The following is a 72,089-nucleotide window of genomic DNA, read 5'->3' on the forward strand; positions in this document are numbered from 1 at the left end:
TGTGTGTAGTGTGTATGCAGTGTATGTGTAGTATGTGTGTAGTGTGTATGCAGTGTGTGTGTGTAGTGTGTATGCAGTATATGTGTAGTGTGTATGCAGTGTATGTGTAGTATGTATGCAGTGTGTGTGTAGTGTGTATGCAGTGTGTGTGAGTAGTGTGTATGCAGTATATGTGTAGTATGTATGCAGTGTGTGTAGTATGTATGCAGTGTGTGTAGTATGTATGTAGTGTGTGCAGTGTGTGTGTGTATGTATGCAGTGTATGTGTAGTATGTATGTAGTGTGTGTGTAGTGTGTATGCAGTATATGTGTAGTATGTATGCAGTGTATGTGTAGTGTGCATGTAGTGTGTATGCAGTGTATGTGTAGTATGTATGTAGTGTGTGTGTAGTGTGTATGCAGTGTATGTGTAGTGTGTATGCAGTGTGTGTGTAGTGTGTATGCAGTATATGTGTAGTATGTATACAGTATATGTGTAGTATGTAGTGTGTATACAGTGTCTGTAGTGTGTATGCAGTATATATGTAGTGTGTATACAGTGTCTGTAGTATGTATACAGTATATGTGTAGTGTGTATGCAGTGTGTGTAGTGTGTATGCAGTGTGTGTGTGTAGTGTGTATGCAGTGTATGTGTAGTATGTATGCAGTGTGTGTGTAGTGTGTATGCAGTGTGTGTGTAGTGTGTATGCAGTATATGTGTAGTGTGTATGCAGTGTATGTGTAGTATGTATGCAGTGTGTGTGTAGTGTGTATGCAGTGTGTGTGAGTAGTGTGTATGCAGTATATGTGTAGTATGTATGCAGTGTGTGTAGTATGTATGTAGTGTGTGTGTGTATGCAGTGTATGTGTAGTATGTATGTAGTGTGTGTGTAGTGTGTATGCAGTATATGTGTAGTATGTATGCAGTGTATGTGTAGTGTGCATGTAGTGTGTATGCAGTATATGTGTAGTATGTATGCAGTGTATGTGTAGTATGTATGTAGTGTGTGTAGTGTGTATGCAGTGTATGTGTAGTGTGTATGCAGTATATGTGTAGTGTGTATGTAGTATGTATGCAGTGTGTGTGTAGTGTGTATGCAGTATATGTGTAGTATGTATGTAGTGTGTATGCAGTATATGTGTAGTATGTATGTAGTATGTATGCAGTGTGTGTGTAGTGTGTATGCAGTATATGTGTAGTATGTATGCAGTATGTATGTAGTATGTATGCAGTGTGTGGTATGTATGCAGTATATGTGTAGTATGTATGCAGTAATGTGTAGTATGTATGTAGTGTGTATGCAGTATGTGTGTAGTATGTATGCAGTGTGTGTGTAGTGTGTATGCAGTGTATGTGTAGTATGTATGCAGTATATGTGTAGTATGTATGCAGTATATGTGTAGTATGTATGCAGTATATGTGTAGTATGTATGCAGTATATGTGTAGTGTGTATGCAGTGTATGTGTAGTATGTATGTAGTGTGTGTGTAGTGTGTATGCAGTATATGTGTAGTATGTATGCAGTATATGTGTAGTATGTATGCAGTGTATGTGTAGTATGTATGTAGTGTGTGTGTAGTGTGTATGCAGTATATGTGTAGTATGTATGTAGTGTGTATGCAGTATATGTGTAGTATGTATGTAGTATGTATGCAGTGTGTGTAGTGTATGTGTAGTATGTATGCAGTATATGTGTAGTATGTGTGTAGTGTGTATGCAGTGTGTGTGTAGTGTGTATGCAGTGTATGTGTAGTGTGTATGCAGTGTATGTGTAGTATGTATGCAGTGTATGTGTAGTATGTATGTAGTGTGTGTGTAGTGTGTATGCAGTATGTGTGTAGTATGTATGTAGTGTGTATGCAGTATATGTGTAGTATGTATGTAGTATGTATGCAGTGTGTGTGTAGTATGTATGCAGTATGCAGTATATGTGTAGTATGTATGCAGTATATGTGTAGTATGTATGCAGTGTATGTGTAGTATGTATGTAGTGTGTATGCAGTATGTATGCAGTGTATGTGTAGTATGTATGCAGTATATGTGTAGTATGTATGCAGTATATGTGTAGTATGTATGCAGTATATGTGTAGTATGTATGCAGTGTATGTGTAGTATGTATGTAGTGTGTATGCAGTATATGTGTAGTATGTATGTAGTATGTATGCAGTGTGTATGCAGTGTATGTGTAGTATGTATGCAGTATGTGTAGTATGTATGCAGTATATGTGTAGTATGTATGTAGTGTGTGTGTAGTGTGTATGCAGTGTATGTGTAGTATGTATGCAGTATATGTGTAGTATGGATGCAGTGTATGTGTAGTATGTATGTAGTGTGCATGTAGTACATCGTGTAGTGCGGTCTCATCGCCTGATCTTATGCGCAGCATGTAAGATCAGGCGATGCGGCTGACGTTCCCATGCAGCGCTATGCGGGGGGGACCACCGTATCAGGCAGTCGGGCATCAAATTGCCCAGTGTGTATGGACTGCCCGATATGTCGGCCCTGGGTTCGTCTGCGACATCGCTGGGTAGACACATCATTTAGTGTGTACCCAGCTTAAGGGCAGATGATCACATCACACTGCACAGCCCTCGTTTTCCCCACTGTATATTTGTATATATATAATATATGAATTGCACTTACCTCCCGCTGCATGGGGAGACTCTGTGTCCAGGGGTACATTGTGCAGGTCATTGATGGAGTCCACAGCCAGCAGGCAGACATCAGACAGAGCATCGGGTCCCTCAGCCATAAAGCCGCTGGCTAAGGATAGAACAAGTGATGGTGACTGAGGCAGAGCGGAAATGAGGAGCCATAACAATAAGCCGTGAGGACAATGGTGTGAGGGGACGGGCCAGGAGGGGAGCACACTGCCCATTATAGGGATGGCCGGAATGTTTGGGAGGATATAAATAGCACAGTGATAAATGGAAGCAGCTCACCTCCCCCTCCTGGGAAAACAATCAGTCACTAAATACCCCTGAGGGCAGAAGACAATGCAGGCCGCCTGTTACTAGTTACATATTGCAGGTTATTGTCCTCAGTGGAAGACCCAACCATTACTTATTATCCACAGCGTTCTCACTACTGCGAATGTTGCCTTTATTCATAGGCGTCAGCTGCCACACTGCATCCTCATCCATAGGCTTCAATGGGAAGGTGCCCCCTAGCGCCACACTGCTTCCTCATCCATAGGCTTCAATGGGAAGGTGCCCCCTAGCGCCACACTGCTTCCTCATCCATAGGCTTCAATGGGAAGGTGCCCCCTAGCGCCACACTGCTTCCTCATCCATAGGCTTCAATGGGAAGGTGCCCCCTAGCGCCACACTGCTTCCTCATCCATAGGCTTCAAGGGGAAGGTGCCCCCTAGCGCCACACTGCTTCCTCATCCATAGGCTTCAAGGGGAAGGTGCCCCCTAGCGCCACACTGCTTCCTCATCCATAGGCTTCAATGGGAAGGTGCCCCCTAGCGCCACACTGCTTCCTCATCCATAGGCTTCAATGGGAAGGTGCCCCCTAGCGCCACACTGCTTCCTCATCCATAGGCTTCAATGGGAAGGTGCCCCCTAGCGCCACACTGCTTCCTCATCCATAGGCTTCAATGGGAAGGTGCCCCCTAGCGCCACACTGCTTCCTCATCCATAGGCTTCAATGGGAAGGTGCCCACTAGCGCCACACTGCTTCCTCATCCATAGGCTTCAATGGGAAGGTGCCCCCTAGCGCCACACTGCTTCCTCATCCATAGGCTTCAATGGGAAGGTGCCCCCTAGCGCCACACTGCTTCCTCATCCATAGGCTTCAATGGGAAGGTGCCCCCTAGCGCCACACTGCTTCCTCATCCATAGGCTTCAATGGGAAGGTGCCCCCTAGCGCCACACTGCTTCCTCATCCATAGGCTTCAATGGGAAGGTGCCCCCTAGCGCCACACTGCTTCCTCATCCATAGGCTTCAATGGGAAGGTGCCCCCTAGCGCCACACTGCTTCCTCATTCGTATATTTCAATGGGAAGGTGCCCCCTAGCGCCCAATTGCCATGAAAACAAAAAAGCAACATTATTAACCTTACGGCCCCCTGTAAGTAAATAACAGCCGTACAAATGTAAATGATTTAGTAAAGTGGGGAGAGGTATGAGAATACAACAATTCACCAGGACTCACCGTACGGCTATAAGTTATTACTAAAGTACTGACAGGACCACAGTTACTGGACTATGACTCCCAGTATGTTGCGCTTTGTACAATGCAATGATCAACATTTCTATAATCTGTGACAGAAATGTCCTCACTGATCGGGATGGAGGGCTGGGGTGTGATAAATTCTGCAACAAGCTCAACACTGGCCTCAGGGAGGGTCCTAGATCTACTGTAGATTAGGATGGGTTTGGCAGATGTACTATTGTGCACATTAATGCTTTGCTGGAAAAGTTTTGTTTGTTTGAAAAGGTCCCAGACTGCACACCCTGATTATATATAATGGGAGGTGCTAGTCCAGACTGAAGGCGTCTCCTTTCCTTCAGGTGTGTAATAAAGCACATTACGTGCAGTATGTAGGAAAGGTCCCAGACTGCACACCCTGAATATATATATAATGGGAGGTGCTAGTCCAGACTGAGGGTGTCTCCTTTCCTTCAGGTGTGTAATAAAGCACATTACATGCAGTATGTAGGAAAGGTCCCAGACTCCACACCCTGAATATATATAATGGGAGGTGCTAGTCCAGACTGAGGGCATCTCCTTTCCTTCAGGTGTGTAATAAAGCACATTACATGGAGTATGTAGGAAAGATTCCTGGACTGCACACCCTGAATATATATAATGGGAGGTGCTAGTCCAGACTGAGGGCGTCGCCTTTCCTTCAGGTGTGCAATAAAGCACATTACATGGAGTATGTAGGAAAGGTTCCTGGACTGCACACCCTGTCTATATATATATAATGGGAGGTGCTAGTCCAGACTGAAGGCGTCTCCTTTCCTTCAGGTGTGTAATAATAGGATTTTGGTACTTACCGATAAATCCCTTTCTCCGATTCCACAGGGGACACTGGAGCCTCAGTACAATGGGGTATAGAAGCAGGTTAGCCGGGAGCTGGCACCTTTAATAAAAAAAAAATCTTGAAAGGTGGCTAGCTCCTCCCCCTCTACGTGTGCTTGCCAGACCAAGTGGCTGCTCGACAAAGCTGGTTTAAAGAAACCCCAAGAGCAGCCGCCCATGAATGGCCTACCGAGCGCGTATTATGCGCTGTAATAGAAGCCGGTGGTTGCCTGGAAGCCACCACATAAGCCTGTTTGATAGTCAGACGAATCCATCTGGAAATAGTTGGTTTTGAAGCCGGCCAACCTGGTCGGGCCAAATCAAACCGAACAAACAAAACATCCGATTTACAGAGCGAAGCAGTCCTGTCGACATAAATCCGGAGCGCTCTGACTACATCTAAGGATCTAGAAGCTGGAGTGTCATCCTTAAACACAGGAACCACAATTGGTTGATTTATATGAAAAGCAGAGACTACCTTTGGAAGAAAGGATTTGTGTGTGCGTAATTCTGCCCTATCTTCATGGAAAATGAGATAAGGAGGACGGCATGATAAAGCCCCCAGTTCGGAGACCCGCCTCGCTGAGGCGAGTGCCAAAAGGAGAACCACCTTCCAAGTTAAGTACTTTAACTCCACCCTCTGTAGCGGCTCGAAGGTCTCAGACAGGAGAAAAGCCAATACCAAATCTAAGTCCCATGGTGCCGTAGGAGGCACAAATGGAGGCTGAAGCCTGACTACTCCTTGGAGAAAAGTCTGGATATCTGGTAATAAGGCCAATTTTCTCTGGAAGAAAATGGATAACGCGGATATTTGTACCTTTAAGGAACCCAGGCGAAGACCTGCCGTTAAGCCAGTCTGAAGGAAAAGAAGTAGACGTGATACCTTAAAAACTAATGGAGGTGAATTGCGTCTTTCACACCAGGTGACATAAGCTTTCCATATGCGATAGTAATGCTGAGACGCAACCTCCTTGCGAGCCCTAATCATGGTAGGAATTACACTTGACGGGATTCCCTTCTGTCTAAGAACGGCCCTTTCAGTAGCCATGCCGTCAAACGAAGCCGCCTTAAGTCTTGATAAATAAATGGCCCCTAAAGCAGGAGGTCGTCTTGAAGAGGAAGCGGCCACGGCTCGTCTACCAACAGATTCCTTATCTGCGAGTACCACGCTCTTCTGGGCCAATCTGGTGCTATGAACAGCACTCTGACATTCTCGCGTTTGATTCTCTGAAGTAAGCGAGGAATTAGCGGGAAAGGAGGGAATAAGTATACGTAGTGGAACCTCCACTGTGTTGTTAGGGCATCCACTGCTGCTGCCTGTGAGTCTCTGGTCCAGGAACAGTAAATTGGTAATTTGTGGTTCAACCTCGATGCCATGAGATCGGCCTGTGGACGACCCCATCTGAGAGTTAGTTGGTGAAATACCTGAGGATTGAGCGACCATTCCCCTGGATGAATATCTTGCCGACTGAGATAATCGGCCTCCCAGTTTTCCACTCCTGGAATGAAGATGGCAGAGATTGCCACTGCGAATTCCTCTGTCCGATGCAGGATTCTGCCTACTTCCTTCATGGCGGCTCTGCTCTTGGTGCCGCCCTGTCTGTTGATAAAGGCGACCGCTGTGGCATTGTCCGACTGTACTCGGACTGCCTGACCCTGCAACAGAGGCTGCGCCAGTTGGAGAGCATAAAATATTGCTCTTAACTCTAGAATATTTATGGGTAGACCTGCCTCCCTTTGAGTCCAGTGCCCCTGAAAATGTCTTCCCTGGGTCACTGCTCCCCACCCTCTTTGACTTGCGTCTGTGGTGAGGAGAATCCAATCCCATACTGCGAACAGTCGTCCCGTCAGCAAGTGCGAGGGATTCAACCACCAAATTAGAGATGTTCTCGTCTGGGGAGACAAGAGGACTCGCTGGTGGAGAAATAGGTGGGATCCTGACCACTGGGAAAGAAGGTCCAACTGAAAGAGGCGGGCATGAAATCTTGTATATTGAATTGCCTCTAAGGTCGCCACCATCTTTCCCAGCAGGCGGATACAGAGATGTACTGATACTCTGCGATGTCGCAAAATCAGAAGCACCATGCTTTGAATGGAGGAGACCTTGTCCTGGGGCAGAAATACCTTCCCTTCCGCTGTGTCCAATATCATGCCCAGGAACAGCAGACGCTGTGTCGGAGTCAAGGAGGATTTTTTTAAATTTAGGATCCACCCGTGTTGCAAGAGAAGCTTCTCGGTTAATTGAATGTCTATTAACAATTGAGCTACTGCCGGAGCCTTGATCAGTAGGTCGTCTAGATATGGGACAATGACTACCCCCTGAATTCGCAGCAGAGCCACCATGACGGCCATGACCTTTGTGAACACCCTTGGTGCCGACGAAAGACCGAAAGGTAGTGCCTGAAATTTCCAATGCGAATCTAGGACCGCAAATCGAAGAAATGCTTGATGAGGAGGCCAGATAGGGATTATGTCTAGGGACACAAGAAACTCGTCTTTCTCGAGTCCTGCTATAACAGAGTGGAGAGACGCCATCTTGAACCTGATGGTTCGAAGATAAGGGTTGAGATCCCTGAGATTGAGAATGGGTCTCATAGAGCTGTCCGGCTTGGGCACCACAAACAAGCTGGAATAAAAACCCTGACCTCTCTGATGGGTCGGAACTTCCACTACCACCTGGGACAATAGCAGCTTCTGTATTGCTTCTAGAATAACCTCCCTTTTTTCTGATGCCAGAGGTAAACTGGTTGTGAAAAAACGAGAAGGCGGATCTATTCTGAAGTCCAACTTCAGACCGTGTGTAATGATGTCCTTGGCCTCATTCGTCCTGGCAAGACTTGATCCACACTTCCCTGAAATGTAAAAGACGAGCTCCCACCCTCTGATCTCCCAACTGAGAAATGAGAGTCATGCGGAGGGCTTTGCTGTTGTCTTGTCCTGCTGGGATCCAGATGAAGCTGATGTTGCAGTTCTACCACGGCCTCTAGATCCGCGGGAGAAAGCCGGAGCTCCACTGGAGCGTCCTCTAAACCTGCTGGGGGGACGAAAGGACCGAAAGGAAGGTCCCGCAGAAGGTCGCCTCGGAGGGGGAGCCGCAGATGGTAGGTAAGTGGATTTCCCACCGGTAGCCTGTGAGATCCACTTATCCAACTCCGTCCCGAAAAGAAATTCTCCGGTAAAAGGAAGAGCTTCTACAGCTCTCTTGGACTTGACGCAGCCAAAGGGCTCTTCTGGCTGATATAGCTAAAGCCGAAGATCTAGCAGAAAGACCACATATGTCCTTAGAGGCTTCCCCAAGGAAAGCGGCCGATTCTGCAATCTGCTCAGCCAGCTGAATGAGATCTTCCGTCTGCGATCCTGACCTAAGACCTTCTGCAAGCTGTGTAGCCCAGGCTTCGACAGCTTTATTAACCCAACAGCTAACCAGTACTGGACGCTGTGACACTCCTGCCACTGTATAAATGGATTTTAGCGTGTTTTCCAGCTTTCTGTCGGAGGACTCCTTCAAGGAAACAGCCCCCGGAACGGGAAGCACCATCTTTTTAGAAAAGCGGGATACTGAGGGATCTACAGATGGGGGAGTTTCGCATAATTTCCTACTATCTGGTGGAAATGGATAATAGGATAAAATCTTCTTAGAGATTTGAAGCCTCTTATCAGGGTGTTTCCACGCTGAGGTCAGGATATCATCCAACTCCTCTGAAGCTGGTAAAGTGACAGCCTGTCAAAATCTCTTTCCAAAAATAGACGGTTTAGAAGACACCTCTGAGTCCTCTATGTGTAAAGCCTGGCGTACCGCAGTGATTAATGCATCTACGCCCTGTGATATAGGTTCCGATTATCAGGAAACTGAACCTCTTCCTGAACCTCGCCCTCCTCGGGTTCCTGCGCTTCCTCATCATCCCAATGTAAAGGATTCTGAATAAGTCTCTTATTAGGGACATTATATAACGAGGCAGCAGGAGGGGCCTGGGACATAACTTTAGTAAGTCCCTCCACAGATTTGGCTAAAGACCGTGCCCAATCTGGCTCAGGTGATCTCTGTGTGATCACCTCCCTGTCTCTACGAGCAGCTTCAAGCTCATCAGAGAGTCTAGTCATAACCGAAGTTATCTGATCAGACCATAACGGCTGGGATGGAGTGTCGGCAGCCTGTCACTTGTCACACAGCAGAGAGGAGGTAGATTGCTGTGTGAACTTCTCTGCGCATCTTTTGCATGAGAAGGACTTTTGTGCAGCCTTAGATCCCTTAGAAGCCATGCTGCAGCACCCACACACCACACATACAGTATGTGAGAGACAGATATAGAGACTATAACCAAGGGGGGCAGAGAGGGAGATTGCTAAGCCCCCTAGCAGCTCTATAATAGAGCTATAACAGCCCTTAAAAGCAAATTTGTACCGGTCTTATCAGGTGCAGTCTCCAGGAGCAGCCCTATTCTCTAAAATGGCCCCCAGCGTCTACTACAGAAGCGCTGGGGATGCTGGGAGGCAGGAGCAGAAGACGGACTTAAGCTCCGCCCCCTCCGCTATGGCGCCTTCACCGCGCTAGCGCTTGCTGCTCATTGCTCGCCTGAATGAAGTATATAGGGGGAGGAGCTAGCCACCATTCAAGGTTTTTTTTTTATTAAAGGTGCCAGCTCCCGGCTAACCCACTTCTATACCCCATTGTACTGAGGCTCCAGTGTCCCCTAGTGGATGAAGGAGAAAAAGCACATTACATGGAGTATGTAGGAAACGTCCCAGACTGCACACCCTGACTATATATATATAATGGGAGGTGCTAGTCCAGACTGAAGGCGTCTTCCTTTCCTTCAGGTGTGTAATAAAGCACATTACATGGAGTGTGTAGGAAAGGTTCCTGGACTGCACACCCTGAATATATAATGGGAGGTGCTACCTGTTGAGACTATTAATGCAGGCACAGAAACAGACAGATCACAGGTGCACAACTCCAAATTACTAATTATATATAAATACATTATGCAATAAATAAATAGAGGTTTATTGCAAAGTTTTGTTTGTTACAACAAAAACTTTTGGATAAAGTAAAATCCACCGATCATTGTCAGATCACTCATCTATATTATTCCCTCCCCCCTGCTAATTTGTAGCCAGTATTTACCCCACATGCAAAACTAATAAATGTATTGCCCGCATGGCAGACTGGTTTGTCCTGGTGCTTTTTTACCCAAAATGTGCAGACTACTTTGTGACATATTGTATACATAGCATGGGCTGGGCATGCTGGGACGTGTAGTTCCACATTTGCTAAATGAAGGTTGCCGGCCTGTCATATAGGGTATTCCCCGTCCACAATCACAAAACGAGACGGACACACATTTTTTTTTTGTAACTCTTTATTATCTGATGTCTGACTTGTGGCCAAAATATTACTGAATTAATTGTATAAAATCCAAAGATAAATAATGATCTGACAGTCGTTTCTGTAGCTCTGATATAAAGGGGGGAGGGCACAATGTTTGACCACTCCCCCAGGCACTGCTGTGAAGTAGGCGGAGTCTCATTCTTACAGGAACAGCGGCTGGGTGGGGACTAGTGATGTGGGAAGTACTTTTATGGACTAAAATATTTATATATTTAAAAAACCAGCAGGTAGCAGCCATTTTGCATGATAAGATCTCAGCAGAGGTACGAAAATAGTTGATAGAATTGAAGATTTGTTGCTTTTTTTGTTTATATATAAAAATAATTTACAACTACTGATACGGTATAAAAACAACTGACACATTACAGTCCGCGAGCCGTCCCAGCTCCTGTCTTACATAGTCAAAATGGTTGCTACAATTTGTTTTATTTCAAAATAAATGCGAAGAATATAGTGCCATGTTCTCCAAGTAGCGCAGCGACACATAACTGCGGCGTTCATGAATTGAGCATTTATTTTTTTTTGAGGATCCCCCATTTCCACCACACATACTGGGGGGACTGGAGGTGCGTCTCACATGAGAGGGTTATAGCACTCACATACAAAGAGACGATGGGGGTATATTTACTAACCAGCGATTCTCTGCGGCTTCGGCCGATGGATTTTAAAAAACGCTTACGCGTAATTTTGATCTATCATCATTATTTCCCTATTAAACCCAGAGGTCAAAGCCGTTGATTAGCAAATAGACCAGGAGGGCTCTCTGGAAGACGCATTTCCTGGTTTGGCCAGCAGAGGGGGAACTACATTGTATTCATGAAAATGAGGGTACTCCCATAGCAGAGAAATGAAATGTAGGCTGTAAACATGTCAAGCAGAACGTAATCCCACTATTACATAATCTGCAGGGTACGTGCATCACTTAGTGTATATGCCAGCAATGTACAAAACCATAGCAGGTGCGTAACTAACAAATGGCTTATGGGGTCACTGCAGCCCGTGGTATTTCTGCTGTTCTCACTTACAGGACCAGCCACCCCCTATATCCTGCAGCAGAAGCTTCCTGTACATCTCCCAACTACATGACAGCGCCGGATAGACCGGATGGTATTACTACAAGAAATACGCAACGTATTCTATCACCTGACCATCTTGCAGCCTCCTAGGGAACACGTGATTTACATATCATTTGAACCTGTCGACCTTTACACTGTCGATCTTCTATCCGGATACCATTAATCACTAGGTATGTTGGGGACCATGTATTACCCAGCATACTAACACTCTAATGCTGCAGCTCAGTGATTTCCAGTTTCTACAATCAAATTAGAGAGATAAAATAACCTTTATTTATTCAATAAGGTTATTAAGCTTTTATTCTAAAGATCACCAGGGAGAGAAAGGACTCTGGCCTGATACTATTTAGTTTGCTTATTTACATTGATGAGTACAAGCTGCCATGTGAAATGCTTTTGAAAATAATCAGCTACTCTATAATAGTGCCCCCTAGTGGCTAAACTACAATCAAGCACAGTGGATTAATTGTGCAAAGCAGTAACATGTCTCAGATATGGGAGTACCAGGGGGAGAGCACTAACATTGTATGTGTGTATATATACACACACACACACACATAAAATATATATATATATATATATATATATATATATATATATATTATGATGTGACGTGTTATCTGCACAGTGTTGATGTTGCACCAGACTGTAGTGTTAAGGGTAGAAGTTTTGGCACTTTGTGTGTCCCCCCCCCCCATCATACCCCCTCCCAGGAAGAACTGTATGCACGCAGCATCATTCACAGCTGTAAGAAGAACATAGTTTTACTTATATTAAAATCTTGTATCATTCCCCCACTGCACTGACCCATAGGCGCCGTTCCCATCAGGGTTCCAGGTGTACAAATGGCTACTAAAAGCAGACTGATAAGAGTCCAGGATTTGTGTTACAGTATCCAGGGGGCTGTATATCCCAATGTTGCCTATGGAAGAAAACGCTGGAGCGGGACGTAGCCACAGCCTGGTAGAAATCATTTGCAAGCTGTAAACACGCTCATCTTTTCACCAATAAATTATATGATACATTTCACAGCACCACAATAAGATCTGACAGTCTTGCAGCCTCCTAGCTAACATTGTATTAAAAAGCAGCACATCTCTCCTTTAAGATTTCTCCGATACATCCACAGGCTTCAACTGTACCTGTACTGAAAAATCCCAAGAAGCCGTGCGTAGGCGTTTTACAATAGTAGGTGGTCCTACACTTAGGGACCGATCCATAGCTCAGAGCAGAGCCTGGTCCACGAGAAGGGGTCGGAGTTTGTAAAGCACCATTGTGAGTACAGAATTTTGTAAAGCATCTCGTACGATGTTCATCGGCCGCGTTCTCCTCCTTTCTCCAATGATCCAATTAATAAAAAAAACTTCCCAAAAATTCCCTTCTTTTGTCAGTCTGTGCTTCACAGCAGCGTTTCACCTCTTCTCCCTCAATGAAGGACACAGGCTAACACTTCGCTCTGTAGATGAGGGGATATTACATATATAAAGTAGTATATTGCTCCACAAGGCTCCCAATTCATTGGCTGGTACGAGGCGATTATAGGACATCTGCGCGTTTATCTCGCATTCTACTCCTGGCCTTAGTTCTGGCTTTGAAGGCTGCGGCGTTGAACATGTGCTGAGGGGGGAGACAGATGCAGTCAGTTGGACCATAGACAGAGTCGTGCTAATTATCTTATATAACATTCACCCATTTATAATCTGCAGCCAGTGGATAATGCCCACAATGCAATATGTAAATTGGACACTAGAGGTCACTAAATAGCTCCAGGACCATGTAATGTCCGCAGGCAGAGGCTGTTATACCATGGCTGCCACTCAGAAGACGGAATAAGGGAGGTTTTATAGACAGGTCACATGGGTACCAATAAGACAAGGACGTCTTACGAAAGACATCGGGGCTGTTCCGAATTTTACAAAGTTGACCAATTATCAATAAACAGCGCATGCGTCTAATTCGCACAATACATGCGTCAAGGTACATTACTGAAGTCGCTTGTAGAGACGTTTTACGCGCAGTGTGATTGACAGGGAGCGTTTGGGAGGCATAGCGGTAAAAACGTGGGCGTGTTGGGCACGTTTTCGGGGCTTGTTGCAACCTGTTCCTGGAATTCAGTACACAAATAACAAGGCTCCAGTATCTCACTACTCGCGACCAATACGGTTACTCAGAAGGCCATTTATCGAGGGATCTGAGACCGATGCAGTGTCTGTGTACGCAGGTTCTAGGATTTGCAAAGCCGCAGCTGGGCGTCTCCTTACATCTCCCAGCGGCTGTGACATTTGCATAAACAGACAGCCGCCGCGTACACAGACGCAGCAGAGATGGCATTAGCGCACCTCTCTGAATCAGGCCAAATAGTTATTAGTCCAGCTGAGAGTGGCTCATTCCTGGTTCTCACCTTCTCTACGCGGGAGATCTTACTAGCTTTGATTGCAGCGGCGTCCAGGACAAGCGGGGGGCCCAAGGAGAAGATGTCTCGTACAACCTCATTATGCTAGGAAAGGAAAATAAAGTGTATGGGACCAGATGTACTAAATGAGTGAGATTTTATGCTGTGATGGAAGCGGTCAGATCCGCGGCATGTTACCTGTAAGTGATGCCGAACGCCAGAGCCCAGGATTTCTTTAAAAGAGTTGTACGTTCTCCTGCGCGCCCAGCTGTCCACGTACATGGACTCCAAGCCGAACTTTATGGTCTCCTCGTGGCACTCTCCGCTCTGCAGATGGGGGTAAGACAAGGTACTTGTGAGAAAGAGGAGATGGCGAGACCAACAGTCTCGTATGATATATACAGTCCATAGGGACAAATACTCAACTTTGCTTTAGTTCTAAAGATAATTATTTTCTATTGAGGGAATTTCTATTTTGCAAGTCTGCTTGCCAATTATAGCTCACCTGCACAGCCATTATTCTGTTCCACAATCTACTACCAAATATCCTTCAGGTAATATAAAGCTGCTACACACTATGATCCTACGGCTTAACCAGAGCACTGGATTTCTTTCAGTGTCCTAGACCAAGAGATGCAGGCAGAGGAGGATATAGACTCCCTGAGCTTCCTCATATCATAAAACCAATGTCAGAGCTGGCAGAGTGGGGATATACACTCCCTGAGCTTCCTCATATCATAAACCAATGTTACGGCAGGCAGGAGGAGGATATGCACTCCCTGAGCTTCCTCATATCATAAACCAATGTCAGAGCAGGCAGGAGGAGGATATACACTCCCTGAGCTTCCTGATATCATAAACCAATGTTACAGCAGGCAGGAGGAGGATATACACTCCCTGAGCTTCCTCATATCATAAACCAATGTCAGAGCAGGCAGGAGGAGGATATACACTCCCTGAGCTTCCTCATATCATAAACCATTGTCAGAGCAGGCAGGAGGAGGATATACACTCCCTGAGCTTCCTGATATCATAAACCAATGTCAGAGGAGGATATACACTCCCTGAGCTTCCTCATATCATCAACCAATGTCAGAGCAGGCAGGAGGAGGATATACACTCCCTGAGCTTCCTCATATCATAAACCAATGTCAGATCAGGCAGGAGGAGGATATACACTCCCTGAGCTTCCTCATATCATAAACCAATGTCAGAGCAGGCAGGAGGAGGATATACACTCCCTGAGCTTCCTGATATCACAAACCAATGTTACGGCAGGCAGGAGGAGGATATACACTCCCTGAGCTTCCTGATATCATAAACCAATGTCAGAGGAGGATATACACTCCCTGAGCTTCCTCATATCATAAACCAATGTTACAGCAGGCAGGAGGAGGATATACACTCCCTGAGCTTCCTCATATCATCAACCAATGTCAGAGCAGGCAGGAGGAGGATATACACTCCCTGAGCTTCCTCATATCATAAACTAATGTCAGAGCAGGCAGGAGGAGGATATACACTCCCTGAGCTTCCTCATATCAAAAACCAATGTCAGAGCAGGCAGAGGAGGATATACACTCCCTGAGCTTCCTCATATCATAAACCAATGTCAGAGCAGGCAGAGGAGGATATACACTCCCTGAGCTTCCTCATATCAAAAACCAATGTCAGAGCAGGCAGAGGAGGATATACACTCCCTGAGCTTCCTCATATCAAAAACCAATGTCAGAGCAGGCAGAGGAGGATATACACTCCCTGAGCTTCCTCATATCATAAACCAATGTCAGAGCAGGCAGAGGCGCTTCCTCATATCATAAACCAATGTCAGAGCAGGCAGGAGGAGGATATACACCCCCTGAGCTTCCTCATATCATAAACCAATGTCAGAGCAGGCAGGAGGAGGATATACACTCCCTGAGCTTCCTGATATCATAAACCAATGTTACGGCAGGCAGGAGGAGGATATACACTCCCTGAGCTTCCTCATATCATAAACCAATGTTACAGCAGGCAGGAGGAGGATATACACTCCCTGAGCTTCCTCATATCATAAACCAATGTTACGGCAGGCAGGAGGAGGATATACACTCCCTGAGCTTCCTCATATCATAAACCAATGTTACAGCAGGCAGGAGGAGGATATACACTCCCTGAGCTTCCTCATATCATAAACCAATGTTACAGCAGGCAGGAGGAGGATATACACTCCCTGAGCTTCCACATATCATAAACTAATGTCAGAGCAGGCAGGAGGAGGATATACACTCCTTGAGCTTCCTCATATCATAAACCAATGTCAGAGCAGGCAGAGGGGATATACACTCCCTGAGCTTCCTCATATCAGACTGTCAGAGCAGGCAGAGGGGATATACACTCCCTGAGCTTCCTCATATCAGACTGTCAGAGCCGGCAGAGGGGGGATATACACTCCCTGAGCTTCCTCATATCATAAACTAATGTCAGAGCAGGCAGAGGGGGGATATACACTCCCTGAGCTTCCTCATATCATAAACTAATGTCAGAGCCGGCAGAGGGGGGATAAACCTGTCTGAGTCTCGTCATAGCATAAAGCAGGGTCTGGACTCTACTATTCCCTGTACTAGGCAGAGAAATCTCTCACAAGTGGTTTGCCTGTAAAATGCCATTACTAAAATCTATTCCCAATTCCCCCCCACAGCTCAGCTCGTATCACTGGATATATAGCGGTTGCTGCACGTCAGATTCCTTACCTCAATGTAATGGAGAACGTCCCGGAAGATGGAGCGCTGCTTGCGTCGGTCGGTTTTCGCTCTGTATTTGTTGCTGTCCGTGGCTAATGCTTTCAGCGTCACACAGAGAGTGTCTGCATCTTCGTAGAAGAAGTCTTCCTGAAGGATACAGATATATATGTGCTATGAGGGCTATGTGTCTGGGGCTGGCGTGTGGCATACGAGGTGAAGATGATAGCGAGAGAAGAGATTAAAACATGAGACGTCCACTTACATCCAGATCGCGGCCAAGCTCATACAGGAGGGCCAGACTCTCTCCGGCTGCAATACGGAGACCGACGTTCTCGCTGGACAGGACACCAGACAGACTGGGCAGGTGGCTAGGAGAGAGCAATGAGACCTGAGGAACAGTACCAAACACCTTGTGGGCACAGCAATGTCAGTAACAGAACACACTGGTAATAAACAGTCAGCAAACCACCCGATACCATCCAGCCCACTGTCACCTGTTCTCACCTCTCCAATGACTTCTGGGTCCAGCTGGCAGGGCAAATTGTCATCAGCAATGCCCAGGACTGAATGGCACAGCAGGCCAGGCCGTGATGTGAAGGCGGGTTGCCATTGCTTTCAGGGTACCATGTGGAAAATACACCCTCCAGGCAGCAGACACTTGAAATCAGGTCCTGGAGGAGAGAGGAGGATTACACACGATACTATCTGGCACAAACCAACCATAATTCTTGGTTGTAGACTGTCAATCGTCTTGTAATGTCACTACATGGCCTTTACATGATCCACTCACGCCACATCCCCAAAAATGTACAAGTTTACCACACGCAACATGAAGTAAAATTATGTGTAGAACTGTACAAATTCATCCAATCTGAACTAATTTGGGCCTGATTCAGAGATTCACACAAACGCAATCGCTAAAATATGCTAATGACTACCAAAGCATAGACGCACATAGGGACGCCACTGTTGCCTTCTCATATCCGTACAGTGTAAGCACAGCCCAGCATAGGGACGTCACTGTTGCCTTCTCATATCCGTACAGTGTAAGCACAGCCCAGCATAGGGACGCCCACTGCTGCCTTCTCATATACATACAGTGTAAGCACAGCCCAGCATAGGGACGCCCACTGCTGCCTTCTCATATACATACAGTGTAAGCACAGCCCAGCATAGGGACGCCCACTGCTGCCTTCTCATATCCGTACAGTGTAATCACAGCCCAGCATAGGGACGCCACTGCTGCCTCCTCATATCCATACAGTGTAAGCACAGCCCAGCATAGGGACGCCCACTGCTGCCTTCTCATATCCGTACAGTGTAAGCTCAGCCCAGCATAGGGACGCCTACTGCTGCCTCCTCATATCTGTACAGTGTAAGCACAGCCCAGCATAGGGACGCCCACTGCTGCCTCCTCATATCCGTACAGTGTAAGCACAGCCCAGCATAGGGACGCCCACTGCTGCCTTCTCATATCCATACAGTGTAAGCACAGCCCAGCATAAGGACGCCCACTGCTGCCTTCTCATATCCGTACAGTGTAAGCACAGCCCAGCATAGGGACACCACTGCTGCCTTCTCATATCTGTACAGTGTAAGTACAGCCCAGCATAGGGACGCCCACTGCTGCCTTCTCATATCCGTACAGTGTAAGCACTGCCCAGCATAGGGACGCCCACTGCTGCCTTCTCATATCCGTACAGTGTAAGCACAGCCCAGCATAAGGACGCCCACTGCTGCCTCCTCATATCCGTACAGTGTAAGCACTGCCCAGCATAGGGACGCCCACTGCTGCCTTCTCATATCTGTACAGTGTAAGCACAGCCCAGCATAGGGACGCCCACTGCTGCCTTCTCATATCCGAACAGTGTAATCACAGCCCAGCACAGGGACACCCACTGCTGCCTCCTCATATCCGTACAGTGTAATCACAGCCCAGCACAGGGACACCCACTGCTGCCTCCTCATATCCGTACAGTGTAATCACAGCCCAGCACAGGGACACCCACTGCTGCCTCCTCATATCCGTACAGTGTAATCACAGCCCAGCACAGGGACGCCCACTGCTGCCTCCTCATATCCGTACAGTGTAAGCACAGCCCAGCATAGGGACGCCCACTGCTGCCTTCTCATATACGTACAGTGTAAGCACAGCCCAGCATAGGGACGGCCACTGCTGCCTCCTCATATCTGTACAGTGTAATCACAGCCCAGCACAGGGACGCCCACTGCTGCCTCCTCATATCTGTACAGTGTAAGCACAGCCCAGCATAGGGACGCCCCCTGCTGCCTCCTCATATCCGTACAGTGTAAGCACAGCCCAGCATAGGGATGTCACTGCTGCCTCCTCATATCCGTACAGTGTAATCACAGCCCAGCATAGGGACGCCCACTGCTGCCTTCTCATATCCGTCTGACGGCGTGCAACAGCGTAAACATCGTGTGGCTACGTGCACAGTTCGGCTTTCATGCATGCAAAATGGCAAACAATCGCTCAATCTGCAAAAATATGGGCACTACATAAATCTCGGAATCAGGCCATGTATTTGTTTGAGTTTAATTAACCAATTACATGTCTAGGGCACACAGCTTTCTGTACAATTGGAAGAGAACAGTATGGCCAGATTGTACACGGGGGGCACGATGGCACAATGATTTCCGTGTTGACTCACTGCACTGAGGTCCTGGGTGTCATCCCCAACAGGGCCCTATCTGTGTGGAGTTTGTATGTTCTCCATGTGTTTGCAGGTGCTCCGGGTTTCCTCCCACACTCCAAAAACATACTAGTAGGTTTACTGGGGCTTCCGACTAAAAATAACCCTAGTGTGTATGTGTGTGCATATGGTAGGAAATATAGAGTGTAAGCTCCTTTGGGACAGGGACTGATGTGAGTGACTAAATATTCTCTGTAAAGCGCTGCAGAATATATGTATATAAATAACTGTTAATAAATAAATTGTACGGCGTGGGGGTTCCTTTAATCTTATGGAGGCAGTATGGAGTGGGCAGAGCCTGCCCAGAGACCATTATGTCTCCGTAGGGTATAGAGAATACTATGGGGGGAATTAAATTCTTATCGCAGGGATGTAGCTCCTGGGTTTAGTGCCCGGAGATAGTCAAGTGACTGTAAGCCCAGGGCTTAGTCGTATCTCCCGGGTTAAGTGGTCGACGCGTTGCTGCTACCGAACACGGTAACACCGTGAGACTGGCCCCAAGGCACTTGTCGACCAGGATTTCTGTGCGCTAGTCGCGGGTTTACAGCTCGAGCAAATGAATAGTTCTGGGCACCTAACCCCCGGTTACCACATCCCTGCGAAGAGAACTGAATCCCCCATATCAGCTCCACAATAACCGAATGTGAGCATTACCTCTACATCCGCAGCAACGATGTAACAGCACAGGCCCAGAGCGGTGGCACACTGCAGCGGGAACATGATCAATGTAAGACACGAGCACATGGAGACAAAGCAGAACATGTTACATGAAAACACCTATATAATGTAAAGATGTGCATATAGGTCAGACAAGGTGATTATAAATATCATTACATACACTCAGGCAAAATCTACACTATTCAGGAATAGCAGAGGAAGCTCCTTCAGCATATCAATTCCATGAGCCACCAAATGCCTCATACCTCAATCAATGATTTCTGGGGGTCTCTCATGGCTCTAGGGCTAGAATGCTGTATATAGAACCACACACCTCCTGTAAGGAGGACTCCAGGTTCCAGCGGTGTATAGAGGACTGTATGACAGCTGTATGAAGGGCTCCAGGTTTCAATATGTATAGAGGCCTGTATAACAGCTCCATGGAGTATAGAGGACTGTATAACAGCTACATGGAGTATAGAGGACTGTATAACAGCTCCATGGAGTATAGAGGACTGTATAATCGCTGTATGGAGCATAGAGGCCTGTATAACAGCTGTATGGAGCATAGAGGCCTGTATAACAGCTGTATGGAGCATAGAGGCCTGTATAACAGCTGTATGGAGCTTAGAGGACTGTATAACAGCTGTATGGAGTAGAGAGGACTGTATAACAGCTGTATGGAGCATAGAGGCCTGTATAACAGCTGTATGGAGCTTAGAGGACTGTATAACAGCTGTATGGAGTAGAGAGGACTGTATAACAGCTGTATGGAGTATAGAGGACTGAATAACAGCTGTACGGAGTCTAGAGGACGGTATAACAGCTGTATGGAAGGTTTGAGGTTTCTGTGATGTATATAGGCCTGTATAAAAGCTGTATGGAGTATAGAGGACTGTATAACAGCTGTATGGAGTATAGAGGACTGTATAACAGCTGTATGGAGCTTAGAGGCCTGTATAACAAGCTGTATGGAAGGTTTGAGGTTTCTGTGATGTATATAGACCTGTATAACAGCTGTACGGAGTCTAGAGGACTGTATAACAGCTGTATGGAGTAGAGCGGACTGTATAACAGCTGTATGGAGTATAGAGGACTGTATAACAGCTGTATGGAGTATAGAGGACTGTATAACAGCTGTATGGAGTAGAGCGGACTGTATAACAGCTGTATGGAGTAGAGCGGACTGTATAACAGCTGTATGGAGCATAGAGGCCTGTATAACAGCTGTATGGAGCTTAGAGGACTGTATAACAGCTGTATGGAGTAGAGAGGACTGTATAACAGCTGTATGGAGTAGAGAGGACTGTATAACAGCTGTATGGAGTATAGAGGACTGTATAACAGCTGTATGGAGTATAGAGGACTGTATAACAGCTGTACGGAGTCTAGAGGATGGTATAACAGCTGTATGGAAGGTTTGAGGTTTCTGTGATGTATATAGGCCTGTATAAAAGCTGTATGGAGTATAGAGGACTGTATAACAGCTGTATGGAGTATAGAGGACTGTATAACAGCTGTATGGAGTAGAGAGGACTGTATAACAGCTGTATGGAGTAGAGAGGACTGTATAAAAGCTGTATGGAGTATAGAGGACTGTATAACAGCTGTACGGAGTCTAGAGGACGGTATAACAGCTGTATGGAGTAGAGAGGACTGTATAACAGCTGTATGGAGTATAGAGGACTGTATAACAGCTGTACGGAGTCTAGAGGACGGTATAACAGCTGTATGGAAGGTTTGAGGTTTCTGTGATGTATATAGGCCTGTATAACAGCTGTATGGAGTATAGAGGACTGTATAACAGCTGTATGGAGTATAGAGGACTGTATAACAGCTGTATGGCGTACAGAGGACTGTATAACAGCTGTATGGAGTACAGAGGACTGTATAACAGCTGTATGGAGTACAGAAGACTGTATAACAGCTGTATGGAGTACAGAGGACTGAATAACAGCTGTATGGAGCTTAGAGGCCTGTATAACAAGCTGTATGGAAGGTTTGAGGTTTCTGTGATGTATATAGACCTGTATAACAGCTGTACGGAGTCTAGAGGACTGTATAACAGCTGTATGGAGTAGAGCGGACTGTATAACAGCTGTATGGAGTAGAGCGGACTGTATAACAGCTGTATGGAGTAGAGCGGACTGTATAACAGCTGTATGGAGTAGAGCGGACTGTATAACAGCTGTATGGAGTAGAGCGGACTGTATAACAGCTGTATGGAGTAGAGCGGACTGTATAACAGCTGTATGGAGTATAGAGGACTGTATAACAGCTGTATGGAGTAGAGCGGACTGTATAACAGCTGTATGGAGTAGAGCGGACTGTATAACAGCTGTATGGAGTAGAGCGGACTGTATAACAGCTGTATGGAGTAGAGCGGACTGTATAACAGCTGTATGGAGTAGAGCGGACTGTATAACAGCTGTATGGAGTAGAGCGGACTGTATAACAGCTGTATGGAGTAGAGCGGACTGTATAACAGCTGTATGGAGTAGAGCGGACTGTATAACAGCTGTATGGAGTAGAGCGGACTGTATAACAGCTGTATGGAGTAGAGCGGACTGTATAACAGCTGTATGGAGTAGAGTGGACTGTATAACAGCTGTATGGAGTATAGAGGACTGTATAACAGCTGTATGGAGTACAGAGGACTGTATAACAGCTGTATGGAGGGCTCCAGTTTGCAGCTGCTGATCTTGTAGCACTACTGTACTCGCTGCTGGTACTCACACTTTGCCGGGCTGTCGCTCCCGCACTGGAGTCGGTTAGGATGCTGATGAGTATGTGTTTTAGACAATGGAAGACTTCTTCTCCCTCCGGGCCAGAACCCAGCTGTATACAAAGAAGAGACAGCAATGTGGCAGCAAGAGACTGCTCTTCTTCCTTACCTACGGAATAAGCCAGCCAGAGAAGGAAAGGTTAAAGCGGTGCCTCATACCTCAGTGATCAGCTGCGCTCCAACAAATACTGGCTCCTTCCTCACTGCGCGTTGGTGACGGATACATAATACAGATAATCAGGAAGCATATACCTTTCTTCAGACAGCGTTCCAGAGCGTCTGTGAGAGTGACGCGTCTCTCCATGAGGAAGTCGCCCAGGACCTGAGAGGACAGAGCGAGGCGCAGGTTGCCCAGAGCGGTCAGCCGGGTCTTGACGCTGCGAGAAGCATTGATAGCGGTCAGCTGGATGAACGCACATACCTGTAGCAGGAACCTCCTCCCACTCCCTCACCTCTTATCCGTGAGATTGTCTATATCCTCCTTCAGTTTATCTTCCCGCTGCTCCTGTAATGCCTGGAAGTCCTGCACCTCATTGCCTGCAGGGCAGACAAGCACCAATTACTATATTGTAATATTATTGTACTTATATATAACACCAAATTACCAGTAACCACAGTGTACACCATTATACAGGCTTGAAGCCCCCATACCGATTGTCACACATTATACACTCACCTGACCCTTCTTCAGCCACACTAATCGTCTCACTGGCGCTACTGCAGTGACTGAGAACATCGCTGGCTGCCTCATCCTCACTGGCCTCCGAGTCTGGGCGAGGTCCTGCTCGAGACCCTGAAACATAGAGCGAGAATCAGGACAGATGATACATACAGCAGTAATTACACAGCACATACTGCACTAATGCCGGTACTGACCACAGCACATGCTGCACTAATGCCGGTACTGACCACAGCACATGCTGCACTAATGCCGGTACTGACCACAGCACATGCTGCACTAATGCCGGTACTGACCACAGCACATACTGCACTAATGCCGCCACTGCCGGTAATGCCACAGCACATACTGCACTAATGCTGGTACTGACCACAGCACATACTGCACTAATGCCGGTACTGACCACAGCACATACTGCACTAATGCCGCCACTGCCGGTAATGCCACAGCACATACTGCACTAATGCCGGTACTGACCACAGCACATACTGCACTAATGCCGGTACTGACCACAGCACATACTGCACTAATGCCGGTACTGACCACAGCACATACTGCACTAATGCCGGTACTGACCACAGCACATACTGCACTAATGCCGCCATTGCCGGTAATGCCAAAGCACATACTGCACTAATGCCGGTACTGACCACAGCACATACTGCACTAATGCCGCCACTGCCGGTAATGCCACAGCACATACTGCACTAATGCCGGTACTGACCACAGCACATACTGCACTAATGCCGGTACTGACCACAGCACATACTGCACTAATGCCGGTACTGACCACAGCACATACTGCACTAATGCCGCCACTGCCGGTAATGACCACAGCACATACTGCACTAATGCCGGTACTGACCACAGCACATACTGCACTAATGCCGCCACTGCCGGTAATGACCACAGCACATACTGCACTAATGCCGCCACTGCCGGTAATGACCACAGCACATACTGCACTAATGCCGCCACTGGCCACAGCACATACTGCACTAATGCCGTCACTGCCGGTAATGGCCACAGCGCATACTGCACTAATGCCGCCACTGCCGGTAATGACCACAGCGCATACTGTACTAATGCCGCCACTGCCGGTAATGACCACAGCGCATACTGCACTAATGCCGCCACTGCCGGTAATGACCACAGCACATACTGCACTAATGCCGCCACTGCCGGTAATGGCCACAGCACATACTGCACTAATGCCGCCACTGCCGGTAATGACCACAGCACATACTGCACTAATGCCGGTACTGACCACAGTACATACTGCACTAATGCCGCCACTGACCACAGCACATACTGCACTAATGCCGCAACTGCCGGTAATGACCACAGCACATACTGCACTAATGCCGCCACTGCCGGTAATGGTCACAGCACATACTGCACTAATGCCGCCACTGCCGGTAATGACCACAGCACATACTGCACTAATGCCGCCACTGCCGGTAATGACCACAGCACATACTAATGCCGCCACTGCCGGTAATGACCACAGCACATACTGCACTAATGCCGCCACTGCCGGTAATGGTCACAGCACATACTGCACTAATGCCGCCACTGCCGGTAATGACCACAGCACATACTGCTCTAATGCCGCCACTGCCGGTAATGACCACAGCACATACTAATGCCGCCACTGCCGGTAATGGCCACAGCACATACTGCACTAATGCCGCCACTGCCGGTAATGACCACAGCTCATACTGCACTAATGCCGCCACTGCCGGTAATGACCACAGCGCATACTGCACTAATGCCGCCACTGCCGGTAATGACCACAGCGCATACTGCACTAATGCCGCCACTGCCGGTAATGCCGCAGCACATACTGCACTAATGCCGCCACTGCCGGTAATGACCACAGCGCATACTGCACTAATGCCGCCACTGCCGGTAAAGACCACAGCGCATACTGCACTAATGCCGCCACTGCCGGTAATGACCACAGCGCATACTGCACTAATGCCGCCACTGCCGGTAATGCCGCAGCACATACTGCACTAATGCCGCCACTGCCGGTAATGACCACAGCGCATACTGCACTAATGCCGCCACTGCCGGTAATGACCACAGCGCATACTGCACTAATGCCGCCACTGCCGGTAATGACCACAGCGCATACTGCACTAATGCCGCCACTGCCGGTACTGACCACAGCGCATACTGCACTAATGCCGCCACTGCCGGTAATGCCGCAGCACATACTGCACTAATGCCGCCACTGCCGGTAATGACCACAGCGCATACTGCACTAATGCCGCCACTGCCGGTAAAGACCACAGCGCATACTGCACTAATGCCGCCACTGCCGGTAATGACCACAGCGCATACTGCACTAATGCCGCCACTGCCGGTAATGCCGCAGCACATACTGCACTAATGCCGCCACTGCCGGTAATGACCACAGCGCATACTGCACTAATGCCGCCACTGCCGGTAATGACCACAGCGCATACTGCACTAATGCCGCCACTGCCGGTAATGACCACAGCGCATACTGCACTAATGCCGCCACTGCCGGTACTGACCACAGCGCATACTGCACTAATGCCGCCACTGCCGGTAATGACCACAGCGCATACTGCACTAATGCCGCCACTGCCGGTAATGACCACAGCGCATACTGCACTAATGCCGCCACTGCCGGTAATGACCACAGCGCATACTGCACTAATGCCGCCACTGCCGGTAATGACCACAGCACATACTGCACTAATGCCGCCACTGCCGGTAATGACCACAGCACATACTGCACTAATGCCGCCACTGCCGGTAATGCCGCAGCACATACTGCACTAATGCCGCCACTGCCGGTAATGACCACAGCGCATACTGCACTAATGCCGCCACTGCCGGTACTGAACACCGCACATACTGCACTAATGCCGGTACTGACCACAGCACATACTGCACTAATGCCGGTACTGACCACAGCACATACTGCACTAATGCCGGTACTGACCACAGCACATACTGCACTAATGCCGCCATTGCCGGTAATGCCAAAGCACATACTGCACTAATGCCGGTACTGACCACAGCACATACTGCACTAATGCCGCCACTGCCGGTAATGCCACAGCACATACTGCACTAATGCCGGTACTGACCACAGCACATACTGCACTAATGCCGGTACTGACCACAGCACATACTGCACTAATGCCGCCACTGCCGGTAATGACCACAGCACATACTGCACTAATGCCGGTACTGACCACAGCACATACTGCACTAATGCCGCCACTGCCGGTAATGACCACAGCACATACTGCACTAATGCCGCCACTGCCGGTAATGACCACAGCACATACTGCACTAATGCCGCCACTGGCCACAGCACATACTGCACTAATGCCGTCACTGCCGGTAATGGCCACAGCGCATACTGCACTAATGTCGCCACTGCCGGTAATGACCACAGCGCATACTGTACTAATGCCGCCACTGCCGGTAATGACCACAGCGCATACTGCACTAATGCCGCCACTGCCGGTAATGACCACAGCACATACTGCACTAATGCCGCCACTGCCGGTAATGGCCACAGCACATACTGCACTAATGCCGCCACTGCCGGTAATGACCACAGCACATACTGCACTAATGCCGGTACTGACCACAGTACATACTGCACTAATGCCGCCACTGACCACAGCACATACTGCACTAATGCCGCAACTGCCGGTAATGACCACAGCACATACTGCACTAATGCCGCCACTGCCGGTAATGGTCACAGCACATACTGCACTAATGCCGCCACTGCCGGTAATGACCACAGCACATACTGCACTAATGCCGCCACTGCCGGTAATGACCACAGCACATACTAATGCCGCCACTGCCGGTAATGACCACAGCACATACTGCACTAATGCCGCCACTGCCGGTAATGGTCACAGCACATACTGCACTAATGCCGCCACTGCCGGTAATGACCACAGCACATACTGCACTAATGCCGCCACTGCCGGTAATGACCACAGCACATACTAATGCCGCCACTGCCGGTAATGGCCACAGCACATACTGCACTAATGCCGCCACTGCCGGTAATGACCACAGCTCATACTGCACTAATGCCGCCACTGCCGGTAATGACCACAGCGCATACTGCACTAATGCCGCCACTGCCGGTAATGACCACAGCGCATACTGCACTAATGCCGCCACTGCCGGTAATGCCGCAGCACATACTGCACTAATGCCGCCACTGCCGGTAATGACCACAGCGCATACTGCACTAATGCCGCCACTGCCGGTAAAGACCACAGCGCATACTGCACTAATGCCGCCACTGCCGGTAATGACCACAGCGCATACTGCACTAATGCCGCCACTGCCGGTAATGCCGCAGCACATACTGCACTAATGCCGCCACTGCCGGTAATGACCACAGCGCATACTGCACTAATGCCGCCACTGCCGGTAATGACCACAGCGCATACTGCACTAATGCCGCCACTGCCGGTACTGACCACAGCGCATACTGCACTAATGCCGCCACTGCCGGTACTGACCACAGCGCATACTGCACTAATGCCGCCACTGCCGGTAATGACCACAGCGCATACTGCACTAATGCCGCCACTGCCGGTAATGACCACAGCGCATACTGCACTAATGCCGCCACTGCCGGTAATGACCACAGCGCATACTGCACTAATGCCGCCACTGCCGGTAATGACCACAGCGCATACTGCACTAATGCCGCCACTGCCGGTAATGACCACAGCGCATACTGCACTAATGCCGCCACTGCCGGTAATGACCACAGCGCATACTGCACTAATGCCGCCACTGCCGGTAATGACCACAGCGCATACTGCACTAATGCCGCCACTGCCGGTAATGACCACAGCGCATACTGCACTAATGCCGCCACTGCCGGTAATGACCACAGCGCATACTGCACTAATGCCGCCACTGCCGGTAATGACCACAGCACATACTGCACTAATGCCGCCACTGCCGGTAATGACCACAGCACATACTGCACTAATGCCGCCACTGCCGGTAATGGCCACAGCACATACTGCACTAATGCCGCCACTGCCGGTAATGGTCACAGCACATACTGCACTAATGCCGCCACTGCCGGTAATGACCACAGCACATACTGCACTAATGCCGCCACTGCCGGTAATGACCACAGCACATACTGCACTAATGCCGCCACTGCCGGTAATGACCACAGCACATACTGCACTAATGCCGCCACTGCCGGTAATGGCCACAGCACATACTGCACTAATGCCGCCACTGCCGGTAATGGTCACAGCACATATTGCACTAATGCCACCACTGCCGGTAATGACCACAGCACATACTGCACTAATGCCGCCACTGCCGGTAATGACCACAGCACATACTGCACTAATGCCGCCACTGCCGGTAATGACCACAGCACATACTGCACTAATGCTGCCACTGCCGGTAATGACCACAGCATATACTGCACTAATGCCGCCACTGCCGGTAATGGCCACAGCACATACTAATGCCGCCACTGCCGGTAATGGTCACAGCACATACTGCACTAATGCCGCCACTGCCGGTAATGACCACAGCTCATACTGCACTAATGCCGCCACTGCCGGTAATGACCACAGCACATACTGCACTAATGCCGCCACTGCCGGTAATGACCACAGCACATACTGCACTAATGCCGCCACTGCCGGTAATAGCCACAGAACATACTGCACTAATGCCGCCACTGCCGGTAATGACCACAGCACATACTGCACTAATGCCGCCACTGCCGGTAGTTGCCACAGCTCATACTGCACTAATGCCGCCACTGCCGGTAATGACCACAGCACATACTGCACTAATGCCGCCACTGCCGGTAATGACCACAGCACATACTAATGCCGCCACTGCCAGTAATAGCCACAGCAGAGACTTTAATCAGTAAATATGGACGTATAATAACGTTAGGCTACACGGCCAGCATCGCCCTGTGATGGGAAGGTAGCACGCTGTGCGGTGTACTGCAGGTGATAATCTCCATCGATTATGTCAATACCAAATATATCATCTTTACCAAATCACTAGATTTAACCTAGAAGCTGTTTATACATAAGAGCTACTAATAACACACAGAAATAATTCTGCAAATGTATCCGGAGATTCTCATAATACAGCAATTTAGGGACCACATTGAGACGACGATAAAACGTGGGGCGGGTTACAGTATACACGTCATTCATGGTCATTGCAGGGACCTTTCCAAAGCGTCTATGGTTCATTATACAGCTACAATGACTGATAGGAGGAATAATGTTTTACTTGGACGCTTACAGTATGTGCTTTGGATCAGCTGGTGACAGGGGGTGTATTCGCCCTGTGCATGTTCTGTACACACAGGAGCCAGCAGCGGGCAGCCCATGTACAGCGTCACCCAGCTCCAGGTCTCACCCCTGTAATAGGAGCCCAGGGGGACCAAGGTCTGTCTGACACTGTGTAAGCAGTTGGCTTACAGAACCGGACTTATCATACATAAGGGTTTCAATAAAAAGACAGTATTTTATTTTATTTAAAATTACTTTTTTGTAGTTTTTTTTAGGAAAAAACTGCAACTTAAACTGTTTTTTTGTGGGATTAGAAAGTAAATTAATTTTTTTTTGTAAAATAGCTTCTTTTCTACAGATAACGTCCATCTATATTCATGTACACGTAGGTCCATCTACATTCAGGTACACGCCGGTCCATCTACATTCAGGTACACGCCGGTCCATCTACATTCACGTACACGCCGGTCCATCTACATTCACGTACACGCAGGTCCATCTACATTCACGTACACGCAGGTCCATCTACATTCACGCACACGCCGGTCCATCTACATTCACGCACACGCCGGTCCATCTACATTCACGCACACGCCGGTCCATCTACATTCACGCACACGCCGGTCCATCTACATTCACGCACACGCCGGTCCATCTACATTCACGCACACGCAGGTCCATCTACATTCACGCACACGCAGGTCCATCTACATTCACGCACACGCAGGTCCATCTACATTCACGCACACGCAGGTCCATCTACATTCACGCACACGCAGGTCCATCTACATTCACGCACACGCAGGCCCATCTACATTCACGTACATCTACATTCACGTACGCGCAGGTCCATCTACATTCACGTACGCGCAGGTCCATCTACATTCACGTACGCGCAGGTCCATCTACATTCACGTACGCGCAGGTCCATCTACATTCACGTACGCGCAGGTCCATCTACATTCACGTACGCGCAGGTCCATCTACATTCACGTACGCGCAGGTCCATCTACATTCACGTACGCGCAGGTCCATCTACATTCACGTACGCGCAGGTCCATCTACATTCACGTACGCGCAGGTCCATCTACATTCACGTACGCGCAGGTCCATCTACATTCACGTACGCGCAGGTCCATCTACATTCACGTACGCGCAGGTCCATCTACATTCACGTACGCGCAGGTCCATCTACATTCACGTACGCGCAGGTCCATCTACATTCACGTACGCGCAGGTCCATCTACATTCACGTACGCGCAGGTCCATCTACATTCACGTACACGCAGGTCCATCTACATTCACGTACACGCAGGTCCATCTACATTCATGTAGCACCCCCCTATGGAGCCCAGTAACATATTAAAGGGGGTACTTTTGAGATATGATTTTTCTTGTGCGACTGGATTATATTGTTTCTCATTACCAGGTAAGTGAAGCCGCTGCACCGCTAGAGCCGTTACCAGGTAAGTGAAGCCGCTGGAGCCGTTACCAGGTAAGTGAAGCCGCTGGAGCCGTTACCAGGTAAGTGAAGCCGCTGCCCCGCTGGAGCCGTTACCAGGTAAGTGAAGCCGCTGCCCCGCTGGAGCCGTTACCAGGTAAGTGAAGCCGCTGCCCCGCTGGAGCCGTTACCAGGTAAGTGAAGCCGCTGCCCCGCTGGAGCCGTTACCAGGTAAGTGAAGCCGCTGCACTGCTGGAGCCGTTACCAGGTAAGTGAAGCCGCTGCCCCGCTGGAGCCGTTACCAGGTAAGTGAAGCCGCTGCCCCGCTGGAGCCGTTACCAGGTAAGTGAAGCCGCTGCCCCGCTGGAGCCGTTACCAGGTAAGTGAAGCCGCTGCCCCGCTGGAGCCGTTACCAGGTAAGTGAAGCCGCTGCCCCGCTGGAGCCGTTACCAGGTAAGTGAAGCCGCTGCCCCGCTGGAGCCGTTACCAGGTAAGTGAAGCCGCTGCCCTGCTGGAGCCGTTACCAGGTAAGTGAAGCCGCTGCCCTGCTGGAGCCGATACCAGGTATGCTCACCTGATTCCTATTTAGACTGTAAGGGTCCCCATCACTCATCTCCTCCCCACTGCCAGCACCAAACCCTCGGGTTCTGCCGCCTCGCTGCGTGTTTGGGTACAATGGCTGCTGATGCAGCAATGATCATAGACCATGTCCTGCAATGTTCTGTACGGTAAGTCACTGTTTTCTCCATACTGTGTATGTACTCTGCAGACCCCCTGCGCCCCCATATAAATAAAGGATAATAATAAGAAAGACAAAACAGTAAGCGACTCGGCCTTACAGGAGCAGCGATAGATAGAGGGTTGTATTTGTTTATCAAGAGATCAGATCAGAAATGAACCATTTTATACAAACTCTTTAATGATTACAATGTGCTGAGAGCATAGAACCATTGTAACCCGAAACACCCCAACCAGTGCACCTGCCCCTGTAGTTCCCATCACAGCAGCACAAACAGATGGCGGCTTCCAGAAATACGCAGAGGCAGGATAGCGATATCGGATGCACGGCGGCACAGACGTAAGGGCTATCACTGTAAAAGGAAGATCAGACTCTGGTCTATGTACCATAATATGGGAGGATAATGGAAAAGGGAGAATGTTATGGGATGAAAAACCAGTGAAGATAGCAAGAAAATATTATTAGGAGATAAATGGAAAAATTAGGATTTGAGAAGGGATAACAAGCAACTTTTACCTTACACACCTAATTCTGCAATGTTCTATTAATATCTGGGGACGGCTAGAACCTTCATTCCACCACAGCAAGCAGGTGACGGCTCGTCCCACTCTCACCCCGTGCACTCACCCTGGGGCTGCGCGGAGACCCATAGCAAGCATAACTCGCAGAGAATTACCCACAATGCACCTTGCAGGACAGGTGTCACCACATAAATTGTATGAGGGGTATTAGCTGCAGTGGTGATATGAGGACATGCGGGGGCCTAGTAGGCGGGGTAAGCCATGCTGGCACATCATGTACCTTTTAGCTGGTTGAGTTTGTCCGAAACTTTCAGCTGCAACAGCTCCTGTCTCAGAGAACCTGCATGGGCGGTGGGGGGATGGGAACCGAGCCACAGAGTGGAGGGGGGTAAACAGAGGAGGAGGTCACAAGGGTTTACTTGGAAAAGAGAGGGGACGGGGAAGTTCAGAGACACAACTTTATACATAGGCAAATTACATTGGTACAAGGTTATAGACTGCTGTGGAACTACACATCCCATCATGCCATGCTACAGTTTGAGCTTGCCCTAATAGCAAAACTTTGGCTAGGTATGCTGGGATGTGTAGTTCCACAGCAGCTGAAGAAACACACGTTTCCGAGCCCTGATGTACAACATGGATTATACAATCCAATACAGTGTATATTACTAAAAATGATTTGTGTAACAATGCTTAGTATAATCTGTACACCCCAAACAGTATACATATTATACAAGTGTATATGAAAATAGTTACCATGTACAATCTGTACCAAATGCCCCGTACAGCGCATAACAGGTATTGTACACCCCCATGCCTTGTATCTATAATTCCATACAATGTATAATAATAGGGATACCACATATCAGCCCAAACAATGTATAATAATAGGGATACTACATATCAGCCCATACAATGTATAATAATAGGGATACTACATATCGGCCCAAACAATGTATAATAATAGGGATACTACATATCAGCCCATGCAATGTATAATAATAGGGATACTACATATCAGCCCATACAATGTATAATAATAGGGATACTACATATCGGCCCAAACAATGTATAATAATAGGGATACTACATATCAGCCCATGCAATGTATAATAATAGGGATACTACATATCAGCCCATGCAATGTATAATAATAGGGTAACTACATATCAGCCCATGCAATGTATAATAATAGGGATACTACATATCAGCCCATGCAATGTATAATAATAGGGATACTACATATCAGCCCATGCAATGTATAATAATAGGGATACTACATATCAGCCCATGCAATGTATAATAATAGGGATACTACATATCAGCCCATGCAATGTATAATAATAGGGATACTACATATCAGCCCATACAATGTATAATAATAGGGATACTAAATATCAGCCTATACAATGTATAATAATAGGGATACTAAATATCAGCCCATACAATGTATAATAATAGGGATACTACATATCAGCCCATGCAATGTATAATAATAGGGATACTACATATCAGCCCAAACAATGTATAATAATAGGGATACTACATATCAGCCCAAACAATGTATAATAAAAGGGATACTAAATATCAGCCCATACTGGAGTCAGCGAGGTCTCTAGAATTAGCACAATCACAACATATGTTACATGGCGCAAAGTATCAGCTCCAAGTACCACAAATACAAAATCGTTGCCTCACCGGTTCCCCCCCCCCAATAACAAGCTCTATTTCCCATGTGTGTCTCTACCCCTTGTGCCAGATGTGTCCCGTCCTATATACTCTATATATATATCCTTTGCCAGTTATGTACCCTTTATCCGGTGTCATTCGTATATATTTCCTGTACCAGCTATGTGTCCACCTGTAGCCTCGATGCCAGCTATGTGTCCCCCATCCTGTGCCCTAAGTATATCTGTCCCTGTGCCAGCCATTTGTCTCCCACCTCTCTTCTGTACTCCTGGTGTTCCCTCTGTGCCGCCTCCAAAATCTTCAGCATACCCGTGCCAGCTGTGCCCCCCAGCCTCTATTCTGTGGACCTGGGGTACTATCTGTGCCAGCTGTGTACCTCCTCTTATGCCTTCATTATACCCTATGTGCCAACTGTGTGCCTTCTGTGCCCTCAGTATACCGGGAGCCAGCTGTGTCCCCATCTGTACCCTCTGAGCCTCCTCCTGTGCCCTCAGTCTAGCCCATGTGCCAGCTGTGTCCCCTAACTGTACCAGTTGTGTACTTCCTCCTGTGCCCTCAGTATACCCTCTGTGCCAGTTGCATGCTTCCTACTGTTCCCTCGGTGTAGCCCATGTGCCAGCTGTGTGTCCCCTACCTGTACCCTCAGTGCCAGCTGTGTGCTTCCTCCCGTACCCTCAGTGTATCCCATGAGCTTGCTGTCCCCTACTTGTACCCTCTATGTCAGCTGTGTGCCTCCTCCTGTGCCCTCAGTGTACCCCGTGCCAGCTGTGTCCCCTAACTGTACTCTGTGCCAGCTGTGTGCTTCCTACTGTGTCCTCAGTATACAGTCTGTGCCAGTTGCGTGCTCTCCTGTTCCCTCAGTGTAGCCCATGTGCCAGCTGTGTGCCCTATATGTACCCTCCATTCCAGCTGTGTGCTTCCTCCCGTACCCTCAGTGTATCCCATGAGCTTGCTGTCCCCTACTTGTACCCTCTATGTCAGCTGTGTGCCTCCTCCTGTGCCCTCAGTGTACCCCGTGCCAGCTGTGTCCCCTAACTGTACTCTGTGCCAGCTGAGTGCTTCCTACTGTGTCCTCAGTATACCCTCTGCGCCAGTTGCGTGCTCTCCTGTTCCCTCAGTGTAGCCCATGTGCCAGCTGTGTGCCCTATATGTACCCTCCATTCCAGCTGTGTGCTTCCTCCTGTGCCCTCAGTGTATCCCATGAGCCAGCTGTGTGCCTCCTCCTGTGCCAACTGTGTGCTTCCTCCTGTGCCAACTGTGTGCTTCCTCCTGTGCCAACTGTGTGCTTCCTCCTGTTTCCTCAGTGTCCTCTACCTGTGCAAGCTGTGTGCCTCCTCCTGTTACAGCTGTGTGCCCCCTACCTGTACCCTGTGTGCCAGTTGTGTGCCTCCTGTGCCAGCTGTGTCCCCTACCTGTACCAGCTGCATGCTTCCTCCTGTGCCCTCAGTGTACTCTATGTGCCAGCTGTGTGTCAGTGCCAGCTGTGTGCTTCCTCCTGTGCCCTCAATATATCCCCTGTGCCAGCTGTGTGTCCCCTCTGCAACAGCTGTGTGCTTCCTCCTGTGTCAGCTGTGTCCCTTATTTGTACCCTCTATGTCAGCTGTGTGCCTCCTCCTGTGCCCTCAGTGTACCCCCTGTGTCAGCTGTGTATCCCCTACTTATACCCTCCCCCAGACATGTCTCACCACGGCTGGCACTGCCCTTCTTGTTGGCCGCGTTACTCCGTCGGGCCCGAGGCATGCTTGGTTTCCAGCAGCTGTCGGGCAGCGTGCCGTGTGTATCTCTCTACTCTATGGGCTGCGCCGCGCACGTACTGCTGGGAAATGTAGTTCCCCGGTCGCCACCTCACTTAGTCTGAGCTACGGGAAAACAACAAGTACCGTCAGCCACTGCGCGTAAAACGTAGGACAAGCAACTCTGGCGCTGCGCATGCCGGGATGTGTAGTTGTGTGTGATGCTGAGGCGGGTCACTCATCTCAGGGCCACATTAATATTATCCAGCATGCACCGCGGCTGGAGGGAACTTTAACAGCCAGAGTGAGATATGGTCTATATACTACACACACTTATACACCGTACTCCTATATAATACACCCCCAACACTTATACACCGTACTCCTATATAATACACCCCCAACACTTATATACTGTACTCCTATATAATACACCCCCAACACTTATATACTGTACTCCTATATAATACACCCCCAACACTTATACACCGTACTCCTATATAATACACCCCCAACACTTATACACCGTACTCCTATATAATACACCCCCAACACTTATACACCGTACTCCTATATAATACACCCCCAACACTTATACACCGTATTCCTATATAATACACCCCCAACACTTATACACCGTACTCCTATATAATACACCCCCAACACTTATACACCGTACTCCTATATAATACACCCCCAACACTTATACACCGTACTCCTATATAATACACCCCCAACACTTATACACCGTACTCCTATATAATACACCCCCAACACTTATACACTGTACTCCTATATAATACACCCCCAACACTTATACACTGTACTCCTATATAATACACCCCCAACACTTATACACCGTGCTCCTATATAATACACCCCCAACACTTATACACTGTACTCCTATATAATACACCCCAAACACTTATACACCGTTCTCCTATATAATACACCCCCAACACTTATACACCATACTGCTTTATAATACACCCCCAACACTTATACACCGTACTCCTATATAATACACCCCCAACACTTATACACCGTACTCCTATATAATACACCCCCAACACTTATACACCGTACTCCTATATAATACACCCCCAACACTTATACACTGTACTCCTATATAATACACCCCCAACACTTATACACCGTACTCCTATATAATACACCCCCAACACTTATACACCGTGCTCCTATATAATACACCCCCAACACTTACACACTGTACTCCTATATAATACACCCCCAACACTTATACACCGTACTCCTATATAATACACCCCCAACACTTATACACCGTACTCCTATATAATACACCCCCAACACTTATACACCGTGCTCCTATATAATACACCCCCAACACTTATACACTGTACTCCTATATAATACACCCCAAACACTTATACACCGTTCTCCTATATAATACACCACCAACACTTATACACCATACTGCTTTATAATACACCCCCAACACTTATACACCGTACTCCTATATAATACACCCCCAACACTTATACACCGTACTCCTATATAATACACCCCCAACACTTATACACTGTACTCCTATATAATACACCCCCAACACTTATACACCGTACTCCTATATAATACACCCCCAACACTTATACACCGTGCTCCTATATAATACACCCCCAACACTTATACACTGTGCTCCTATATAATACACCCCAAACACTTATACACCGTTCTCCTATATAATACACCCCCAACACTTATACACTGTACTCCTATATAATACACCCCCAACACTTATACACCGTACTCCTATATAATACACCCCCAACACTTATACACCGTACTCCTATATAATACACCCCCAACACTTATACACCGTACTCCTATATAATACACCCCCAACACTTATACACCGTACTCCTATATAATACACCCCCAACACTTATACACCGTGCTCCTATATAATACACCCCCAACACTTATACACTGTACTCCTATATAATACACCCCAAACACTTATACACCGTTCTCCTATATAATACACCCCCAACACTTATACACCGTACTGCTTTATAATACACCCCCAACACTTATACACCGTACTGCTTTATAATACACCCCCAACACTTATACACCGTACTCCTATATAATACACCCCCAACACTTATACACCGTACTCCTATATAATACACCCCCAACACTTATACACCGTACTCCTATATAATACACCCCCAACACTTATACACTGTACTCCTATATAATACACCCCCAACACTTATACACCGTACTCCTATATAATACACCCCCAACACTTATACACCGTGCTCCTATATAATACACCCCCAACACTTATACACTGTGCTCCTATATAATACACCCCAAACACTTATACACCGTTCTCCTATATAATACACCCCCAACACTTATACACTGTACTCCTATATAATACACCCCCAACACTTATACACCGTACTCCTATATAATACACCCCCAACACTTATACACCGTACTCCTATATAATACACCCCCAACACTTATACACCGTACTCCTATATAATACACCCCCAACACTTATACACCGTACTGCTTTATAATACACCCCCAACACTTATACACTGTACTCCTATATAATACACCCCCAACACTTATACACCGTGCTCCTATATAATACACCCCCAACACTTATACACTGTGCTCCTATATAATACACCCCAAACACTTATACACCGTTCTCCTATATAATACACCCCCAACACTTATACACTGTACTCCTATGTAGTACACCCCCAACACTTATACACCGTACTCCTATATAATACACCCCCAACACTTATACACCGTACTCCTATATAATACACCCCCAACACTTATACACCGTACTCCTATATAATACACCCCCAACACTTATACACCGTACTCCTATATAATACACCCCCAACACTTATACACCGTGCTCCTATATAATACACCCCCAACACTTATACACTGTACTCCTATATAATACACCCCAAACACTTATACACCGTTCTCCTATATAATACACCCCCAACACTTATACACCGTACTGCTTTATAATACACCCCCAACACTTATACACCGTACTGCTTTATAATACACCCCCAACACTTATACACCGTACTCCTATATAATACACCCCCAACACTTATACACCGTACTCCTATATAATACACCCCCAACACTTATACACCGTACTCCTATATAATACACCCCCAACACTTATACACCGTACTCCTATATAATACACCCCCAACACTTATACACCGTACTCCTATATAATACACCCCCAACACTTATACACCGTACTGCTTTATAATACACCCCCAACACTTATACACCGTACTGCTTTATAATACACCCCCAACACTTATACACCGTACTCCTATATAATACACCCCCAACACTTATACACCGTACTCCTATATAATACACCCCCAACACTTATACACCGTGCTCCTATATAATACACCCCCAACACTTATACACCGTACTCCTATATAATACACCCCAAACACTTATACACCGTTCTCCTATATAATACACCACCAACACTTATACACCGTACTGCTTTATAATACACCCCCAACACTTATACACCGTACTCCTATATAATACACCCCCAACACTTATACACCGTACTCCTATATAATACACCCCCAACACTTATACACTGTACTCCTATATAATACACCCCCAACACTTATACACCGTACTCCTATATAATACACCCCCAACACTTATACACTGTAATCCTATATAATACACCCCCAACACTTATATAATACACCCCCAACACTTATAGACTCTACTCCTATATAATACACCCCAACACTTACACACCGTACTCCTATATAATACACCCCCAACACTTATACAACGTACTCCTATATAATACACCCCCAACACTTACACACCGTGCTCCTATATAATACACCCCCAAAACTTATACACCGTACTCCTATATAATACACCCCCAACATTTATACACTGTACTCCTATTTAATACACCCCCAACACTTATTCATCGTACTCCTATATAATACACCCCCAACACTTATACACCGTACTGCTTTATAATACACCCCCAACACTTATACACCGTACTCCTATATAATACACCCCCAACACTTATACACCGTACTCCTATATAATACACCCCCAACACTTATACACCGTGCTCCTATATAATACACCCCCAACACTTATACACCGTACTCCTATATAATACACCCCAAACACTTATACACCGTTCTCCTATATAATACACCACCAACACTTATACACCGTACTGCTTTATAATACACCCCCAACACTTATACACCGTACTCCTATATAATACACCCCCAACACTTATACACCGTACTCCTATATAATACACCCCCAACACTTATACACTGTACTCCTATATAATACACCCCCAACACTTATACACCGTACTCCTATATAATACACCCCCAACACTTATACACTGTAATCCTATATAATACACCCCCAACACTTATATAATACACCCCCAACACTTATAGACTCTACTCCTATATAATACACCCCAACACTTACACACCGTACTCCTATATAATACACCCCCAACACTTATACAACGTACTCCTATATAATACACCCCCAACACTTACACACCGTGCTCCTATATAATACACCCCCAAAACTTATACACCGTACTCCTATATAATACACCCCCAACATTTATACACTGTACTCCTATTTAATACACCCCCAACACTTATTCATCGTACTCCTATATAATACACCCCCAACACTTATACATCGTACTCCTATATAATACACCCCAACACTTATACACCGTAATCCTATATAATACACCCCCAACACTTATACACCGTACTCCTATATAATACACCCCCAACACTTAAACACTGTACTCCTATATAATACACCCCCAACACTTATACACCGTACTCCTATATAATACACCCCCAACACTTATAACTGTACTCCTATATAATACACCCCCAACACTTATACACTGTAATCCTATATAATACACCCCCAACACTTATACACAGTTCTCCCGTATAATACACCCCAACACTTATAGACTCTACTCCTATATAATACACCGGGTGTCACCCCAACGCTTATACCCTGTACTCCTATATAATACACCCCCAACACTCATACACCGTATTTCTATATAATACACCCCAACACTTATACACTGTACTCCTATATAATACACCCCCAACACTTAAAACACCATTCTGTATAATACACCCCCAACACTTATACACTGTACTCCTTTATAATACACCCCCAACACTTATACACTGTAATCCTATATAATACACCCCCAGCACTTATACACTGTACTCCTATATAATACACCCCCAACACTTATACACTGTACTCCTATATAATACACCCCCAACACTTATACACTGTACTCCTATATACTATACACTACTACACCTATTCACTGTACTATATAATACACCCCAACACTTATACACTGTGGACCTCATTCAGAGTCAGTCGCAAGCGCTGAGCGCTCGCAACCAGCTTAATGTTTTGGTCCTGCACAAGCGCAGCAGCCACACTGCGAGTGCGAAAACCCCGGAGCGAGAAGCTCACTACAAAAGGGCCGGCTGTCGATGTTGACTTATACACTGTACTCCTATATAATACACCCCAAACACTTATACACTGTTCTCCTATATAATACACCACCAACACTTATACACCGTACTGCTTTATAATACACCCCCAACACTTATACACTGTACTCCTATATAATACACCTCCCACACTTATACACCGTACTATATACTATACAATACTACACCTATTCACTGTACTATATAATACACCCCAACACTTATACACTGTATCCCTACATACTATACACTACTACACCTATTCACTGTACTATATAATGCACCCCAACACTTATACACTGTATCCCTACATACTATACACTACCCTACTACACCTATTCACTGTACTATATAATACACCCCAACACTTATACACTGTATCCCTATATACTATACACTACCCTACTACACCTATTCACTGTACTATATAATACACCCCAACACTAATACACTGTATCCCTATATACTAGACACTACCCTACTACACCTATACTATACACTACCCTACTACACCTATTCACTGTACTATATAATGCACCCCAACACTTATACACTGTATCCCTATATACTATACACTGCCCTACTGCACCTATTCACTGTACTATATAATGCACCCCAACACTTATACACTGTATCCCTATATACTAGACACTACCCTACTGCACCTATTCATTGTACTATATAATGCACCCCAACACTTATACACTGTATCCCTATATACTATACACTACTCTACTGCACCTATTCACTGTACTATATAATGCACCCCAACACTTATACACTGTATCCCTATATACTAGACACTACCCTACTGCACCTATTCACTGTACTATATAATGCACCCCAACACTTATACACTGTATCCCTATATACTAGACACTACCCTACTGCACCTATTCACTGTACTATATATTGCACCCCAACACTTATACACTGTATCCCTATATACTATACACTACCCTACTACACCTATTCACTGTACTATATAATACACCCTCAACACTTATACACTGTGCTCCTTTATAATACACCCCCAACACTTATACACCATAATCCTATATAATACACCCCCAACACTTATACACCGTAATCCTATATAATACACCCCCAACACTTATACACTGTACTCCTATATAATACACCCCCAACACTTATACACCGTACTCCTATATAATACACCCCCAACACTTATACACTGTACTCCTATATAATACACCCCCAACACTTATACACCGTACTCCTATATAATACACCCCCAACACTTATATACTGTACTCCTTTATAATACACCCCAACACTTATAGACTCTACTCCTATATAATACACCGGGTGTCACCCCAACGCTTATACCCTGTACTCCTATATAATACACCCCCAACACTTATACACCGTATTTCTATATAATACACCCCAACACTTATACACTGTACTCCTATCTAATACACCCCCAACACTTAAAACACCATTCTGTATAATACACCCCCAACACTTATACACTGTACTCCTTTATAATACACCCCCAACACTTATACACTGTAATCCTATATAATACACCCCCAACACTTATACACTGTACTCCTATATAATACACCCCCAACACTTATACACTGTACTCCTATATAATACACCCCCAACACTTATACACTGTACTCCTATATACTATACACTACTACACCTATTCACTGTACTATATAATACACCCCAACACTTATACACTGTATCCCTACATACTATACACTACTACACCTATTCACTGTACTATATAATGCACCCCAACACTTATACACTGTATCCCTACATACTATACACTACCCTACTACACTTATTCACTGTACTATATAATACACCCCAACACTTATACACTGTATCCCTATATACTAGACACTACCCTACTACACCTATACTATACACTACCCTACTACACCTATTCACTGTACTATATAATGCACCCCAACGCTTATACACTGTATCCCTATATACTAGACACTACCCTACTGCACCTATTCACTGTACTATATAATGCACCCCAACGCTTATACACTGTATCCCTATATACTAGACACTACCCTACTGCACCTATTCACTGTACTATATAATGCACCCCAACGCTTATACACTGTATCCCTATATACTAGACACTACCCTACTGCACCTATTCACTGTACTATATAATGCACCCCAACGCTTATACACTGTATCCCTATATACTAGACACTACCCTACTGCACCTATTCACTGTACTATATAATGCACCCCAACGCTAATACACTGTATCCCTATATACTAGACACTACCCTACTGCACCTATTCACTGTACTATATAATGCACCCCAACGCTTATACACTGTATCCCTATATACTAGACACTACCCTACTGCACCTATTCACTGTACTATATAATGCACCCCAACGCTTATACACTGTATCCCTATATACTAGACACTACCCTACTGCACCTATTCACTGTGCTATATAATGCACCCCAACGCTTATACACTGTATCCCTATATACTAGACACTACCCTACTGCACCTATTCACTGTGCTATATAATGCACCCCAACGCTTATACACTGTATCCCTATATACTAGACACTACCCTTCTGCACCTATTCACTGTGCTATATAATGCACCCCAACGCTTATACACTGTATCCCTATATACTAGACACTACCCTACTGCACCTATTCACTGTGCTATATAATGCACCCCAACGCTTATACACTGTATCCCTATATACTAGACACTACCCTACTGCACCTATGCACTGTACTATATAATGCACCCCAACGCTTATACACTGTATCCCTATATACTAGACACTACCCTACTGCACCTATGCACTGTACTATATAATGCACCCCAACGCTTATACACTGTATCCCTATATACTAGACACTACCCTACTGCACCTATGCACTGTACTATATAATGCACCCCAACGCTTATACACTGTATCCCTATATACTAGACACTACCCTACTGCACCTATTCACTGTACTATATAATGCACCCCAACGCTTATACACTGTATCCCTATATACTAGACACTACCCTACTGCACCTATTCACTGTACTATATAATGCACCCCAACGCTTATACACGGTATCCCTATATACTAGACACTACCCTACTGCACCTATTCACTGTACTATATAATACACCCCAACGCTTATACACGGTATCCCTATATAGTAGACACTACCCTACTGCACCTATTCACTGTACTATATAATGCACCCCAACGCTTATACACTGTATCCCTATATACTAGACACTACCCTACTGCACCTATTCACTGTACTATATAATGCACCCCAACGCTTATACACTGTATCCCTATATACTAGACACTACCCTACTGCACCTATTCACTGTACTATATAATGCACCCCAACACTTATACAGTGTATCCCTATTTACTAGACACTACCCTACTGCACCTATTCACTGTACTATATAATGCACCCCAACACTTATACACTGTATCCCTATATACTAGACACTACCCTACTTATACACTGTATCCCTATATACTATACACTACCCTACTACACCTATTCACTGTTCTATATAATACACCCCAACACTTATACGCTGTATCCCTACATACTATACACTACCCTACTACACCTATTCACTGTACTATATAATGCACCCCAACACTTATACGCTGTATCCCTACATACTATACACTACACTACTACACCTATTCACTGTACTATATAATGCACCCCAACACTTATACGCTGTATCCCTATATACTAGACACTACCCTACTGCACCTATTCACTGTACTATATAATGCACCCCAACACTAATACGCTGTATCCCTATATACTAGACACTACCCTACTGCACCTATTCACTGTACTATATAATACACCCCAACACTTATACGCTGTATCCCTACATACTATACACTACCCTACTACACCTATTCACTGTACTATATAATGCACCCCAACGCTTATACACTGTATCCCTATATACTAGACACTACCCTACTGCACCTATTCACTGTGCTATATAATGCACCCCAACGCTTATACACTGTATCCCTATATACTAGACACTACCCTACTGCACCTATTCACTGTGCTATATAATGCACCCCAACGCTTATACACTGTATCCCTATATACTAGACACTACCCTACTGCACCTATTCACTGTGCTATATAATGCACCCCAACGCTTATACACTGTATCCCTATATACTAGACACTACCCTACTGCACCTATTCACTGTGCTATATAATGCACCCCAACTCTTATACACTGTATCCCTATATACTAGACACTACCCTACTGCACCTATTCACTGTACTATATAATGCACCCCAACGCTTATACACTGTATCCCTATATACTAGACACTACCCTACTGCACCTATGCACTGTACTATATAATGCACCCCAACGCTTATACACTGTATCCCTATATACTAGACACTTCCCTACTGCACCTATGCACTGTACTATATAATGCACCCCAACGCTTATACACTGTATCCCTATATACTAGACACTACCCTACTGCACCTATTCACTGTACTATATAATGCACCCCAACGCTTATACACTGTATCCCTATATACTAGACACTACCCTACTGCACCTATTCACTGTACTATATAATGCACCCCAACGCTTATACACTGTATCCCTATATACTATACACTACCCTACTGCACCTATTCACTGTACTATATAATGCACTCCAACGCTTATACACTGTATCCCTATATAGTAGACACTACCCTACTGCACCTATTCACTGTACTATATAATGCACCCCAACGCTTATACAATGTATCCCTATATACTAGACACTACCCTACTGCACCTATTCACTGTACTATATAATGCACCCCAACGCTTATACACTGTATCCCTATATACTAGACACTACCCTACTGCACCTATTCACTGTACTATATAATGCACCCCAACACTTATACACTGTATCCCTATATACTAGACACTACCCTTCTGCACCTATTCACTGTACTATATAATGCACCCCAACACTTATACACTGTATCCCTATATACTAGACACTACCCTACTGCACCTATTCACTGTACTATATAATGCACCCCAACACTTATACACTGTATCCCTATATACTAGACACTACCCTACTGCACCTATTCACTGTACTATATAATGCACCCCAACACTTATACACTGTATCCCTATATACTAGACACTACCCTACTGCACCTATTCACTATACTATATAATGCACCCCAACACTTATACACTGTATCCCTATATACTAGACACTACCCTACTTATACACTGTATCCCTATATACTATACACTACCCTACTACACCTATTCACTGTTCTATATAATACACCCCAACACTTATACGCTGTATCCCTTCATACTATACACTACCCTACTACACCTATTCACTGTACTATATAATGCACCCCAACACTTATACGCTGTATCCCTACATACTATACACTACACTACTACACCTATTCACTGTACTATATAATGCACCCCAACACTTATACGCTGTATCCCTATATACTATACACTACCCTACTACACCTATTCACTGTACTATATAATGCACCCCAACACTAATACACTGTATCCCTATATACTAGACACTACCCTACTGCACCTATTCACTGTACTATATAATACACCCCAACACTTATACGCTGTATCCCTACATACTATACACTACCCTACTACACCTATTCACTGTACTATATAATGCACCCCAACACTTATACACTGTATCCTTATATACTATACACTACACCTATTCACTGTACTATATAATACACCCCAACACTTATACACTGTATCCCTATATACTATACACTACTGCACCTATTCACTGTACTATATAATGCACCCCAACACTAATACACTGTATCCCTATATACTATACACTAGCCTACTACACCTATTCACTGTACTATATAATACACCCCAACACTTATACACTGTATCCCTATATACTATACACTACTGCACCTATTCACTGTACTATATAATGCACCCCAACACTAATACACTGTATCCCTATATACTATACACTACCCTACTACACCTATTCACTGTACTATATAATGCACCCCAACACTAATACACTGTATCCCTATATACTATACACTACACTACTACACCTATTCACTGTACTATATAATACACCCCAACACTACTACACTGTATCCCTATATACTATACACTACCCTACTACACCTATTCACTGTACTATATAATACACCCCAACACTTATACACTGTATCCCTATATACTATACACTACCCTACTACACCTATTCACTGTACTATATAATGCACCCCAACACTTATACACTGTATCCCTATATACTATACACTACACTACAACACCTATTCACTGTACTATATAATACACCCCAACACTTATACACTGTATCCCTATATACTATACACTACACTACTACACCTATTCACTGTACTATATAATGCACCCCAACACTAATACACTGTATCCCTATATACTATACACTACACTACTACACCTATTCACTGTACTATATAATACACCCCAACACTACTACACTGTATCCCTATATACTATACACTACCCTACTACACCTATTCACTGTACTATATAATACACCCCAACACTTATACACTGTATCCCTATATACTATACACTACCCTACTACACCTATTCACTATACTATATAATACACCCCAACACTTATACACTGTATCCCTATATACTATACACTACCCTACTACACCTATTCACTGTACTATATAATACACCCCAACACTTATATACTGTATCCCTATATACTATACACTACACTACTACACCTATTCACTGTACTATATAATACACCCCAACACTTATACACTCTATCCCTATATACTATACACTACCCTACTGCACCTATTCACTGTACTATATAATACACCCCAACACTTTTATACTGTATCCCTATATACTATACACTACACTACTACACCTATTCACTGTACTATATAATGCACCCCAACACTAATACACTGTATCCCTATATACTATACACTACCCTACTACACCTATTCACTGTACTATATAATGCACCCCAACACTTATACGCTGTATCCCTACATACTATACACTACCCTACTGCACCTATTCACTGTACTATATAATACACCCCAACACTTATATACTGTATCCCTATATACTATACACTACCCTACTGCACCTATTCACTGTACTATATAATACACCCCAACACTTATACACTGTATCCCTATATACTATACACTACCCTACTGCACCTATTCACTGTACTATATAATACACCCCAACACTTATATACTGTATCCCTATATACTATACACTACCCTACTACACCTATTCACTGTACTATATAATACACCCCAACACTTATACACTGTATCCCTATATACTATATACTACCCTACTACACCTATTCACTGTACTATATAATACACCCCAACACTTATACACTGTATCCCTATATACTATACACTACACTACTGCACCTATTCACTGTACTATATAATACACCCCAACACTAATACACTGTATCCCTATATACTATACACTACCCTACTACACCTATTCACTGTACTATATAATACACCCCAACACTTATACACTGTATCCCTATATACTATATACTACCCTATTACACCTATTCACTGTACTATATAATGCACCCCAACACTAATACACTGTATCCCTATATACTATACACTACCCTACTACAGCTATTCACTGTACTATATAATGCACCCCAACACTTATACACTGTATCCCTATATACTATACACTAGTACACCTATTCACTGTACTATATAATACACCCCAACACGTATACACTGTATCCCTACATACTATACACTACCCTACTACACCTATTCACTGTACTATATAATACACCCCAACACTTATACACTGTATCCCTATATACTATACACTAGTACACCTATTCACTGTACTATATAATGCACCCCAACACTTATATACTGTATCCCTATATACTATACACTACCCTACTACAGCTATTCACTGTACTATATAATGCACCCCAACACTTATACACTGTATCCCTATATACTATACACTAGTACACCTATTCACTGTACTATATAATACACCCCAACACGTATACACTGTATCCCTACATACTATACACTACCCTACTACACCTATTCACAGTACTATATAATACACCCCAACACTTATACACTGTATCCCTATATACTATACACTAGTACACCTATTCACTGTACTATATAATACACCCCAACACTTATACACTGTATCCCTATATACTATACACTAGTACACCTATTCACTGTACTATATAATACACCCCAACACTTATACACTGTATCCCTATATACTATACACTAGTACACCTATTCACTGTACTATATAATACACCCCAACACTTATATACTGTATCCCTATATACTATACACTACACTACTGCACCTATTCACTGTACTATATAATACACCCCAACACTAATACACTGTATCCCTATATACTATACACTACCCTACTACACCTATTCACTGTACTATATAATGCACCCCAACACTTATATACTGTATCCCTATATACTATACACTACCCTACTACACCTATTCACTGTACTATATAATGCACCCCAACACTTATACACTGTATCCCTATATACTATACACTACCCTACTGCTCCTATTCACTGTACTATATAATGCACCCCAACACTAATACACTGTATCCCTATATACTATACACTACACTACTGCACCTATTCACTGTACTATATAATGCACCCCAACACTAATACTCTGTATCCCTATATACTATACACTGTACTATATAATGCACCCCAACACTTATATACTGTATCCCTATATACTATACACTACACTACTGCACCTATTCACTGTACTATATAATACACTGTATCCCTATATACTATACACTACCCTACTACACCTATTCACTGTACTATATAATGCACCCCAACACTTATATACTGTATCCCTATATACTATACACTACCCTACTACACCTATTCACTGTACTATATAATGCACCCCAACACTTATACACTGTATCCCTATATACTATACACTACCCTACTGCTCCTATTCACTGTACTATATAATGCACCCCAACACTAATACACTGTATCCCTATATACTATACACTACACTACTACACCTATTCACTGTACTATATAATACACCCCAACACTTATACACTGTATCCCTATATACTATACACTACACTACTGCACCTATTCACTGTACTATATAATACACCCCAACACTTATACACTGTATCCCTATATACTATACACTACACTACTGCACCTATTCACTGTACTATATAATGCACCCCAACACTTATACACTGTATCCCTATATACTATACACTACCCTACTGCACCTATTCACTGTACTATATAATGCACCCCAACACTTATACACTGTATCCCTATATACTATACACTACCCTACTGCTCCTATTCACTGTACTATATAATACACCCCAACACTTATACACTGTATCCCTATATACTATACACTACCCTACTACACCTATTCACTGTACTATATAATACACCCCAACACTTATACACTGTATCCCTATATACTATACACTACCCTACTGCACCTATTCACTGTACTATATAATGCACCCCAACACTTATACACTGTATCCCTATATACTATACACTAGTACACCTATTCACTGTACTATAAAATGCACCCCAACACTTATACACTGTATCCCTATATACTTTACACTACACTACTGCACCTATTCACTGTACTATATAATGCACCCCAACACTTATACACTGTATCCCTATATACTATACACTACACTACTACACCTATTCACTGTACTATATAATGCACCCCAACACTACTACACTGTATCCCTATATACTATACACTACCCTACTACACCTATTCACTGTACTATATAATACACCCCAACACTTATACACTGTATCCCTATATACTATACACTACCCTACTACACCTATTCAATGTACTATATAATACACCCCAACACTTATACACTGTATCCCTATATACTATACACTACACTACAACACCTATTCACTGTACTATATAATACACCCCAACACTTATACACTGTATCCCTATATACTATACACTACACTACTACACCTATTCACTGTACTATATAATGCACCACAACACTTATACACTGTATCCCTATATACTATACACTAGTACACCTATTCACTGTACTATATAATACACCCCAACACTTATACACTGTATCCCTATATACTATACACTACCCTACTACACCTATTCACTGTACTATATAATACACCCCAACACTTATACACTGTATCCCTATATACTATACACTACCCTACAACACCTATTCACTGTACTATATAATACACCCCAACACTTATACACTGTATCCCTATATACTATACACTACACTACTGCACCTATTCACTGTACTATATAATACACCCCAACACTAATACACTGTAGCCCTATATACTATACACTACCCTACTACACCTATTCACTGTACTATATAATACACCCCAACACTTATACACTGTATCCCTATATACTATACACTACCCTACTACACCTATTCACTGTACTATATAATACACCCCAACACTAATACACTGTATCCCTATATACTATACACTACCCTACTGCTCCTATTCACTGTACTATATAATGCACCCCAACACTTATACACTGTATCCCTATATACTATACACTACCCTACTACACCTATTCACTGTACTATATAATACACCCCAACACTTATACACTGTATCACTATATACTATACACTACCCTACTACACCTATTCTCTGTACTATATAATGCACCCCAACACTTATACACTGTATCCCTATATACTATACACTACCCTACTACACCTATTCACTGTACTATATAATACACCCCAACACTTATACACTGTATCCCTATATACTATACACTACCCTACTGCTCCTATTCACTGTACTATATAATGCACCCCAACACTAATACACTGTATCCCTATATACTATACACTACACTACTGCACCTATTCACTGTACTATATAATGCACCCCAACACTAATACACTGTATCCCTATATACTATACACTGTACTATATAATGCACCCCAACACTTATACACTGTATCCCTATATACTATACACTACACTACTACACCTATTCACTGTACTATATAATACACCCCAACACTTATACACTGTATCCCTATATACTATACACTACACTACTGCACCTATTCACTGTACTATATAATACACCCCAACACTTATACACTGTATCCCTATATACTATACACTACACTACTGCACCTATTCACTGTACTATATAATACACCCCAACACTTATACACTGTATCCCTATATACTATACACTACCCTACTACACCTATTCACTGTACTATATAATACACCCCAACACTTATACACTGTATCCCTATATACTATACACTAGTACACCTATTCACTGTACTATATAATACACCCCAACACTTATACACTGTATCCCTATATACTATACACTACCCTACTACACCTATTCACTGTACTATATAATACACCCCAACACTTATACACTGTATCCCTATATACTATACACTACCCTACTACACCTATTCACTGTACTATATAATACACCCCAACACTTATACACTGTATCCCTATATACTATACAGTACCCTACTACACCTATTCACTGTACTATATAATGCACCCCAACACTTATACACTGTATCCCTATATACTATACACTACCCTACAACACCTATTCACCGTACTATATAATGCACCCCAACACTTATACACTGTATCCCTATATACTATACACTACCCTACTACACCTATTCACTGTACTATATAATACACCCCAACACTTATACACTGTATCCCTATATACTATACACTACCCTACTGCTCCTATTCACTGTACTATATAATGCACCCCAACACTTATGCACTGTATCCCTATATACTATACACTACCCTACTGCTCCTATTCACTGTACTATATAATACACCCCAACACTTATACACTGTATCCCTATATACTATACTCTACCCTACTGCTCCTATTCACTGTACTATATAATGCACCCCAACACTTATGCACTGTATCCCTATATACTATACACTACCCTACTGCTCCTATTCACTGTACTATATAATGCACCCCAACACTAATACACTGTATCCCTATATACTATACACTACCCTACTGCTCCTATTCACTGTACTATATAATGCACCCCAACACTAATACACTGTATCCCTATATACTATACACTACCCTACTGCACCTATTCACTGTACTATATAATACACCCCAACACTAATACACTGTATCCCTATATACTATACACTACCCTACTGCTCCTATTCACTGTACTATATAATGCACCCCAACACTAATACACTGTATCTCTATATACTATACACTACACTACTGCACCTATTCACTGTACTATATAATGCACCCCAACACTAATACACTGTATCCCTATATACTATACACTACACTACTACACCTATTCACTGTACTATATAATGCACCCCAACACTTATACACTGTATCCCTATATACTATACACTACCCTACTACACCTATTCTCTGTACTATATAATGCACCCCAACACTTATACACTGTATCCCTATATACTATACACTACACTACTACACCTATTCACTGTACTATATAATACACCCCAACACTTATACACTGTATCCCTATATACTATACACTACACTACTGCACCTATTCACTGTACTATATAATACACCCCAACACTTATACACTGTATCCCTATATACTATACACTACACTACTACACCTATTCACTGTACTATATAATACCCCTCAACACTTATACACTGTGGACCTCATTCAGAGTCGGTCTCAAGCGCTGAGCGCTCGCAACCGGCTCAATGTTTTGGTCCTGCACACGCGCAGCGGCCGCACTGCGCGTGCGCTAGCCCCGGAGCGAGAGAGAATCTCTCTCGCTCCGAAGCTCACTACAAAAGGACATCGACAGTTCGCCCCGTTTGGTAGGCGGGCCGGGAGGGTGGTTTGCAAAACGGAGGCGTTCCTTAACGATCGCCTACCGTTTTGTGGGCGGCCGAACTGACATCATCAGTGATGTCAGTGGGGAGTTTCCTGCTCAAACAGAGCAGGAAGCCCCCTGGGGCTTACGAGTACCGAGACCCAAACTTAGGGTCTCGTCGTAAGCCCCGATGGTTGCGATGGTGATGACCATCGCGACCAACCTGGTCGGTCGTTAAGCTGTGGGTGGTAACCCACAGCTTAGTGATCGACAAGGAGGCGGTCGTTCAAGATGCAAGCGGCCACCCTGATTCAGTGCAACCGCTTGCATCTAACGACCGCCTCTGAATGAGGTCCTGTATCCCTATATACTATACACTACCCTACTACACCTATTCACTGTACTATATAATACACCCCAACACTTATACACTGTATCCCTATATACTATACACTACTGCACCTATTCACTGTACTATATAATGCACCCCAACACTAATACACTGTATCCCTATATACTATACACTACCCTACTACACCTATTCACTGTACTATATAATGCACCCCAACACTAATACACTGTATCCCTATATACTATACACTACACTACTACACCTATTCACTGTACTATATAATACACCCCAACACTACTACACTGTATCCCTATATACTATACACTACCCTACTACACCTATTCACTGTACTATATAATACACCCCAACACTTATACACTGTATCCCTATATACTATACACTACCCTACTACACCTATTCACTGTACTATATAATGCACCCCAACACTAATACACTGTATCCCTATATACTATACACTACACTACTACACCTATTCACTGTACTATATAATACACCCCAACACTACTACACTGTATCCCTATATACTATACACTACCCTACTACACCTATTCACTGTACTATATAATACACCCCAACACTTATACACTGTATCCCTATATACTATAAACTACCCTACTACACCTATTCACTATACTATATAATACACCCCAACACTTATACACTGTATCCCTATATACTATACACTACCCTACTACACCTTTTCACTGTACTATATAATACACCCCAACACTTATATACTGTATCCCTATATACTATACACTACACTACTGCACCTATTCACTGTACTATATAATACACCCCAACACTTATATACTGTATCCCTATATACTATACACTACCCTACTGCACCTATTCACTGTACTATATAATACACCCCAACACTAATACACTGTATCCCTATATACTATACACTACCCTACTACACCTATTCACTGTACTATATAATGCACCCCAACACTAATACACTGTATCCCTATATACTATACACTACACTACTGCACCTATTCACTGTACTATATAATGCACCCCAACACTAATACACTGTATCCCTATATACTATACACTACACTACTGCACCTATTCACTGTACTATATAATACACCCCAACACTTATACGCTGTATCCCTATATACTATACACTACCCTACTACACCTATTCACTGTACTATATAATGCACCCCAACACTTATACACTGTATCCCTATATACTATACACTACCCTACTACACCTATTCACTGTACTATATAATACACCCCAACACTTATATACTGTATCCCTATATACTATACACTACACTACTACACCTATTCACTGTACTATATAATACACCCCAACACTTATACACTGTATCCCTATATACTATACACTACCCTACTGCACCTATTCACTGTACTATATAATACACCCCAACACTAATACACTGTATCCCTATATACTATACACTACCCTACTACACCTATTCACTGTACTATATAATGCACCCCAACACTTATACACTGTATCCCTATATACTATACACTACACTACTACACCTATTCACTGTACTATATAATACACCCCAACACTTATACACTGTATCCCTATATACTATACACTACCCTACTACACCTATTCACTGTACTATATAATGCACCTCAACACTAATACACTGTATCCCTATATACTATACACTAGTACACCTATTCACTGTACTATATAATGCACCTCAACACTAATACACTGTATCCCTATATACTATACACTAGCACACCTATTCACTGTACTATATAATACACCCCTACACTACTACACTGTATCCCCATATACTATACACTGCCTTACTACACCTATTCACTTACTATATAATGCACCCCAACACTACTACACTGTATCCCCATATACTATACACTACCCTACTACACCTATTCATTGTACTTTATAATGCACCCCAACACTTATACACTGTATCCCTATATACTATACACTACCCTACTACACCTATTCACTGTACTATATAATGCACCCCAACACTAATACACTGTATCCCTATATACTATACACTACACTACAACACCTATTCACTGTACTATATAATACACCCCAACACTAATACACTGTATCCCTATATACTATACACTACACCTATTCACTGTACTATATAATACACCCCAACACTTATACACTGTATCCCTATATACTATACACTACCCTACTACACCTATTCACTGTACTATATAATACACCCCAACACTTATACACTGTATCCCTATATACTATACACTACACTACTACACCTATTCACTGTACTATATAATACCCCCCAACACTTATACACTGTATCCCTATATACTATACACTATACTACTACACGTATTCACTGTACTATATAATACCCCCCAACACTTATACACTGTATCCCTATATACTATACACTACCCTACTACAGCTATTCACTGTACTATATAATACACCCCAACACTAATACACTGTATCCCTATATACTATACACTACACTTATTCACTGTACTATATAATGCACCCCAACACTTATACACTGTATCCCTATATACTATACACTACCCTACTACACCTATTCACTGTACTATATAATGCACCCCAACACTTATACACTGTATCCCTATATACTATACACTACACTACTACACCTATTCACTGTACTATATACTGCACCCCAACACTTATACACTGTATCCCTATATACTATACACTACCCTACTACACCTATTCACTGTACTATATAATGCACCCCAACACTTATACACTGTATCCCTATATACTATACACTACACTACTGCACCTATTCACTGTACTATATAATGCACCCCAACACTTATACACTGTATCCCTATATACTATACACTACACTACTACACCTATTCACTGTACTATATACTGCACCCCAACACTTATACACTGTATCCCTATATACTATACACTACCCTACTACACCTATTCACTGTACTATATAATACACCCCAACACTTATACACTGTATCCCTATATACTATATACTACCCTACTACACCTATTCACTGTACTATATAATACACCCCAACACTTATACACTGTATCCCTATATACTATACACTACACTACTGCACCTATTCACTGTACTATATAATACACCCCTAATAAACTGTATCCCTATATACTATACACTACCCTACTACACCTATTCACTGTACTATATAATACACCCCAACACTTATACACTGTATCCCTATATACTATATACTACCCTACTACACCTATTCACTGTACTATATAATGCACCCCAACATTAATACACTGTATCCCTATATACTATACACTACCCTACTACAGCTATTCACTGTACTATATAATGCACCCCAACACTTATACACTGTATCCCTATATACTATACACTAGTACACCTATTCACTGTACTATATAATACACCCCAACACGTATACACTGTATCCCTATATACTATACACTACCCTACTACACCTATTCACTGTACTATATAATACACCCCAACACTTATACACTGTATCCCTATATACTATACACTACCCTACTACACCTATTCACTGTACTATATAATACACCCCAACACTTATACACTGTATCCCTATATACTATACACTACCCTACTGCACCTATTCACTGTACTATATAATGCACCCCAACACTTATACACTGTATCCCTATATACTATACACTAGTACACCTATTCACTGTACTATATAATACACCCCAACACGTATACACTGTATCCCTACATACTATACACTACCCTACTACACCTATTCACTGTACTATATAATACACCCCAACACTTATACACTGTATCCCTATATACTATACACTACCCTACTACACCTATTCACTGTACTATATAATACACCCCAACACTTATACACTGTATCCCTATATACTATACACTACCCTACTGCACCTATTCACTGTACTATATAATGCACCCCAACACTTATACACTGTATCCCTATATACTATACACTAGTACACCTATTCACTGTACTATATAATACACCCCAACACGTATACACTGTATCCCTACATACTATACACTACCCTACTACACCTATTCACTGTACTATATAATACACCCCAACACTTATACACTGTATCCCTATATACTATACACTACCCTACTGCACCTATTCACTGTACTATATAATACACCCCAACACTTATACACTGTATCCCTATATACTATACACTACCCTACTGCACCTATTCACTGTACTATATAATACACCCCAACACTTATACACTGTATCCCTATATACTATACACTACCCTACTACACCTATTCACTGTACTATATAATACACCCCAACACTTATACACTGTATCCCTATATACTATACACTACCCTACTGCACCTATTCACTGTACTATATAATACACCCCAACACTTATACACTGTATCCCTATATACTATACACTACCCTACTACACCTATTCACTGTACTATATAATACACCCCAACACTTATACACTGTATCCCTATATACTATACACTACACTACTACACCTATTCACTGTACTATATACTGCACCCCAACACTTATACACTGTATCCCTATATACTATACACTACCCTACTACACCTATTCACTGTACTATATAATGCACCCCAACACTTATACACTGTATCCCTATATACTATACACTACACTACTGCACCTATTCACTGTACTATATAATGCACCCCAACACTTATACACTGTATCCCTATATACTATACACTACACTACTACACCTATTCACTGTACTATATACTGCACCCCAACACTTATACACTGTATCCCTATATACTATACACTACCCTACTACACCTATTCACTGTACTATATAATACACCCCAACACTTATACACTGTATCCCTATATACTATATACTACCCTACTACACCTATTCACTGTACTATATAATACACCCCAACACTTATACACTGTATCCCTATATACTATACACTACACTACTGCACCTATTCACTGTACTATATAATACACCCCTAATAAACTGTATCCCTATATACTATACACTACCCTACTACACCTATTCACTGTACTATATAATACACCCCAACACTTATACACTGTATCCCTATATACTATATACTACCCTACTACACCTATTCACTGTACTATATAATGCACCCCAACACTAATACACTGTATCCCTATATACTATACACTACCCTACTACAGCTATTCACTGTACTATATAATGCACCCCAACACTTATACACTGTATCCCTATATACTATACACTAGTACACCTATTCACTGTACTATATAATACACCCCAACACGTATACACTGTATCCCTACATACTATACACTACCCTACTACACCTATTCACTGTACTATATAATACACCCCAACACTTATACACTGTATCCCTATATACTATACACTACCCTACTACACCTATTCACTGTACTATATAATACACCCCAACACTTATACACTGTATCCCTATATACTATACACTACCCTACTGCACCTATTCACTGTACTATATAATGCACCCCAACACTTATACACTGTATCCCTATATACTATACACTAGTACACCTATTCACTGTACTATATAATACACCCCAACACGTATACACTGTATCCCTACATACTATACACTACCCTACTACACCTATTCACTGTACTATATAATACACCCCAACACTTATACACTGTATCCCTATATACTATACACTACCCTACTGCACCTATTCACTGTACTATATAATACACCCCAACACTTATACACTGTATCCCTATATACTATACACTACCCTACTGCACCTATTCACTGTACTATATAATACACCCCAACACTTATACACTGTATCCCTATATACTATACACTACCCTACTACACCTATTCACTGTACTATATAATACACCCCAACACTTATACACTGTATCCCTATATACTATACACTACCCTACTGCACCTATTCACTGTACTATATAATACACCCCAACACTTATACACTGTATCCCTATATACTATACACTACCCTACTACACCTATTCACTGTACTATATAATACACCCCAACACTTATACACTGTATCCCTATATACTATACACTACCCTACTGCACCTATTCACTGTACTATAAAATGCACCCCAACACTTATACACTGTATCCCTATATACTATACACTACACTACTGCACCTATTCACTGTACTATATAATGCACCCCAACACTTATACACTGTATCCCTATATACTATACACTACCCTACTGCTCCTATTCACTGTACTATATAATGCACCCCAACACTAATACACTGTATCCCTATATACTATACACTACACTACTGCACCTATTCACTGTACTATATAATGCACCCCAACACTTATACACTGTATCCCTATATACTACACACTACACTACTACACCTATTCACTGTACTATATAATACACCCCAACACTTATACACTGTATCCCTATATACTATACACTACACTACTGCACCTATTCACTGTACTATATAATACACCCCAACACTTATACACTGTATCCCTATATACTATACACTACACTACTGCACCTATTCACTGTACTATATAATGCACCCCAACACTTATACACTGTATCCCTATATACTATACACTACCCTACTGCACCTATTCACTGTACTATATAATACACCCCAACACTTATACACTGTATCCCTATATACTATACACTACCCTACTGCACCTATTCACTGTACTATATAATACACCCCAACACTTATACACTGTATCCCTATATACTATACACTACCCTACTACACCTATTCACTGTACTATATAATACACCCCAACACTTATACACTGTATCCCTATATACTATACACTACCCTACTGCACCTATTCACTGTACTATATAATGCACCCCAACACTTATACACTGTATCCCTATATACTATACACTACCCTACTGCTCCTATTCACTGTACTATATAATGCACCCCAACACTAATACACTGTATCCCTATATACTATACACTACACTACTGCACCTATTCACTGTACTATATAATGCACCCCAACACTAATACACTGTATCCCTATATACTATACAGTGTACTATATAATGCACCCCAACACTTATACACTCTATCCCTATATACTATACACTACACTACTACACCTATTCACTGTACTATATAATACACCCCAACACTTATACACTGTATCCCTATATACTATACACTACACTACTGCACCTATTCACTGTACTATATAATACACCCCAACACTTATACACTGTATCCCTATATACTATACACTACACTACTGCACCTATTCACTGTACTATATAATGCACCCCAACACTTATACACTGTATCCCTATATACTATACACTACCCTACTGCACCTATTCACTGTACTATATAATACACCCCAACACTTATACACTGTATCCCTATATACTATACACTACCCTACTACACCTATTCACTGTACTATATAATACACCCCAACACTTATACACTGTATCCCTATATACTATACACTACACTTATTCACTGTACTATATAATGCACCCCAACACTTATACACTGTATCCCTATATACTATACACTACACTACTGCACCTATTCACTGTACTATATAATACACCCCAACACTTATACACTGTATCCCTATATACTATACACTACACTACTGCACCTATTCACTGTACTATATAATGCACCCCAACACTTATACACTGTATCCCTATATACTATACACTACCCTACTGCACCTATTCACTGTACTATATAATACACCCCAACACTTATACACTGTATCCCTATATACTATACACTACCCTACTGCACCTATTCACTGTACTATATAATGCACCCCAACACTTATACACTGTATCCCTATATACTATACACTAGTACACCTATTCACTGTACTATAAAATGCACCCCAACACTTATACACTGTATCCCTATATACTATACACTACACTACTGCACCTATTCACTGTACTATATAATGCACCCCAACACTTATACACTGTATCCCTATATACTATACACTACCCTACTACACCTATTCACTGTACTATATAATACACCCCAACACTTATACACTGTATCCCTATATACTATACACTACCCTACTGCACCTATTCACTGTACTATATAATGCACCCCAACACTTATACACTGTATCCCTATATACTATACACTAGTACACCTATTCACTGTACTATAAAATGCACCCCAACACTTATACACTGTATCCCTATATACTATACACTACACTACTGCACCTATTCACTGTACTATATAATGCACCCCAACACTTATACACTGTATCCCTATATACTATACACTACACTACTACACCTATTCACTGTACTATATAATGCACCCCAACACTACTACACTGTATCCCTATATACTATACACTACCCTACTACACCTATTCACTGTACTATATAATACACCCCAACACTTATACACTGTATCCCTATATACTATACACTACCCTACTACACCTATTCACTGTACTATATAATACACCCCAACACTTATACACTGTATCCCTATATACTATACACTACACTACAACACCTATTCACTGTACTATATAATACACCCCAACACTTATACACTGTATCCCTATATACTATACACTACACTACTACACCTATTCACTGTACTATATAATACACCCCAACACTTATACACTGTATCCCTATATACTATACACTACCCTACTGCACCTATTCACTGTACTATATAATGCACCCCAACACTTATACACTGTATCCCTATATACTATACACTAGTACACCTATTCACTGTACTATAAAATGCACCCCAACACTTATACACTGTATCCCTATATACTATACACTACACTACTGCACCTATTCACTGTACTATATAATGCACCCCAACACTTATACACTGTATCCCTATATACTATACACTACCCTACTACACCTATTCACTGTACTATATAATACACCCCAACACTTATACACTGTATCCCTATATACTATACACTACCCTACTGCACCTATTCACTGTACTATATAATGCACCCCAACACTTATACACTGTATCCCTATATACTATACACTAGTACACCTATTCACTGTACTATAAAATGCACCCCAACACTTATACACTGTATCCCTATATACTATACACTACACTACTGCACCTATTCACTGTACTATATAATGCACCCCAACACTTATACACTGTATCCCTATATACTATACACTACACTACTACACCTATTCATTGTACTATATAATGCACCCCAACACTACTACACTGTATCCCTATATACTATACACTACCCTACTACACCTATTCACTGTACTATATAATACACCCCAACACTTATACACTGTATCCCTATATACTATACACTACCCTACTACACCTATTCACTGTACTATATAATACACCCCAACACTTATACACTGTATCCCTATATACTATACACTACACTACAACACCTATTCACTGTACTATATAATACACCCCAACACTTATACACTGTATCCCTATATACTATACACTACACTACTACACCTATTCACTGTACTATATAATACACCCCAACACTAATACACTGTATCCCTATATACTATACACTACCCTACTACACCTATTCACTGTACTATATAATGCACCACAACACTTATACACTGTATCCCTATATACTATACACTAGTACACCTATTCACTGTACTATATAATACACCCCAACACTTATACACTGTATCCCTATATACTATACACTACCCTACTACACCTATTCACTGTACTATATAATACACCCCAACACTTATACACTGTATCCCTATATACTATACACTACCCTACAACACCTATTCACTGTACTATATAATACACCCCAACACTTATACACTGTATCCCTATATACTATACACTACCCTACTACACCTATTCACTGTACTATATAATACACCCCAACACTTATACACTGTATCCCTATATACTATACACTACCCTACTACACCTATTCACTGTACTATATAATGCACCCCAACACTAATACACTGTATCCCTATATACTATACACTACCCTACTACACCTATTCACTGTACTATATAATACACCCCAACAGTTATACACTGTATCCCTATATACTATACACTACCCTACTACACCTATTCACTATACTATATAATGCACCCCAACACTTATACACTGTATCCCTATATACTATATACTACCCTACTACACCTATTCACTGTACTATATAATGCACCCCAACACTTATACACTGTATCCCTATATACTATACACTACCCTACTACACCTATTCTCTGTACTATATAATACACCCCAACACTTATACACTGTATCCCTATATACTATACACTACCCTACTACACCTATTCACTGTACTATATAATGCACCCCAACACTTATACACTGTATCCCTATATACTATACACTACCCTACTACACCTATTCACTGTACTATATAATGCACCCCAACACGTATACACTGTATCCCTATATACTATACACTAGTACACCTATTCACTGTACTATATAATACACCCCAACACGTATACACTGTATCCCTATATACTATACACTACCCTACTACACCTATTCACTGTACTATATAATGCACCCCAACACTTATACACTGTATCCCTATATACTATACACTACCCTACTACACCTATTCACTGTACTATATAATACACCCCAACACTAATACACTGTATCCCTATATACTATACACTACCCTACTGCTCCTATTCACTGTACTATATAATGCACCCCAACACTTATACACTGTATCCCTATATACTATACACTAGTACACCTATTCACTGTACTATATAATGCACCCCAACACTTATACACTGTATCCCTATATACTATACACTAGTACACCTATTCACTGTACTATATAATACACCCCAACTCGTATACACTGTATCCCTACATACTATACACTACCCTACTACACCTATTCACTGTACTATATAATGCACCCCAACACTTATATACTGTATCCCTATATACTATACACTACACTAGTACACCTATTCACTGTACTATATAATACACCCCAACACTTATATACTGTATCCCTATATACTATACACTACACTACTGCACCTATTCACTGTACTATATAATACACCCCAACACTAATACACTGTATCCCTATATACTATACACTACCCTACTACACCTATTCACTGTACTATATAATACACCCCAACACTTATACACTGTATCACTATATACTATACACTACCCTACTACACCTATTCTCTGTACTATATAATGCACCCCAACACTTATACACTGTATCCCTATATACTATACACTACCCTACTACACCTATTCACTGTACTATATAATGCACCCCAACACTTATACACTGTATCCCTATATACTATACACTACCCTACTGCTCCTATTCACTGTACTATATAATGCACCCCAACACTAATACACTGTATCCCTATATACTATACACTACACTACTGCACCTATTCACTGTACTATATAATGCACCCCAACACTAATACACTGTATCCCTATATACTATACACTACACTTATTCACTGTACTATATAATGCACCCCAACACTTATACACTGTATCCCTATATACTATACACTACACTACTGCACCTATTCACTGTACTATATAATACACCCCAACACTTATACACTGTATCCCTATATACTATACACTACACTACTGCACCTATTCACTGTACTATATAATGCACCCCAACACTTATACACTGTATCCCTATATACTATACACTACCCTACTGCACCTATTCACTGTACTATATAATACACCCCAACACTTATACACTGTATCCCTATATACTATACACTACCCTACTGCACCTATTCACTGTACTATATAATGCACCCCAACACTTATACACTGTATCCCTATATACTATACACTAGTACACCTATTCACTGTACTATAAAATGCACCCCAACACTTATACACTGTATCCCTATATACTATACACTACACTACTGCACCTATTCACTGTACTATATAATGCACCCCAACACTTATACACTGTATCCCTATATACTATACACTACCCTACTACACCTATTCACTGTACTATATAATACACCCCAACACTTATACACTGTATCCCTATATACTATACACTACCCTACTGCACCTATTCACTGTACTATATAATGCACCCCAACACTTATACACTGTATCCCTATATACTATACACTAGTACACCTATTCACTGTACTATAAAATGCACCCCAACACTTATACACTGTATCCCTATATACTATACACTACACTACTGCACCTATTCACTGTACTATATAATGCACCCCAACACTTATACACTGTATCCCTATATACTATACACTACACTACTACACCTATTCACTGTACTATATAATGCACCCCAACACTACTACACTGTATCCCTATATACTATACACTACCCTACTACACCTATTCACTGTACTATATAATACACCCCAACACTTATACACTGTATCCCTATATACTATACACTACCCTACTACACCTATTCACTGTACTATATAATACACCCCAACACTTATACACTGTATCCCTATATACTATACACTACACTACAACACCTATTCACTGTACTATATAATACACCCCAACACTTATACACTGTATCCCTATATACTATACACTACACTACTACACCTATTCACTGTACTATATAATACACCCCAACACTTATACACTGTATCCCTATATACTATACACTACCCTACTGCACCTATTCACTGTACTATATAATGCACCCCAACACTTATACACTGTATCCCTATATACTATACACTAGTACACCTATTCACTGTACTATAAAATGCACCCCAACACTTATACACTGTATCCCTATATACTATACACTACACTACTGCACCTATTCACTGTACTATATAATGCACCCCAACACTTATACACTGTATCCCTATATACTATACACTACCCTACTACACCTATTCACTGTACTATATAATACACCCCAACACTTATACACTGTATCCCTATATACTATACACTACCCTACTGCACCTATTCACTGTACTATATAATGCACCCCAACACTTATACACTGTATCCCTATATACTATACACTAGTACACCTATTCACTGTACTATAAAATGCACCCCAACACTTATACACTGTATCCCTATATACTATACACTACACTACTGCACCTATTCACTGTACTATATAATGCACCCCAACACTTATACACTGTATCCCTATATACTATACACTACACTACTACACCTATTCACTGTACTATATAATGCACCCCAACACTACTACACTGTATCCCTATATACTATACACTACCCTACTACACCTATTCACTGTACTATATAATACACCCCAACACTTATACACTGTATCCCTATATACTATACACTACCCTACTACACCTATTCACTGTACTATATAATACACCCCAACACTTATACACTGTATCCCTATATACTATACACTACACTACAACACCTATTCACTGTACTATATAATACACCCCAACACTTATACACTGTATCCCTATATACTATACACTACACTACTACACCTATTCACTGTACTATATAATACACCCCAACACTAATACACTGTATCCCTATATACTATACACTACCCTACTACACCTATTCACTGTACTATATAATGCACCACAACACTTATACACTGTATCCCTATATACTATACACTAGTACACCTATTCACTGTACTATATAATACACCCCAACACTTATACACTGTATCCCTATATACTATACACTACCCTACTACACCTATTCACTGTACTATATAATACACCCCAACACTTATACACTGTATCCCTATATACTATACACTACCCTACAACACCTATTCACTGTACTATATAATACACCCCAACACTTATACACTGTATCCCTATATACTATACACTACCCTACTACACCTATTCACTGTACTATATAATACACCCCAACACTTATACACTGTATCCCTATATACTATACACTACCCTACTACACCTATTCACTGTACTATATAATGCACCCCAACACTAATACACTGTATCCCTATATACTATACACTACCCTACTACACCTATTCACTGTACTATATAATACACCCCAACACTTATACACTGTATCCCTATATACTATACACTACCCTACTACACCTATTCACTATACTATATAATGCACCCCAACACTTATACACTGTATCCCTATATACTATATACTACCCTACTACACCTATTCACTGTACTATATAATGCACCCCAACACTTATACACTGTATCCCTATATACTATACACTACCCTACTACACCTATTCTCTGTACTATATAATACACCCCAACACTTATACACTGTATCCCTATATACTATACACTACCCTACTACACCTATTCACTGTACTATATAATGCACCCCAACACTTATACACTGTATCCCTATATACTATACACTACCCTACTACACCTATTCACTGTACTATATAATGCACCCCAACATGTATACACTGTATCCCTATATACTATACACTAGTACACCTATTCACTGTACTATATAATACACCCCAACACGTATACACTGTATCCCTATATACTATACACTACCCTACTACACCTATTCACTGTACTATATAATGCACCCCAACACTTATACACTGTATCCCTATATACTATACACTACCCTACTACACCTATTCACTGTACTATATAATACACCCCAACACTAATACACTGTATCCCTATATACTATACACTACCCTACTGCTCCTATTCACTGTACTATATAATGCACCCCAACACTTATACACTGTATCCCTATATACTATACACTAGTACACCTATTCACTGTACTATATAATGCACCCCAACACTTATACACTGTATCCCTATATACTATACACTAGTACACCTATTCACTGTACTATATAATACACCCCAACTCGTATACACTGTATCCCTACATACTATACACTACCCTACTACACCTATTCACTGTACTATATAATGCACCCCAACACTTATATACTGTATCCCTATATACTATACACTACACTAGTACACCTATTCACTGTACTATATAATACACCCCAACACTTATATACTGTATCCCTATATACTATACACTACACTACTGCACCTATTCACTGTACTATATAATACACCCCAACACTAATACACTGTATCCCTATATACTATACACTACCCTACTACACCTATTCACTGTACTATATAATACACCCCAACACTTATACACTGTATCACTATATACTATACACTACCCTACTACACCTATTCTCTGTACTATATAATGCACCCCAACACTTATACACTGTATCCCTATATACTATACACTACCCTACTACACCTATTCACTGTACTATATAATGCACCCCAACACTTATACACTGTATCCCTATATACTATACACTACCCTACTGCTCCTATTCACTGTACTATATAATGCACCCCAACACTAATACACTGTATCCCTATATACTATACACTACACTACTGCACCTATTCACTGTACTATATAATGCACCCCAACACTAATACACTGTATCCCTATATACTATACACTGTACTATATAATGCACCCCAACACTTATACACTGTATCCCTATATACTATACACTACACTACTACACCTATTCACTGTACTATATAATACACCCCAACACTTATACACTGTATCCCTATATACTATACACTACACTACTGCACCTATTCACTGTACTATATAATACACCCCAACACTTATACACTGTATCCCTATATACTATACACTACACTACTGCACCTATTCACTGTACTATATAATACACCCCAACACTTATACACTGTATCCCTATATACTATACACTACACTACTACACCTATTCACTGTACTATATAATGCACCCCAACACATACACTGTATCCCTATATACTATACACTACCCTACTGCACCTATTCACTGTACTATATAATGCACCCCAACACTTATACACTGTATCCCTATATACTATACACTACACTACTACACCTATTCACTGTACTATATAATGCACCCCAACACTTATACACTGTATCCCTATATACTATACACTACCCTACTGCACCTATTCACTGTACTATATAATGCACCCCAACACTTATACACTGTATCCCTATATACTATACACTACCCTACTGCTCCTATTCACTGTACTATATAATACACCCCAACACTTATACACTGTATCCCTATATACTATACACTACCCTACTACACCTATTCACTGTACTATATAATACACCCCAACACTTATACACTGTATCCCTATATACTATACACTACCCTACTGCACCTATTCACTGTACTATATAATGCACCCCAACACTTATACACTGTATCCCTATATACTATACACTACCCTACTACACCTATTCACTGTACTATAAAATGCACCCCAACACTTATACACTGTATCCCTATATACTATACACTACACTACTGCACCTATTCACTGTACTATATAATACACCCCAACACTTATACACTGTATCCCTATATACTATACACTACACTACTGCACCTATTCACTGTACTATATAATGCACCCCAACACTTATACACTGTATCCCTATATACTATACACTACACTACTACACCTATTCACTGTACTATATACTGCACCCCAACACTTATACACTGTATCCCTATATACTATACACTACCCTACTGCACCTATTCACTGTACTATATAATGCACCCCAACACTTATACACTGTATCCCTATATACTATACACTACACTACTACACCTATTCACTGTACTATATAATGCACCCCAACACTAATACACTGTATCCCTATATACTATACACTACACTACTACACCTATTCACTGTACTATATAATGCACCCCAACACTACTACACTGTATCCCTATATACTATATACTACCCTACTACACCTATTCACTGTACTATATAATGCACCACAACACTTATACACTGTATCCCTATATACTATACACTAGTACACCTATTCACTGTACTATATAATACACCCCAACACTTATACACTGTATCCCTA

General features: G+C 42.9%; 1 protein-coding gene and 1 pseudogene across 2 annotated transcripts; both read right to left on the minus strand.

Moving 5' to 3' along the window:
• Positions 1-5,669: 5,669 nt before the first annotated feature.
• On the minus strand, positions 5,670-7,161 carry LOC148474113 (uncharacterized; annotated as a pseudogene).
• Positions 7,162-10,360: 3,199 nt separating this feature from the next.
• Positions 10,361-35,965, minus strand: IFRD2 (interferon related developmental regulator 2). Of its 2 annotated transcripts, XM_088459079.1 has the most exons (13): positions 35,818-35,965; positions 32,724-32,783; positions 23,423-23,539; positions 23,199-23,283; positions 22,999-23,123; positions 22,698-22,855; positions 19,959-20,009; positions 17,095-17,261; positions 16,853-16,958; positions 16,600-16,737; positions 14,066-14,194; positions 13,877-13,972; positions 10,361-13,092 (listed from the first exon to the last, which is right to left on the minus strand). In XM_088459079.1, exons 1-13 carry the CDS (start codon positions 35,870-35,872, stop codon positions 13,012-13,014), a joined length of 1,368 nt encoding a protein of 455 aa, XP_088315205.1. In that variant the 5' UTR covers positions 35,873-35,965; the 3' UTR covers positions 10,361-13,011. The 2 variants fall into 2 exon arrangements, with proteins under 2 accessions (XP_088315205.1, XP_088315206.1); XM_088459080.1 differs by lacking the exon at positions 32,724-32,783.
• Between the last annotated feature and the right edge of the window lie 36,124 nt (positions 35,966-72,089).

The sequence above is a fragment of the Taudactylus pleione genome, unplaced genomic scaffold (assembly GCF_031769625.1).
Source record: "Taudactylus pleione unplaced genomic scaffold, aTauple2 ptg000893l, whole genome shotgun sequence".
Taxonomy (NCBI): domain Eukaryota; kingdom Metazoa; phylum Chordata; class Amphibia; order Anura; family Myobatrachidae; genus Taudactylus; species Taudactylus pleione.

Excerpts from the sequence above, each read along its gene's own strand:
- IFRD2 (XM_088459079.1), bottom strand. The coding sequence starts at position 35,872 with ATGCCTCGGGCCCGACGGAGTAACGCGGCCAACAAGAAGGGCAGTGCC. Across the intron at positions 23,540-32,723 it reads CAAACTCAACCAGCTAAAAG|GGTCTCGAGCAGGACCTCGC; the intron begins GTACATGATGTG and ends TCTATGTTTCAG. Across the intron at positions 13,093-13,876 it reads AGATCTCCCGCGTAGAGAAG|CACATGTTCAACGCCGCAGC; the intron begins GTGAGAACCAGG and ends CTCCCCCCTCAG.